Genomic DNA, 72,089 nt, shown 5'->3' with positions numbered 1-72,089 from the left:
GAAAGCCTGTGATGGGTCTCCACATAGCTGGAACGGGGCTCCTGTTACACATTTGCTTGATACCAACCAGTGCCTTTTTTTTTTTTTTTTTGCTGTTTTTCTATTTTGCTGAACTGTAAAATCCCCTTGCCTCTTGCCCTGATCATTGGTTTTGAAATTTATACATATTTTAATGTAAAATTTGTGAGGATTGTTTCCTTTTTCCAAATAGTGTGGTTAAGATGACAAACGCTGCCTAAAATGGACAGGCGTTTCCTCCCCGGCTGCGTGGGGAGCGATTAAGCTGAGTCTGCTACTCTTATCCAACGAGGGCTGAGCTCAGGTCCTTCTCACCGCCTCAGCTCTGGCCCAGGTGTGTCATCTGGACCAGAAGCTGCAAAGCAAAGGGTCACGACCAAATCAGGCTCATGGACCTGTTTTATTTGGCTCACGCAATTGAAAAAAAAAATTTTATAGTTGCCAACCTTAAAACAAATCTGAAATGTTCATAAGAATAAGAAATAAGTTTCTAGCATCATTTGAAAATTCCAGAGCTCTGCACACTGGTCCCACAGTTGCCCAGAGTGACATGAGGTATTGATTATACAGCTCTGTCCCTTTATAAGGGGTGTATTCTCTCCAGGCTGCTTTGGTCCCCACCTCTTTCCCATGTCTTGAGAAAAGCTTGGTCCCTGGATGCATTTGAGATGACAACCTAGAAGATTAGTCAATGGCTGCCACCCTCAAAAATCTAACCAAAAGACAAAATGACAAACCAACCATCAAACATGACCACTTCTCAATATTTGTAATAAGAACAAATGAAAATGCATTACCATTTGGGAGAAGGGGTACACGGTCAGCCCACGCCTGGGCATGTGCCTGTTGATTTGTTTCTGCGGCGGGGCGCCCACGGCATGCTGTGTGGCCCGCACTCTCCCCTCCCCCGCGCCAGCAGGGCCTGGAGGGGGGAGCACAGGCTTTGCCATGAGGCAGCCCGAGCTCAGATGAGTTGTGGTGTGACACTGATCAGTGATGTTGGGCAATCAGTTATGTTCTCCCAGCTCTCTATAAAACGGGAAGCCAGGAAGGTAAAATGAGGAGACGCCTGTTTGCACAGACCTGACCCACTGTAACACCGAACACATGTTCGCTGCTTCTGTTCTCTCCTTTCAAGCCAATAACTAAATGGAGTTGGCAAACTCCCTCCCCGAATTGACAGCCAAATCAGACAAAATGATTTTCAGAAAACACACAGAACCTCCTGTGGGGCAGTGGTGTGCTGTGGGACTCCAGCGGACACAGAAAGCCCCTCTGGAGCAAAGTGGGTGTTCTGACTTGTTGGGTGCCCCCAAGTCGGTAGGGTCTCTCAAGGTTATATTTTCCTTCGGGATGGACTAGATATGTCCTCTGTCACAGTTGTTGCTGAACTGCAACTACTTTACAAGGAAGTGTGGAGACTGGATTTGAGATCGGACTTCAGAGTGGAGCCCAAGGCTTCCAGTTAAGTGTGAACACTGGGAGAAATAACAATAGGGAGTGAGATCTAAAAGTGTTATACATGAATTTACATTCAATTAAAAAACCTTCAAGCTATAATTATCACATTTTTGCTAATATTGAGATTCTAGATGTCAAACTTAATACTTGAGTAAACTAATTAAAGAATGCTTTTTCCTAGCCTTGACAGTCTTTTCTATAGAAAGTTTTCGAAGGCACTGGGGGGGGGGTGTGCAGGGCAGGTGAAACTGATCGGTCTACTTGACTTGCCCTTGGTGGAAACCCCAGGAGCATCTCACCTCTGCTTTCCCTTCCCTCCTTCCCTTTCCACCTCCCCCTTTCCAGCTCTGTTTTGTGTTCTTTTGTTAAGGGCACTATGTTCAGACACAGTGTTAATGTGTCTTTTTTATGCATTTTCCAAATAGTTCTAGGTGGAATTGCCTCTTAAAATTTCCTCTTTGGCTGTAGCACATTCAGACTCAAATTGGTGTGCTCAGTAGGGCCATTGTCACATTATAACAGGGAAAATGCTTCATCATGTGTTGTAGAACAAGATGGAATCTTCGCTAAGGAGCTCAGGGATCAAAGCGGAGGAGAAAGATTAATTTTTATGCATCAAGTCATTACCGAGGGAGAAGGAGACATTAAGATCGCCAGAGAGGAGATTTTCTCATCTAATATCGACATAGAGAATGTGTTGGGAGGACTTTGGCTCTGTTCTCAGATTTGTTTTTACCTTTAAAGTGCTCAGATCTAGGTCATAAGCTTGTTTACACATATTTCAGGTTTAAAGGGCCCCCCTTTTAAAAAAAAATATCATTTTCCCCGGATTTAGGTACATCTAAAAATATTTTTATCTTTTTACTCCGTAAAAATGATAACTACGTTTCAGACGATCTTGAAAATAAAAGACAGAAAAAAGAAAAGGTGATGAATTCCCTCTTCATCCTACTATCCTAATCCAGCAACCCTAGTGATGTATTTCCTTTCCATTTAAAGGACACTGCTTTTTAACATGCTTGCAAACATCTATACGTGCTTTGACAGCCCGTTTCCTTTGTTCCCCTAGCATCATGCTATACGGGATTCTCCACACCGTTCCATGTGCCCCGTTTATCAAGCACTCCTAGTATTAGACATGTGGGTAACTTCCTTCTTTTTCCCCTAAAAAATATATTTGCACCCCAGGATTTTGCCCTATTTTGATTTATATCCTTAGAATAAATTCTCCAAAGTAGAATTTCTGGATCAAAGGTTATACATGTGAAGATGTTGCTGCGAACTGAAAAATTACTTTTGGAAAGAACGACACCAATGGAATTCCCTTTCACCACACATTGTGCCATTTTATTTATTTATGTTTTTAAATTTTTATTTTTTATTCCTCACCCAAGGATACTTTTCCCATTGCTTTTCAGAGAGGGTGGAAGGGGACGAGAAAGAGAGGGAGAGAGACAGACAGACAGACAGACATCAATGTGAGAGAGACACATGGATTGCACGTGCCCTTGGCCGGAATCGAACCAGGACCCCTCAGTGCCCTTGTTCAACACTCTAACCACTGAGCAAGCCAGCCAGGGCCGGTGTGCCGCTTGAGTTCATTTGTACCTTGGGAACTTGTAGAAAAGGGTGATCATTTTTATATTTTGCTTAAATTTTTTGATAAATCACAAAGGCTCATATATGGCAGCAATTATTATCCTTACTAATCATTGCCTTCCATAAGTAAACACCGTATCATTGAAAGAGTATGGGAGTGTCTGAGAGCAGTCTATACGGGGCGAAGACGGTGGACTTGGGAGTCAGGCTTCCTGGCTCGAAGCTGGGCTCTACCGCTTGCCAGTGAAGTGACCTTAGGTCAGGATTTCTCAGCCTCGGCACTATTGACATTTGGGGCTGACAATGTTTTTGGTGTGGGGAGCTGTCCTGTGCATCGCAGGATGTTTGACAATGTCCCTGGCCTCTACTTCCCCTGCTCCCCAATGTGACAACCAAAAATGTCTTCCAACGTTGCCAAATTTTCCTTGGGGACAACACTTCCCCACCTTAAGAATCATTACATGAGGCAAATTACCAAACCTCTGAGTGCTCAGTTGCTGTGGTAAAATGGAGATAAAAGTAATACCTAAGGAGCTGCTGGGAGGGCTCAGCAGATTTGTCCCTGTAGAGCGCAAGGAAGAGAGGCTGCCACTCACCAGGCACTCAGTCAATATCAGCGATTATTAGCATTGAATTCCTGATGACTGCTCTGAAGCAAAATGCTTGTTATTTTTGCTGTAAAAATGATTGCATAATTTGAAAAATTTAGGAAAGCATCAGAAGCTAATAAGGATCTCCTGTAACCCTAACAGTCAGGGACAACCCTATTAACATGAAGGTGTATTTTCTTCTTATGCACCTAGAGGAGTTCCCAGCATATTATATTGCTCAGTAAATGTATTGGATGAACATGAAACATGAGATCAAGTTATACATGTCATATATAAAGTTTTGCCTTCGGTTTTTCTCCTTACCACTGCATTGTGGCTATTTGCCTATGTGTTTGGAAAGTCTTTAAAAAGATGTTTAGTAAGTGCATTATATCAACTCTGAATGCTCTCTAATTAATCTTCATATAATTTGGAGTATGTTCATGATGTTAGTTTTTTATAAATAATGTGTTTTCTTTTTATTGTGAAAAATTTCAAACATATAAAAGTTGAAAGAATAGTATGGTGTAACCCATATTTTAAATGTTTTTAAAACGTGCTATATTTTCTCTCTTTATTTGTGTGTGTCTGTAAGTGTGTGGGGGGGGTATCTACATGGATATAGACATGTGTATTGAGTATTTTTGTTATCCTTTTGTGGGACCACTTAAAAGAATATTGCAAACATCCTAGCGTTTCACTCTTAAAGACTTCAGCATGCCTCTCTTGGAAAAAAGACATTCTCCTACGTGACCATTTTCTGAATTTGTCTGATTGCTGTCTTATAGTTCATTTAACTTGTTTCTCCAGCCTCTGGATTTCCTGTAAACTGGAAGTTAGATCTAAAGTCTTAATTAGATTAATGTGAACAATTTTGACAAGGATGCTTCATAGGTAACTGCATCATCAGGAGGTTATAACATCAGGTTGTCCCTTGATCAATGATGTGAAGTTTGATTGCTCGATTAAGGTGCTGAGAACTAGATTTCTTGACTTAGAGGTATGTTTTTTTCAGTTCACATTCTACGGGTTGCCACTTTGGTACCATATGACTGTCTTATTCCCCAACTTTTCACCTAATGGTTTTTAGCATCATTAGTAATTCTTGTCTAAGCCAGTTATTTTACTGAGAGCTTCAAATGGGGATTTTTCTAATTCTGCTATTTCACCTACAATGAATAACTACTATTCCCCTGGAAAGAAGACATTTTCCTCTTCAAATGCAAGGTTAATGCTTACTTCTTATGTTCTAAGTACTAATTTAAAGAGTGAAAAACGAGTTTTGTTTTTCTTTTATTTACTGTTTTTTTAGTATTACCATAGACTAATAGATTTTTCTTTAGTGTTTTGCAATCAGTTATAATTTTCTGATGTTCAAGTTGTCTAATGGGCACCCCTCCAGTCTGACTTCTGTGTCTTTTGACATCCCCCTATAGTCCTTGGGCTTCCTTACTTTTTCGCTCAGTGTGTTCCAGACTTACATTTCCTGTCTCACTCAGCTCTGGAATCAACCATTTCCCAAGGAGCCTTTGTTCCTTTTAGTCCTGAATGACATAAATAATATTTGATAAATACCTTTGTATATAAGATTTTTACCAAAATTGCTAGGTTTGAAATTATTTTGACACAGATTGTGAACTTTAAAAAAAAAATTTTTTGTTATTGATTTCAGAGAGAGGAAGGGAGAGGGAGAGGTAGATAGAAACATCAATGATGAGAGAGAGTCATTGATCGGCTGCCTCTTGCATGCTGCTGGGGATCAAGCCCGTAATCTGGGGGAATGTGCCCTGACCAGGAATCGAATCGATCTCCTGGATCCTAGGTTGATGCTCAGCTGCTGAGCCACGCCAGCTGGGCAGATTGTGAACTTTTTAATTTCTTTAGTATACTTGCCAATTTACTGTAGGGCAGGTAGCAATAATATAAATTCCCTCTCGTGTTTGAGAATGCCTATGTCACCGCATTCACACTGACGTTAATTTTTTATATGGTAATTAACCCTCTTTACTACAAGTAAGACTGAACAGCTCAGTTTTATGGGTGGTTATAAGTTCATTTTTATATATTTTGCTCTTTTTCTATTGTACATATTTGAAAGTATAAAAATATGTATCAAAGACTTTAATCCTCTGTATTTTGTGCTTGTTGCAAATAACTTTTCTGGAGTGTTTTTGGTGTATTTTTGACTGTAAGACATCAGCATTTTTAAGTGGTCAACTTTACATATCATTTCCTTGGTGATTTCATTCATTTCTCCAGTGCTCAGGCATTCCTTGACCAATGTAAGAAAAGTTAAATATTTCTATATAGGTTCTTCCTATTCAAAAATATTAAATAAAACTAAGTTTTTAATACTTATATGTAGTTTTCAAACCATGTGGAATATATTTAGGGCTATAGTTTGTGGTGAGGATCTAGGTTAATTTTTTTTCCCAAAAGCCAATTTTCTTTATATCACATAGGGGTAATCCATCATTTTCTCACTGACTATTTCTTTTCGTTTTTCTTTTTAAATTTTTATCAATTTCAGAGAGAGGGAAGGAGAGGGAGAGAGAGATAGAAACATCAGTGATGAGAGAGAGTCATTGATCGGCTGCCTCCTGCAGGCCCTTTGCTGGGGATCGAGCCTGCAACCCGGGCATGTGCCCTGACTGGGAATTGAACTGCAATCTCCTGAATCATAGGTTGATGTTCAACTGCTGAGCCATGCCGGCCAGGCCTTAATCATATAGGTAATTCAATATAGGTATAGACATATTGATAAATATTTCAACTCATATTTATCTGTCAATTTTTGCACAGCACCATAATGTTTTAATTATTGGAGCTTTTAAGTGTATTTTGAAATACAGGACCCTTCTTTTCTTAACTCTTACTTTTTTTTTTCAAGGTGAACTTTAGAATAATTTTGTCATTTTTCAGAAAGGAGTTTATTGCACTTAAAGAAACAATGTCTCATTTTCTAGCTGGGAATTTTGGATTTTATAATACTAAAAATTGCTTTAAGGTGAGGTAACATACAATAACATGAAAGCATTTTCAGTTGTGACAGGCCTCAGTGTGGGTACTGTGACCACAATTTCTAATTCAAAAATTGAGACACATGGTCTGATAAGTGAAATGACATTTATAGGGGTAGAGGAAAATGATATTTTAAATCTAAGCCTTCCTGGAAACTTTGAGATCTGTATAACTTTTGGTCATGTAGCTCCTAGATTTAGATATTCTGTTTGGGGTCATGCATTCCCATCCAAGCAGTTTGTTTTCCTTTTAATAGAGGTTAAACTCAAGATATAATTTACATGGAGGGAGCCATCATGGCCTAAGTCTGAATATCATGCTGTGTAGTAGTTCAGATCCTTACAGTGTAATACAATAGAGAAAGGCATATTATTTGGTATCAGACAGACATTGGTTCGGATCTTCACTCTGCCTCTTCCAGCAGCATGATCTTGGATAATAAGAGTTGAGAAGATTAAATGAGATGCAGTATATAATGTACTCAGCCATTCCAGGCACATAATCAACCCTTAGTCATATCAGCTATATGATGCCTATTGCCAATACAATGGCTCCTACCGCTGTTATTATTATTGTCATTTCAGTTATTGTTCAGGATTGAGATGACTGAAAGCTAGCTCCCCAAGACCCTGGCTCTACTGAACTTCCATATGGAATCTCAGATGTCAGCTCAGAGGTACTACTTACTGCTCTGTAGCCCTGATGGGGTGGTGTGCTTTTCTGCAATGAGGGATGTCAACTACCAGCGCCCTCTATGGGAAGAGGTACAGTCCTGAACAATGCCCATAAAAGCCAGAGGAGGGCAAAGCAGCATTGACTCAGAATTCTAACACAGAAGCAATTTAAAAACAAACAGGAGTCCCTATCTACTCGTAGGCTCTCCTGAGAAGGCATGCTTTGCATCTAGAACCAGATGTAGCTGAAGTTGTATTAACTTACACATTTGCATAGTACAAGTAGTGTGTCTCATGCTCTTTTCTTGGCATCAAAAGGTAATGTTTCTGTTTTTTCTCTTAAAAGGAAATTAGGTCTGATTTACCATCTTTATAACACAGGCTTCACAACAGAGGACAGCCTTTTAAAGATTCAGTCTCTAATTTAAGTGTGACATTATAGAGCTGTCTGGGCATTTGGATAATTCTTTCAGCCATCTCAAAGTGGTGCACGTAGGGTCATTAATCAGCAGCTCAATATTTTATTTGCTTGCTGGCTGGGATAAAGCAGGAGGAAGGCTGGCATCCAAAGTGAGGAAGGAATTGTTAGTAACCTATTGCATCAAAATAAGCAGGCTTTTTAATGAGCAGAGGAAGTTAATAAAAAGAGTTAGCATGGCCAAGACCAGAGGCTTCCTAAGAAAAAAGAATTACAGGTCTGATTAGTGAAAAACACTAAGCTATAATCCAAGTTACAGTGAGGGGGGTTTTTATTTCTAGATCCAGGTAAACCCATTAACTGATTAGAGGTAAACCACTACAGAGAGCCTGAGATGCCAGGTAGCTTCCCTCAGATCTCTCTGTTCCTTCCCTTCCCATTGCCGATGCCTTTGTTCAAGTCCTGATTCTTCGTCATCTCACTCTGACAAACATCTCAATACGAGGCCCCCTTCCTCCTGGCTTCCTTTACCGCCCCCTTTCCTCCTGGCTGTGACGACTATCTTTCTGAAGCTCAGAGCAGGCCTGTCACCTCTCCCTAAAGTGAATCAAACCTGTTCACGTTTTTATAGGTATGTTGTACCTCAATTACCGGGTCAGGGCGTAGCGACACTAACATTCCCCGCATACCCTTGTGACCTCAGCACACTGAAAGCTGCTTACTGAAGACACGTGCGCCTCTCCTCTGGGGACCTCTGGGAAGCCATGGTCGCCTGCTGGGCTCCCACGAGCCAGAAATGGAAGAAAAGGCCTGGGCCGCGGGCTGGGGGTGGCAAAGCGGGCCTCGGGCGGTCTCGGCTGCGGGGCCCCAGGCACTCTGGCCAGAGCAACGACCTTTTCTACCATGAGCTTCTGCCTAAAATTTTGATTCAAGCAATTCTTCTACTAAAACAAACATAGTTTAAAAACCACTGTGGCAGGTGGGGGAATAGAACGTGTTCCAGTTTAAACGCTTCCCTTTCATCTTCTGCAAGGGGACATGCCAGGTCTTCAAGCAGAGGTGTTGATCCTGCTAATGGACAACTCTGATAAACAGAGTATAAAAACAGCCCCCCTTTTAAGTGTTGAGACCCCAGTATGATTGCTTCTTTTCACTTGTGCCTCTTACCTCTCTTTCTCTCTGGAGTGGAGGGAACAGAAGATACTGGCAGAAATTAAGCCTGTGAAGTAGCTCACAGAGCAGGCAGCCCTGCCCTGGGGACAGACCCCCGGCTGGGAGGCTGCCTGAGTTTCCCTGTCTCACGCTTGTGCCCATTTTCCACTTCCTGAGATAGTTTCCACGCGCCAGGGGTGTCCACGCAATAAAAACCTGTCACTGTGAACGTTCATTCATTTAACAGAGGCACATAGTCAGGCCCCAGCATGTGCGCAGCCAAGACTTTACCCTGAGCCACTGACTCTCACGAATTCTGCGCGGGAACATATCTGCCTAAATCAGCGTCTGCTCTAGTCGGTTTGGTGCTTGGATTTCATCCTGAGGTGCCCATGAGTACAGCCGCCTTAGGCACCTTGTGATGGATGAAGCAGACACCCAAACAGCGTCCGCTGGCCAGGCCTGAGAACAGCCCCCACGCTTACAGCATCAATTAACCCTCACAGACACTTGCTTTGTTTTCATTTCAACCAAGTGGCCTTCCTACGTCTACGGGGCGATGGTCCTATTACACAGGCCTGCTGTAAGAAAGATGCACTATGAAATATTGCATATCCATCTTATTTACAGATTTCCTGCTGAAAGATCTCTGTGGGGGCGAGGTGATTTAGGGAGCTGACATATCATTCAGATCTTTGCTAGAAGCGATTAGCAAACTGGATCATGCCTTCCGCTGAGATTTCTCTCTCACTAGTCATTGATACAAGAGTTCATTTTTATTTCAGATTCCTGAGAAAACTGCACCTAATTTTGTAAAGGTGCCTGGATGCATGTGGGTGTGATGGCAAAATGAGTTTAAACCAGGAAGGTGAAATAATTTTACACATAGGTGTCAAAGTTTCCGAAAACAAGGAGAGGGGGAGATTAATTGGGACTCACATGGCTTGGAATGACAAAATGCAGCTGTTGTTGACATCTGCAGAGCCAGCTGTTGGCGCTCGACTTGACAACATCTCTTGCTATGCATGGAGGGAGATGTCTGTTCACTTTCGGTGAAATAAGGGCGCAGTCAGCATATGTGCTCAACAGGCACTAAAGCATTGATTTGAGAGCAAAAGAAAATGATTTAACTAAGATGCAAGGCTACTTTTTGTCTCCAAATAAGATACAGCTTAATCTATACTATGGCTGAAATGCATCCAAATACTCTTGGGCATCCTGCCTCATTGGCTCTTACCATTCCCCCATTCCTGAAACCACCCCTCCTTCCTTCCCACCTCCCCACCACCCTGTACTTTCCACAGATTTGTGCCACAGCTGAAAACTCGGAGTGTATGTCATGTGTAAGCCCCCATGAATGTGACCGTATCACCCCTTATTGTGTCTGGAGTGCCTTTTCATTTCCAGAGCATTTTCAGGTAGACTTTCACATTCGACTCTCATAATGCCTTTATGAGGCTGCTTGCGTTGCCATCCCATTGTGCAGATGAGAAACTGAGACTCAGCATGGGTTTGACAAGTTAGGTGACTAGCCCTTGGTCCATGAGGAAGTGGCAGAGCTGGGGTGAGGACCCAGGGCTCCAACAACCCAGGCCACCCTTCTCCACCACACCTAGGTACTGCATTTTGTTTTTACTACCTGGCACATCAATATGTTGCTTTGTAATTTGTCCGTGGACCTGTATGAAGACCAGGAGCAATGAAATAAAAATAGCATATTTTGATACTTTCTTTACTCAGCACCACCTTATCTTGTAGAGAATTGGTCTTCTTTCAGTTCTTCTGCCTGGAAATGACTTCCCTTAACATGGCAGAAGAGACAATTGCCTGCGTGGAAAAGTTTTACACACACATCAGAAGGACCCTTCTGTTCAAAACCATCCCCCGTCCCAAAGACTATTGCTTGGGAGACCACCATTCTTTTGGGTACCTCACTCCCTTTGGACCTCTTTTAAAATGCATGTGTCCGTGGGCAAGGTGACACATTGGTTTAGCTTGTGCTAAGGTGTTACTGATTCACTCAATTCAACTGCATACAGACAGACAGACAGACAGACAGACCTACAACATCTGCAGGAGAATCCCGAGCACTGCAAAGGGAGGTGCAGGCAGTGAACAAGAGAGAACACAAGTGCTTCTAAAAGGACTCCAGTAGGCAGCTCTTGGGACTGAGAACCCAGGAGTGTCCACTCCAGCACCTCTCCCTGCTGGCTGTGGGAGAACCCGGCCCCACCTCTGAGGCTGCTGGCAGGAGGAGGCCTGGGCTCCCTTGGCTTTGGGCTCAGCTGTCTGACGCTGGCTCAACATGTACCCCCGTGCATTTCACCCGGCTGGCTTAGCAGGGCCGGAGCAGGGGACTGCGCACCAGCCGGAGTGTGCAGGGTGACTTCTGGAGTTTTGTGGCTGTGGAAGCCAAAGGTGGCAACCTCCTTTTTGTGCCTGACAAATCTCTGGGCTTCTCTGAGATCAGTGGCTGATCTTATCGTTATGGTAACTGAGTGCAAAAAAGGAACTTGCAGGGAAGTTCTGAGAGGGAAGGCCCTGCTAATAAGGAAGTGTGGGGATTAAGGTTTAAGTTAGGATCTGAGTCCTAACCCTGTTCCTTTGTGGATTGCTGCCCTGAGGTGGGGGAATCTGGAATTCCTTTGACTTGTTTTTATTTTTTCATTCACTGAACAATTCAGTAATGGTGTCTTGTGACATCTTTAGTTTCAAAACAATAATTTGAGTCCAGGGAAGTATGTGTTATGTGTTAGGTGTTAGTGGTTCCGAAATAAAAGGTGAGACCCTCTGGGAAATTGCCTTCCACACTTCACAGCCCACAGCTGAGAGTGTTTCTGCTTCCTCATATCACTCGCAGCTGTTTTCTAGGTGAGTTTGGTTCAACTAAATTGCCGGGACTTGACTAGCCAAGGAGGTGGCCTATAAACTTCTGGCTTCCTTCATTCTCTGCTGCGAGCTTGCACAGGGCCCTGGCTGTGCCTCATTGGTGTGGATTTGGAAATTATCACTTCCAGAGTTTACTTCTATCAGGGACGGAGGGAGGGAAGGAGGGAAGAAGGAAGGAAAAAAGAATGGAAAGAAGGAAGAAAACCATGTTGCATAAGCAATTACAGACACTCTAGAAACATGCAGCATCGTTATAGAGACACAGACCTTCCCCCCCCCCCCCCCAGCCTGTCATTGCTCCTGACCCTGACCCACTTACCTGTGATCTCCAAGTTCGAGAATGGCACGGATGACAAAGTCGTCACCTCGATTTTCCAAACCCTCAGAGCGACCTTGTTTTAGAGAAAGCTGGTTAGAGAGGCAAGATGGTATTGGGCAGAGAGACCATGTTTTCTGTACCAGTAGTTGGGACTCATTGTCATGAGACAGTTGAAATTGTACGTCCTGTGAAAACCCAGGAAGCATGGGCCATAACTGTAGAAAGTGACTCAGTATATGAAATACAAACCCAAATAGAGTTCGGTGTACTAATCTGCCTTCTACATACATCATACAGGCATAATTCCATTTGTGGTGATAGAATTTAATATGAAAATAAATCCATTTTAGTCTGACTTTGAAATTCTGAACACTCTCGTCCCACCCACCAGCTCCACTCCAGGAGACGTGAAATGCTGGATGATAATGAAGATACTAATGATGAACAGCTAAGATTTTTTTGGCTTTTTGTGTGTGTGCTGGGCTCTGTGCTCAGAGCTTTTCATGCATATCGTTTAATCCTCAGCTCAACCTTATACGGTGCTTTCTCATCTACATCCTTTCTTTAATTCTGAAAGATATTGAAGTGGATTTGTAGGTGAGGAAAATGGAGTTTGGAAACAGTAAAAAACTTGCCCATGATGTCATAGCCAGTACATGGCAGTACCAGGCTTCATCTGAGTCTGTCTAGATTGAGTCTGGACGCCTAACCATAAATTTGGCTCTCTCAAATATAGCTTCTGGTTCAGGAAATAGGAGAGAAGAAACGTATGTATTCCTTACATATGGGGTGGGGCCCAAGAAGAGTGATAGTCTCTCACTAGAATTCGGCCAAGAATTTCATGGCAAATATTGAAACAATGAGTGTGAAATTTGTTCAGCATTTCAACAGCAGGCCTCCCAGTGAAGTCACTGTTCAAATATCTTCTTCTGAATTAATTGAGAGCCTGTGAAAGAGAGCCTTTGGCTCCCACTGTTTCTCCTGGCAGCCCCAAGTGCGTTGGCCAAGTAGATAGCCCACTGAGGAAACTGCATGGGGCTGAGAAGAAACAGAATGTTCCTGGGATTCTCACGGGTGCCAACTCCTCTCAAATTAGGCAAAAAATTATTCTTGGTTCATAGCTCAGCTTCAACACTGCCAAGACCAAGGAAGGTGGCCCTCCCTGGACTTTCTTGCATGGCTGAGTGCAGCCCAACATTGGACTCCCTAGAGGCAGCTGGGTAATAGAATCTTCGTTGTTAACCCTTTCAGCCACTTCCCACACCTGTTATCCTGGAGGTCATGGTGAACAAGAGAGTGGATCAATTAATTCATCTTAAGGCCTCTGATTTTCCTGGATAATTATGCATTATCATAGGAGGGCGAGTAGAGTTTCCTTCAGATGAATTCCTGGATTTCTTCCTCCCTTTATTCTAGCAGAATGAAACCCAGGCCAACAATGGCCACCTCTCTCCTTTCCAATTTCCCCCCCTGCTCTCCCTCCACGCTTCTACTGCTCATAGTTTTTACCTACTGAAAGATAACTTAAACTAAATTTGAAATCTGCAAAGAGAAGGATTTTGTAGTTGACTAATAGAATGCTCATGGTTCCATTCCCAAAAGTGTCGTGGGTGAGACCAATGCATGTTTCAGCCAAGATACTTGGCCCCTTATAGAAACTCCTTTACAGACCCCTGGGGCACCGGGTTGGTGCTTTTTCCAGAGCTGTGCATGAGGTAACTTGAAAGAGAGCATCCCGTGTAAATGGGCAAATGTAGGCAACAGACAAGAACACTGCCTAGCACCTGAGAAGTGATCAGTCAGTGTTAGCTGCTGGTAATGTCAGCGGCCCTATCGCCTTCAGTTTACTGATAAGGAAGCAGAGGCCCAGAAATATAAAGTGACTTTCTCAAGGTCACATGGAAAGCCAGTGGCAGGGTTGAACTGGTCCTTCATCCTAGCAACCTGATCCATCGCCTGGCCCCTGCTCATCCGTGTACAGTGTTTTGGTGATGAGCAAAGAGCTAACACACATGCAGAGTGCTCTGTAATTTGGGAAGAGCCTGTGTGTACAGGGAAACATGTTCCACTGTGTGAGTGTCGGCGTCTCCACTGTGGGAAATGGAGGGCTTGATAACCACAACCCAAGGCATATGAGCTCATTTCCGTTTCACCTGTTTATATATTTTAGGTGAAAGTGATAGGTGGATAACAATTTGCCTGTGTGGGCAGAGTCTGTGAAAGTGCAAGGAAAGGGAGGTTTGGGCTCGGCTATGAAAGTAACACTTGCTCACTCTGCCGGCCCCTCGGTCGTGCAGGTGGAACCTGTAAAATTCGGCTACAGTGCTTGGGAGGAGCGGCATTTGCTTCTTTCTATTATCCTTGTATTTTTTACACAAAAACCTGTGTTTTTAGAAGTTTATGTGTTTATTTCTGCAGACCTATTGAGAAAAGCTTGACAATGCAGTAACCAGAACATGATGTGCCCTCCCTGGGGCCCCCTGGCCCAGGGTTCTCCTCTGATGGTGGCACTGCATGCCAGGGCATACATGGCAGGAAGGGACTAGCAAGTCAGGGCTTGGGGACATGGTGGTTCCACCAACAGGTACTGAGGCCCACTCCACACCAGCAATTGTGCGAACTGCTGAGGATGCAAAGAGGGAGCTCTGGGGACAGACCTGGGGGGCCGAGACACCTAAACTGGCAATTTCAAAATAGTGCAGAATGCACGATACAAAACTTCGTACGCAGGATCCTTTGTGGGAGGTGGTTTCCTGGGAAGGTGACACCTGAACCGAGTCAAATATGTGGTGATGGAAAGAGACTAGACTGTGGGTGGTGAGCACACAATGCAACCTACAGATGTTGTATTATAGAATTGTACACCTGAAACTTATATAATGTTATTAACCAGTGTTATCCCAGTACAGTTAAATAAATAAGAAAAGGACATGGGGGTCCCTGTTTTTAAGGAGGGAAGGTCAGCGTGGGTGGAGGACTGGCGTGAACAGTCATGAGGAAGGAAATGTGGGGGAGGGGAGGGGCAGAGGAAACCGACCAGTAGTTTGATATTTCTGTTATTAAATTCAAAGCCTGGGGAAGTTGGGGAAAGATAAGGCAAGCCACCTAGGAATGGTAGGAGGAGACATGCAAAATCCAAGGACTTTTAGCCAAACAAAGGATAAGCAAACAGGTTGTAAAGATCCAAATGAGCAGGCTGCGGTGTCCAAGACGGCAGAAAGCCGGTGGGGTGTTAACACTGGCGATGCTGGCTGTGGAGCAGGACGGCAGCTCCGTGCCCTCCTGGCTCTGGAGCAGGACGGCAGCTCCGTGCCCTCCTGGCTCTGGAGCAGGACGGCAGCTCCGTGCCCTCCTGGCTCTGGAGCAGGACGGCAGCTCCGTGCCCTCCTGGCTGTGGAGCAGGACGGCAGCTCCGTGCCCTCCTGGCTGTGGAGCAGGACGGCAGCTCCGTGCCCTCCTGGCTCTGGAGCAGGACTGCAGCTCCGTGCCCTCCTGGCTCTGGAGCAGGACGGCAGCTCCGTGCCCTCCTGGCTCTGGAGCAGGACGGCAGCTCCGTGCCCTCCTGGCTCTGGAGCAGGACGGCAGCTCCGTGCCCTCCTGGCTGTGGAGCAGGACGGCAGCTCTGTGCCCTCCATGCCATGTGCCTCCTGCGGAGTACAGGCAAGAAGCCTGCGTGGGAATGCTGTCCCGGTTAGAGCAAGGCCGGAGGGTCCGGGCTCCTCAAACCCAAGACTGCTCAGAAGTCCTCAGAAGCACTGGTCTTTAGAGGCCCATGAATGTCTCTAAGCCCCTTTCAACCTTATGTGCATATTTGTTTAATAATGAGTTTCCTGTTTTCTAAAGGAATTCAGTAAAACTGTAAGGAATGAGAATCTTTAAAGATAACCTTTTTCTCCAGATAAAAATAGATCTATGATTACTTTTTAAAAATTTGGATAATGTAGACAAGTCTGAGGAATAAAATTTAATTATCAAAAGATAATTGGTAATATTTTATATATAGCATATATTTTTATTTTCCATTTTTACACATACCCCTACCCAAAGGCCACTGAGAATCACTAGATCTATACTTCTTACCAGTTTTTACAACTGCTGTGGGCAAAAGAGGGTGACTGATGGGCCAGGCCAGCCAGCCAATTGACCTTGAACATGCCCATATCTTCTGCCTGACAACTCTACCCCCACCTTGGAGTCCAACTTTCCCTCAGAAGGCTCTCCCAGCCCTTAAGAGAAAATCCAACTGCCATTTGTAGAGGGTATTAGTGTCTGCAGCTTTTCCTGAAAAAGAAAAAAAGAAAAAAAAAATTATCCTGAATTTCTTTCCTGGATGCATAATTTGTGCTACAAAAGAGAAAAGAAGAGTGCACTACTCTGCATAATTCTGTTAACTCTGGGAGCTCTGACAGGCAGCACAGCACCAGCTGCAGGGACCTTAGAGACCTTGTGTGTGTGTGCTTGTCGGTCGATGACCACCCTGGGCTGATCTTATTGGCCACCATTCTCTATTACAGATACACTTCGCTTGCCCAATATTGAACCCAAATTGTTGGGTACAGTATTTAGCTCAAGGTCAGCTGTCTGTTTGGCTGGCCCAGGCCTTCAACCCAGGGTCCTTCACCCACAAGTCATAGAAACTGGTAAGGAGGAGTTCTAGCCATTCCTTTCCTCCCTTCTCTTCAGTATTTGAATGAATCTGAGAAATTGGAACTTGCTTGTGTTCTTGACTTTTCAGTTCACTTGATGAATTGGATCTTTGTACAATCGACTTGACTGCTCTGTTGGAGAAATGAAAGGAGGCTCATAGGACTGTCCTCTCCATAAAGATGTCTTCTCTCAGTCAAACAGCCCCTCCCAGCAAGCATGGGCCGGGAGCACATTGTGGGGTACTGGGGAGAGGGAGGCAATAGAAAGCGTGATTCTGGCTCTCAGTGTTTCGGGGTCACAGATCCCTTTGGAAATCTGTTGCAAGCTATGAACCCTCTCTCAGAAAAGTGTCCATACACATAAAGTTTTGCTCATAATTCTCAGCACTCATGCCCCCCTATCCCCCACCCCACCTTTGGAAACCCATCTTTAGGCCCTAGTTTTAAAAACCTCCAACTTAGAAAAGACAAATGAAAACCAGACCAAGACAATGTTATGATCAGGAGCTAAATGGAATGGTATCTGTGTGACTATGTATATGTATATGTGTGACTATGTCAATGAGAAAGGACTTCCAGAAAGTCGCAAACCCTGCAACTGTCTCCAAGAATATGATCTGGGAGCATGTGATCCAGATGGACATTCCCTAGATCCCTGGCTTACAAAGGCTCCAAGAAATGACTGTCTTGGAACTTGTCTCCTCCCCTAACCAACATTACACATTAGGTTTCTCAATTAATGCTGGTTTTCAGATCAAGTGACTTGAATTCCTCACATGGGCACCATGTCTTTGCTGCCCTGCCACCTGCAGGTTAATCATCAGGCTTGGTGAGAAACACTCCAGGAGGCCAGTGAGTCAGCTTAGAGGTAGATGTGGAGTTTTGTTTGTGAAAGGACTCAGAAGCTTCCAGAAAGTGAAGAAAAGCATCTGAGTCCTAGGTAGAAAAAAAATCAGAAACACATGAAACAATCGAGGCCTGTTTTGTTTTTAACAGCAAATACAAGTTAAAACTATAATTTAACAGTGGCATCAATTTAGAAACTAGAATTATAGCATTCCTAATTTTTCCCTTCAGCAAATATTCACTGAGAGCCTCCTGTGTTCTAGATCTTGCAGATCTAGATCTTTGCAAAAGTGAGCATGACAGAGCTGAACCCTGTCCTCAGAACCTAATCTGGAAGGGACTGCAGAGGCCACCACCCTGGTCATTCTGTAGATGAAGAAAGCAAGTCCCAGTAAGAGGGGAAAGGATTAGCCTGAATCACACAGCTAATTAGGGACTGAATTTGACCAGAGTCCAGGGCTTCTGGCTCTACAAAAGCACAATCATGTTAGTAAGAATGTGATGGAGAAATCAGGGGATTGTAATATTTCATAATCAAACGTTTATTAAACTTCTGCTGTATTCTGCATCAGCTCTTGGCTAAGGGCCAGAGATCCTGAAATGGATGATAAACAGTTTGCCCGTCTAAGATATGCTGACTACGACCAATTGTGGTTATAGAAGCCAATGATTTTAATGGGGTGGCTTTTTATATGGGCAAACAGCAACCAAACAAACACTCGAGCTTATGCAGGGGATCACAGCCAACTCTTGGAAGGAAAAATAGGAAAAAAGAAAACAAAAGAGAGAGGAGACAAATGGCAACAATAAAACTGTCAAGCAGAAATGGAGCGTGTTTTGGTGGTGAGAGTATTTACTCAGAGGAGGCTGTGTTCCCCTGTGTAACCTTGTAAACCACCCCTGGCAAAGAGCACCAGCACCCTTGGGGATCCACACATTTGCAGAGCCCAGTCAGCATTGGAAGGGGGTGAGAGGATAGCATTAGAAAGTTCAGCTACTTAGCAGCAAAAATCCCTTACCATAAATACTTTGGTAATTTCTAACACATTGTGTGCCTGGGGCTTGCAGGTGGGCCTTTGAAATCTTTCCTCGGGGTTTGGCAACAGTGTGGTGCCTCTCAGTGAGCCTTTATTGATGTATCCATTAGAAAGTGACATGATTTGCTTACTAAGTTTCTCTTTAATTTGCATCTTAATGTCCTATCATTAGGATATAAGTACAGGCACAAGGAATTGAGTCATTTAGAAATTCCCTCTGGGGATTTGCTAACTGGGGCCTGCAAGCTCCGAAGGCTGCAGCCTGGAGAAGTGGGTATCTGATCCTTACCTTGAGAAGGGTTTTGCAATGAACCCACTTGCAGAAGTGGCTGAGATGCAGGAGTTTGTCATGATGGGTGTGTGGTTTTCGTCTGAAGTTGGTGCTCACCAAGGTCAGTTTTCATTGTCTCCAAGAAGCCCATGGTGGCTCTGGTTAGAGTTTTTTCCTGCTTGTGTTTTGTGCCTGTGGAGATTTGTAGGCAATGCCATGGCTGTTGCCTCCTGGTCTATGCACTTGGCTTCAGAACTATCTTTGGTGTGGGTACCTTAGGATTGGAATCTTGTAAGAAAAACCATGGGAGCCAAACAGCCCTGAGTTTAAATCCTTTGGTGAGTTATATAACATCTCTGAATCTCAGTGAGCTCTTAGCTGGGAAATGAGTATAACAGTTTGAAAAATAGTTGAGGGCTAAATGAGATAATATGCTTAGAGTGCCTAACACAGAACCTGAGTCAGCAGGTGCCTAAAAACATAACTGTTCCTAGCTTTTCTGTGAGTCTCTCGTTTGGTCTCTGAACTTCTCTAACTCCCAAATGAAGCTCTATGGGAACCACATAGAGGGATACAAAATACTTTCTAGAATTGAAATTGATTAACTAGAGTTGTTGCTTCTAATAAATGGGCAAAAACCATCAAATGTCTAAGTCTGTTCAGTACAGGGCTTGATCCAGCCCCCCTCTTTCCTCTTGCCAGAGCTGAGGGCTCCAGCTGTGTGTACATAACAGGAGGGCTGAAAGCGCACTAGAGAGCATCTAGTCCAACCCTCTCATTTTGAGATGATGAAATCGAGGCAAAAAGGGTGAAGGGATATGCCCAAGGCTGTGTAGCCATTTAGTTACAGAACTGGGAGAACTAATATCTCCTATTTTTATGGAGAGTTCATCGTTTTCAAAGTACTTTTGTATATATACTTTTTAAATCATTTTTTATTTTTCAATTACAGTTGACATACAATATTATATTAGTTTCATGTGTACAATCCACTGATTAGATATTATATAACTTACTAAGTGGTCATCCCAATAAATCTTATACCCATTTTACACCATACGTATTTATTAGAATATTATTGACTATATTCCCTGTGCTGTACTTTACATCCCCATGACTATTCTGTAACTACCAATTTGTACTTCATGAATCCTTCACCTTTTTCACCCAGCATCCCAACCCCTTTCCCACCTGCCAACCCTCAAAATGTTCTCTGTATCTGTGAGTTGAGTCTGTTTCTTTTCTGCTTGTTTGTTTATTCTCTTTAAGATTTTAGACTCAATTGTTGATAGATATGTATTTATTGCCATTTTATTGTTAATATTATATAATATTATATATATATAAAGGATTATATAAAAAGGATTTTATATATATATAAATAAATATAGATAGATATGTATTTATTGCCATTTTATTGTTAATATTATATATTATATATATATAAAGGATTATATAAAAAGAATTTTATATATATATAAAACCTATGTAGAGTGTGTCACTCTCCAGCACTGAATACACAACTTAGAGCTCCTTTCACGCACAGACACGCAAACACATCTTTTTGTGAAAGTCCTACTTCAGGTCACTTGGAAATGTAAGGGTTTCATCGAGAACATGAAGTCAATCATGCTTTTGCACTCTGCAACCGATATATATATACAACATGAACATTGCCACATCAGCTTCTTGCACTCATGACAGTCACTACCAATGGACTACAGGTCTCTTTTAATGCATCTAGCTAGATCTGGTCTCAGAACCTTTCTCACTGCAAGCTTTAGGTCACTACCAGTGATTAAAAGTTTCTTACTTGTTAAAAATTGCCTGTCACCTCTATGCCAAATGAACACTTTCTGATTCAACAGAGATGGAGAAAACAGCAATATATCTAATAACGCCAAAACAAAAAACTAGACCAAGATGAGTATAAATTTACTTCATTTCACTCTTTCTTTTGGGGGAAGCCACCCCTTCTCACTTTCAGCCAATGGGCTCTTGCCATCCTCCTCTCCAGCCCCAGGATAGACATGTTTTAGTGCTGGCCACTGTAACTAATCCAAGGAGGGGGCACGACTCAGGTCAGTGTGATGAGAGTAGTCTTGGAATGTTGGTGGTTCCATTAGGAAAAGAAGAGCTCTCTTTCGGCTAGAGTTGCTGAGCCAGAAAATGCTGAGTTCTAGTGGTCATCTTGCCCTCTCAAGAGAGAAGCCACAGAAAATGAAGAGCTGAGAAATGGAGAGATACATATTTGGTGACAGTGTTTGGGAACCAGAATTGAGCCATGCCTGAAACTAGACTCCGTGGACTTTGAGCAAGTAAATCCCCATTTTTCTTAAACTTGTTTGAATTGGATGTGATTGACTTACTAAGACCTGAAGCCCATTCCAGAGACTGAACCCCACTAACTTGTTTGGATAAACACCTCCTAGCTCTTTTTTCCAAGGAGGGTATAATTGGCCTCATTTATACTACTTTAGATGTTTAAAGCATTGTTTTATTTGGTTGGTTTTGTTAGTGGTTTGAATTTTTAGCACATTTTTGGCATCACAATGTTTTCATAAATTAAGGTTCTAGTGTGAAGTTTTCACTCACATGACATCTATAATAGAGTCTCATATTTTTGGATGGAGGCAATCAAACTTTCCCACTTAGAAGACAGAGTTGATATATGTGTTTACCTTTGGAAAGTATGCGGAGAATTTTGCTATGGCAGGTATTTCAAGTCTTTTTCATCTTGATCACTAATACAAGATTTATGTTCCCACTCACAGAATATGACAAGCTAATAAATTAGACTTGCTGACAACCCTTCAATAAAGAAACTATTTTTCTACAGTTAACAGTCCTTTTTAGATATTAATAAGCTTACTTAGTGTTAATCATCTTGTCACAGGCAAAACTGTCTCCTAAAGTATATAATCTCTGACAAAGACTAACATATTAAAAGTGTTTTATTTCTTACGTATAATTCTTTAGCTGAAACACATGCATGAACTCAACATACCAAGCATGCCGTCCTTGCTTTGCATAGCAGTGCAGAACTGTAAAAATGACTTAGCAAACTTGAACCCTATAAATCATTCTTAATAATCATGAGAAAAAATTGCAACTGTTTTGTAACCTTTAAAATTTTGTCAGCCCTGGCCAATGTGGCTCAGTTGCTTGATCATCATCCCATGCAACAAAAGGTCACTGGTTTGATTCCTGGGCTGGGCACATGACCAGGTTTTGTGTTCAGTTCCTGGTCAGGGTGGGTACGGGAGGTAACCAAGTGATGCTTCTCTCTCCCTCTCTCTTCTCCCTTCCTCTCTCTCTGAAAAAAATCAATAAAAACACATCTTTAAAATTTTATCAAAGCATTAAAATCTATCTTACTGTTGGTTATAAATGTATAAGGAATTTTTTAAATAGTAAAAGTAATATTTAATTAGCATATTGTAATTTGAAACATTCAAAACATTGAGAATTAAAGTATTGTAAAAAAAAGTCAAAAGTAGTTGAAACGGTGCTTGCTATTTTTTTCATCATGTAAATTATAACATGGGGTAGGCATCTTTTCTATGCCTTGGTGAACTGTTAAACTTCTTTCTAAGTTTGGATCAGCTTCCAACATTTTATCATTTGCAATTTTAATGGTGTGAAATATCTCCAAGGGTTCCTTTAACATGAACTTTTGCTAGCATCACTTCCTCCTGGACTTCTGTACCCCTTTGGTCATAAACAAAACAGGTGGCATGTTTCTATGGGATCCTATCTACAATTCAAGCCCCAGGACTCTTAGAGCTTTGAATAGATCTACTTAGGCTTCATAGAAAGTCATTTTGAATTCCATACCCTGATGCCAATTCATTGTTGGAAATTGTAGTACATTATGCATTTTCCCCATGTCTTCTTCAGATCAAGCTCTCATTCGGTTCTCATTGTTATAGCCAGCCTGGCTTAATCTTCAAGCTCACATCTCAAGGCTGCCATTAGGAAGCACTTCCATGTGAATCTGCGTGTTTCATCAAAATGAGGCATGGGCTCCATAGGCTTCAGTGCAGCAGAGCAAGGGTTAGACAATACTGCCCTTCACCATTTTTATTTTTCAAACTCAGTTCTTAGTTTATACCAGGCCTTATAAAACTGTGGAAATAAGAGAACTGATTCAACCAGGATATTAATTTCTCATTGAAAACAGATTAGAAATTTGGAGAAGGCAAATGGTTTATCATGACACAACTAGCATTAAATAAATGGTAGCTTCAGTACAGTCAGAGATAGCTTAGGAAAAATACTTATTTCCAAGGACTATGGCAGATTACACAATGGGAAAGCTTTTTTATCCACTCGTCTACTGATGGGCACTTGGGCTGTTTCTAGATCTTAGCTATTGTAAATAGCACTGCTGTGAATATAGGGGTGCATAAGTTCTTTCTTATTGGTGTTTCAAGATTCTTAGGATATATTCCTAAAATTGGGATCACTGGGTCAAATGGCAGGTCAATTTTTAATCTTTTGAGGAAACTCCATACTGCTTTCCATAGTGGCTGCACCAGTCTGCATTCCCACCAGCAGTGTACTAGGATGCCCTTTTCTCCACACCCTCACCAGCACTTGTCATTTCTTCATTTTTTGATGGTAGCCATTCTGACAGGTGTGAAGTGATACCTCATTGTGGTTTTAATTTGCATCTCTCTGATGATTAGTGATGTTGAGCATTTTTTCATATGTCTCTTAGCCATTTATATGTCCTCTTCGGAGAAGTGTCTATTTAGGTCCTTTGCCCATATTTAATTGGATTGTTTGTCTTCCTTTTGATAAGTTGTATGAGTTCCTTACATATTTTGGATATTAACCCTTTATCCGATGTGTCATTGGCAAATATGTTCTCCCATACAGTGGGCTCCATTTTTGTTTTGTTGATGGCTTATTTTGCTGTGCAGAAGCTTTTTATTTTGATGCAGTCCCATTGTTTATTTTCTCCTTAGTTTTTCTTGCCCTAGGAGATGTATCAGCAAACATATTGCTACAAGAGATGTCTAAGATTTTGCTTCCTATGTTTTCCTCTAGGAGTTTTATGGTTTCATGTCTTACATTTAAGACTTTTATCCAGTTTGAATTTACTTTTGTGTAAGGTGTAAGTTGGTGGTCTAGTTTCATTTTTTTGCATGTACCTGTCCAATTTTCCCAACACCATTTATTGAAGAAACTATCTTTACTCCATTGTATGTTCTTGCCTCCTTTGTCAAACATTAATTGACCATAATGGCGTGGGTCAATTTCTGGGTTCTCTGTTCTGTTCCACTGATCAATATGTCTGTTCTTGTGCCAGTCCCAAGTTGTTTTGATTACAGTGGCTTTGTAGTATAACATGATATCTGGTGTTGTGATCCCTCCAACTTTGTTCTTCTTTCTCAAGATTGTCTTGACTATTCAGGGTGTTTTTTGGTTCCATATAAATTTTTGAAGTGTTTGTTCTAGATCTGTGAAATATGCTGTTGGTATTTTAATAGGGATTGCATTGAATTTATAGATTGCTTTGGGTAGTATGGACATTTTAATGATGTTAATTCTTCTAATCCATGAACATGGTATATTTTTCAATGTTCAAACTATATTTTGAGGAGGATAGGTGTTAATTCTTCTTTGAATGTTTGGTAAAACTCCCTTGTGAAGCCATCTGGGCCAGGGCTTTTGTGTGCTGGGAGCCCTTTGATTACTGCTTCAACTTCATCAGCAGTTATAGGCCTATTTAGGCTTTCTGACTCTTCCTGATTGAGTTTTGGAAGGTTGTATTTTTCTAGGAATTTATCCATTTCATCCAGGTTGTCCAGCTTGGTGGCATATAGTTGTTCATAGTATTTTCTTACAATCCTTTGTATTTCTGTTGGGGAAACTATTATTTATGGATTTTTTTCCCCTCAAACTTTTGGATATATCTTTCTCTATTTTGCTAGATAGGAGGAAACATGTTTTATAGAAATGGTGCTTAGGAGGATATCATTATTTTTCTCTTGATCTTTCACAAGTAAGTATGGTATTTACCATAGATTTTATATAAATACTCCTTATAAGAGTAAGGGATTTCCCAAGTATTTTTAGTTTGCTCTATGTCCTACTTGTTTAAAAATATGCTTATTTAACCTTAAATATTTGTTATAACTTCTCTGAAAAACCATCTAGGCCTAGTGTTTTCTTTCTAGATAGATTTCAGCTATCAGTTGAGTTTCTTTAATGTTTTTAAGACTATTCAAGATTTTTTAGTCTTTTCTTGTGTGGTAATTTTATTTTTCTAGAAGTTTGTCCATCTTATCCAAGTTTGCAGATTTATTGACATTTATTTGATCATCATGATTTTAAATTATCTTTTAAATTTTTGCTGCTTCTGTGTTTGTCTCCATTTTCATTCCTAATAAAGTTTTATTAATTTTTTTTCCCAAAAGAAATAATCTTTGATTTTATTGTTGGTTATATAATTCTATTCTAACAATTATTTTTTCCTCTAAGAACTTTTGTATGCTGTACACCTGAAACTAATACAAAATAAAAATGAATGTAAATTGTAATTTTAAAATTTTTTAAATTTTTTTTAAAAAGAGCTTTAGATTTTCCATTATCTTCTGGATTGCATTATGACTGTTGAAAATCAGCTCTCAGATTACATGACATTCTTGTGCAAATAAACTATCTTTTTTCCATAGCTGGTTTTAATATTATCTCATTTTCTTCAAAGTCTTGAAATTTTGTTTTATTGTCCTTATATGAATTTCTTCTTATTTATGCTGCTTGAGATCCTTTAGGCTTTTGGAATTGAAAGTCAGTGTCTTTTGTCAGTTCTGAAAAAATTTCAGTCATTATCTTTTGAATCCCTCTCACCTTTCTTTTTTCATTTATCTTTTTCTAACCCAAATTAGACATAAATAAGACATTTTCATTCTATATTCCATGCCACTAACCTTATCTTTAATATAACATCTCTTTTCAATTGTTTTGTCCTGTGTGGCATTGTGAATAATCTCTTCAGCTCTGTCATTTTACTAGTTCTCTCTTTAGCAGTTTCTAATTTATTCATTGAGTTTTTATTCCAATTATTTGATATTTTATTTCTAGAAATTTCATTTGGTTATTTTTCAGATCTACTTTATCACTTTAAGATTCTATTTCCTTATTCATATTAAACAGATGAAAACATAATTATTTTTATTTGAGGTCTAAAATGCAATTATTTTCTTGATTAATATTCCTATTATCTGTCATCTATGATACCTTGTTTTTTATTGATTATTATTATTTTACTATGAACTCAGATTTTATGAATATTTTGAAAGCCTAGGCTTAAAGCAGGGATGGGGTAACATTTTTCCACCAAGGGCCATTTGAATATTTATAACATCATTTTTGGGCCATACAAAATTATCAACTTGAAAATTAGACTGCTATATTTGGTCAAACATTTAATTAACTCACCCCTAATGTGATGGCTGGAACTGCTTCTCTTTGGTGATTGCTTGGCAGGGCCAGACCAAATGATTTTGTGGGCCATATACAGCCTGGGGGCTGGATGTTTCCCCACCCATGGTTTAAAGTATATTCTTCTACAGAGGGTTTAATATTTGCTTCATCTAGGTGAATTTTACCATTTTAAGCTAAATTTTTGCCTTGAACTTTTTCAGAATATTCTGAAAGTATAATTTGGGTTGCAAATCCATATGTGGGCTAATTTGTGGTTATGAAAGATTGTGTTTCCCCCTCCCCATTGCCAAGGTTAGGAAAGGCAATTTTCCTTTTGTCCCTCTCTGGAGGTGTGTTTATTTCTAGTTCACTTTTTCTCTGATGATATAACTCTTTAGGTTTCCAGATGTATGCAAAGATATCCTATTAGACTCTCCATCTTGGGTGGGCTATAGGTTTTGTCTTCCATCTCTCTTTTCTTAGGCAATAGTCCAAATGGAAGCTCAGAGTCACTAGAATGTATCAGAAACTCTCCAGAATGAAAGCTGATCCCATTGCTCTATGGATTCACACTCCTGTATTTTTGGCATCTGAAGATTCCTTAGTTATTTCTGGATCAGCAATGCATTTCTAAAGGGGGGGGGTTGTTTGTTTGTTGTAATTTATCTAGGAAGATCTGTTTAGGGTTTCTACTCAACCACATGATTGGGAAGAAAATTCCATCAAACATAAATTATATTCATTTATTCACCGAAGATGTATTCCTAAGCACCATGCATATAAAGAATAATTTGAAATAGTCTCTGCTTTAAGAGAGATAATAGTCCTGGTGGCTGGGTCCTCTGGGATTTCTTCTTAGAATTTGTAACATTTTCTGTATTTAGTTTATCTGAAAAAATATAATATAACCAGTATTCTCTCAAAAGAGAGTCTAATAGCTATATAATATGAATGCATAAATGTTTGTTGAGTGAATGCCTATATTAAGTTAGTTGATTAATAAATAAGTTAGTGTTAGTTATTTTACACTTGAGTGTTTCTTTCCTGGGCCTAATGTGATATGAGAAATACAGAGGAGAAGCCTTTACCCAAGAGACTAGAGGGAAGCCATGCTTACAACCCTCGTAGCACTTCTTTGTTTTATTGTTTCCAGATAGGTTTTGTGAGATGTCTATGGCACAATTCTAATAAGGATTGAGAGCCATCAGTACTTAATATGCAGGGTGGGGCAAAAGTAGGTTTACAACTGTGAGTACACAAAACACAGTTTATTCTTGTGTTATTATTATTTTTCATAAAAACTACTGTAAACCTGCTTTTGCCCCACCCTGTATGTTGAGCTGTTGCAGTTGCATCTAATATATCATGGTCAGTAATAACTCTTTCAGCTTCCTCTTAACCACTTCATGATTCTGTTTTATGCTCCCCGGTCATGTGAAGATAGTCTAGTGCTAGGCTGATACACTGTGGCAGGGTGGGGATTGAGGGGCAGATAAATCCTAGCATTTCTAACCCATGCTTACAAATACAGGTAATAGTTCCTTTGCCTAGAATTCCTTAACATGTGGAAACATTTAAAATTTCATCTTAATGATCCTCATAGAGAGCAGTTGTTGGGAAGGCCTGGCAAATAATTAATCTAATACAATGTGAACCAGCAATATTAATATTTAAATCACCATTGAGCCATGTAAAACCATCCTGTAGCTGATGGGTAACTTAGGTTGGGCATAAGTTGAAACACTTCTTCACTGAAACAAGAAATTCTTCCTTTATCTCAAATATAATTATCCATTTAAATGTCATGGGTCAATTTATTAACACTTTATTCATCGGGGTGTAACCTTTATTAGGCTTTATAGCTACCAGAAATTATATCCTACACAAATACAATAGAGATTTAAATGTTCTGGAGAATGAGCTGACGGCTCCTGCCTTTATGGTGTCATTCAGTAATGGGCCTTGACCAGCGGAAGATTTGATAAGTATAAAATATAACTGCTTGATGCTAATTTGGTTCCTTTTTAATGACTGATAATCCTTGTCGATTTAGTGTGATCGTCACAATCTAGTACTGTTTCCCACCACAGATGTGATTGTAATAGGAGCCATTAAGTGTGTCTGCATAATAAAATTAGTCAGGGAAGCTATGTACATTGTTTCCAGGCCTTTGAATTTCCATTATAGTGGTGAGACTTGTTGAAGTGAAAAGTCTGCCGTCAGCTCAACCAAGTACCTGGCTCCTTGAATGCTCTGCAAAGGACTGATGATGACTGTGTTAAGAAGTCTGTTCTTAGAATCCTAGAAAATTCATCATATGTAAATAGGAGCTGTAGATTTTTGGCTAGGAGAGATGGTTTGGTCACCGATTTGCCTAACAGCTTTATACAGCTCCAAAGCTTAAATACATAATCAGTCTTTCACAGCTAAAATTTGAAAGGAGGAAGCCTCTCTTAGGTTTGGAGATTTATCACTCCTTTGGGATGTTGCCATATTAAAGAAGTTGGAATGGCTTGACATCTTTGAAAATAATTTAAATGTATGATCTGATCCCACTGCCCCCTTGTAGGGATTTATGGGGCTTGAGGGGAAGGCAGGGATAAAGACCTCCTCACTATGTACAGGCAGTGAAATAAGTAAGTTCATCTGCCTCCTTGCCCTTCCCATTCCCCCAGCTTATATGGGATCAAGTTCAGATTCTTTTCTTCTACAGTTGTGCTAACTTTGTTCCCCTAGGAACTACTTTCCTAGTGCCTGCCAGAAAAATAGTGAAGACTCTGAACCAAAGAAAGATCCATTTTGTTTCTGAACTAAGTAGGCCTTATTTTAACAGTGCAGAAGTTTGTATTCTAACTGTTCAGAAAGTCTGGATTGAAAGCAAGAAGGTACTGAAATGTGAAGGCAACACAAGGACCTTCCCAGCGGAGGGCTTATTGATGATATTGGGGTTTTTTTGGTGTTTTTTTTAAAATGCATGTTTTTGTTTTTGGGGTTTTTTTAAAATATACCTTTATTGATCTCAGAGAGAGGAAAGGAGAGGGAGAGAGAGAGAGATAGAAACATCAATGATGAGAGAATCATTGATCAGCTAGCCCGCAACCCGGGGATGTGCCCTGACCGGGAATTGAACCATGATCGTCTGGATCCTAGGTCGATGCTCAACTGCTGAGCCACACCCGGCTGGGCTGATATTGTTATGTGACATCAGCTAAAGTTTTTTTGTGGTTGTTTTCTAAGCCCTCTGGAGTCATTAAAACTTGGGTTATTAGAAATAAGAGTGCTTGATCAGCATTAGAGCATAGAGCAAGCAGCCATTCATTTTTCAAAAGTATTATAGTAAACCAACAGCTCATGGTTTTAAAAATAATAAAATAAATTAAAAACAAACAGAAAACAAGTGTCTATTATCATCTCTTCTCAGCAGGGTTGCTCTTTGATCAGAGAACACTAAGCAAATCAGAAAATGTAATTTGTTCCATGAAAGACGGTAGCACAGTGGGCTTGGTACCCTTTGTCCATCCGCAAGCTCCATTCTTTCCCCGTGGATTGCAGCCTCTTTCTCTCCCTGTTGTCTGACCAGAGCTTCTGCCCCCAGCCAGCTGCCCTAGAAAGTCGCAGGGTTGCATGAACTTTTGAAGACTACTGTAGGAGGTAACCCAAGAGGGCCTGCCCTTTCTCTGTCCCACTCAGAGATGGGCAGTGGCAGGCCGATGGAGGCGATGGCCACTTCTGAGGGGCTTGAAGCAGGCATATTTTTCCCAATGCCAGGGTGGCCATAATTTCCAAACAGCAGATCTCTTAGACTTCTTGTGGTGGTGATAACAAGGGATATATTTTTCTGGAAACATAGCTTATCTTCCCCCCCCCCCCATGTCTATAACTATTCCGTATTTGCTTATCTATCCCTCTCTAGGTTATAAGCTCCTTCGAGGGAATGTCTTGTTCTCTCCTTTGTCTTTAGCTCCTAGTACAGTGACTGACCACATTTAAGTGTGCAATGAATATTTGTTGAATAATCAGTTACTTTCTCTGACGTCCCTAGCTAACTGAAACTGGTCCATCTTAATCCTAGATTGAGTCTTCTGTAAACTTCTCGGATAATTTCACACTATAGCAATCCTTCAGAATGCATAGCACTTACTATTTACATCACTCTTTAGAAAGTTGGTCAGGAAATTACAGCATCTTTACTATTGGTGTTTTGTGCAACTTAAAGTTTTGTGGGTGTAGGTGTCTCATCTCTAACCAGATTGTGAAATTCTCAAAAATGCCACTGTTATTTTGTGGTGCCCACAATTTAATGGTCTCTTAAACTAGTGCTTAGCACATTATAAGTGTTTAATAAATGTTAGCTATTAACTAGCAATGCCTAGCTAGTTTGACACTTTTTATATAGTCAATATGTACTGATTGATTAATAAATTGAAAATGGGAAATCTAATGAAGACACCATTCAGTATATGCCAACCATTGCCCATTAAACAACACATCTACCCACTTTTAGGGGTTCTTCCCACCCCCCCAAATGCCCTTAATGCTTCATTAGTCATTTTTCAGAGTGATTCCACACTTCTGATTGTGGCTGAACAGACCATAACTCGTCATCTAACTCTAGGTTAGCCCATTATTGGGCAAGTCCATGAGCAAAATGATGAATTAGAATAATCAGAGTCCCCTGTCATTGATTCAGTATGGGGAGACTAAGAGCCCTAAGTGAGTTTCAGTAGGTATTAAAATGGAAAAGATGTTTAAGAGTCACAGCCCGTAGACTTGACTGAAGTACGCATGACAGACCACATGGAAGTCCAAGTGAGGAGGGGGGCAGAAACCCCAAGTAAGCAGAAAAAGGCGGTCAGTACAATGAGAAAAGCTAAATAAGGCTATAGAAAGAAGCAGAGCTGCCAAGGCAGCTGGAAACACATCTCTGAGGATCTTTTCCATCCTGGTTCCAATTCTAATTCAATTCATGCCTCTTTATCAGAACTCCCTTTGACCTCACACTTAGGATGACTATGATTAAAAAATAAATAGCCCGGCTGGCATGGCTCAGCAGTTGAGCATCGACCTATGATCCAGAAGATTGCGGTTCGATTCCCTGTCAGAGCACATGCCCTGGTTGTGGGCTCGATCCCCAGTAGGGGACATGCAGGAGGCAGCCAATCAATTACTCTCTCTCTCATCATTGCTGTTTCTATCTTTCCCTTCCTCTCCCTTCCTCTCTCTCTGAAATCAATAAAAGTATATTTTTAAAATAAATAGATAAATAAATACTAAAATAAATAAAAACAGAAAATTACAGGTGTTGATGAAGATGTGAAGAAGTTGAGACCCTGGTGCACTGTTGCTGAGAATGTAAAATGTTATAGCCACTGTGGAAAACAGAGTGGCTGCAACATTCTGGCCAGTTTTGCTCAGTGGTTAGAGCATTGGCCTGCAGACTGAAGGGTCACAGGTTTGAGATTTCAGTCAGGGGCATGTACCTCGGTTGTAGGCTCAATCCCAGCCCCGGTCGGGGCATGTTCGGAAGGCAACCAATCGATGTGTCTCTCTCACATTGATGTTTATCTCTCTCTGTCTGTCTCTCGCCCTCCCTTCCACTCTCTCAAAAAAATCAATGGAAAAAATATCCTCAAGTGAGGATTAACAAAAAAACAAAAATAATTAAATATAGAATTACCATGTGATCCACCAGTCCCACTTCTGGATATATATGCAAAAGAAGAAGACCAAAGGACTTTCCTAACAATATTCAGAGATTTTCTTTAATCATTCTGAGGAACACTGACTTAAAACCTCAAGACTATAAATATCCGTTAGTGAAAACCACATTTATTAGAATGTTTCTTGTACAGAATTGGATTTGTTCACTTAAAGTTACAAACTATGTTTGCTCACCAGACCCGTGTAATTAACCACTGAACAACACCCCATTCATTGACCTATAATTAATTCAACAAATACAAATGGCTCTGCAGATTTTTTTGAGTTAGGAACATTTCTAAAGGCATTTGCCCCAGCAAAAGTTATTTTGAAAGTAAGATTTAAAAGTGACTCTGGTAGGTGGCCTTATAAAATGGTTCCCAATGATCCTGCTTCCTGCTATTCACACTCTCTGTAATACCCTCCCTTTGAGGATGGGCTGGACCTAATGACTTTCTTGTAATCCATAGATTATAGGGAAAATGAAAGGATGTTGTGATGGAATTTTTTTATATGTAGCTGATTTGGCTCAGCTAAGTTCTCAGTTACTCAATTAGACACTAACCTAGGTGTTGCTGCAAAGGTATTAAATGTGATTAAAGTCCATAATCAGTTGATTTTAAGTAAGAGAGATTATCGTACATAATCTGAGTGGATGAGATTCAATCAGTTGAAAGGCCTAAAGCAGAGCTGAGGCTTCCCTGTGGACTGCAGCTCAGCCCACACTCAAGAGCTCCAGTCTGTCCTTCCTGATGTCCTGCCTACAGATCTCTAACATGCCTAGCCAGCCCCCGCAATCACATAAGCCATTTCCTTTAATGAATCTCTTAACATATACCTCCTATTGATTCTGCTTCTCTGGTTGAACCCTGACTGACAGAGATGTCCATTTGGAACTTAATTTATAAAGACTGATTTTCATCTTGCTTGCATTCTCTCCTTGGCTGTTCTAACATGTTTGCTCTAACAGAAAGGGCCACCTGCAAGGAAATGAGAGAGGCCTCCAGCCAAGAGCTAGCAAGGAGCTGAGGCCCTAAGTCCAACAGTCCATGAAGGATTGAATCCTGCCAACAACCACATGAGTGAAATTAGAATTGGGTCCTGCCCCAGCTGAGCCTTGTCTGCAGCCTCATAAGAGACCCTGAAGCAGAGGACCCAGCTAAGCCATGCCCAGAAACTATAAGATAACGTTTACCGCTGTTTAAAGCCACTGTGTGTCCGGGTGGGGGTAGTTTGTTATGCTATGATAGATAACTAATAGATTGGTTCCAACAAATGGATTTTAAAACCCAGTACAAAATATCATTCTTCCAGATAAACTTTTAGCCACAAATAATATCTGACTTGCTCCACATTTTCCAATTTATTTTTCTAAGATAGAAGTTGAATTGATCCAGTACATCTAAAGAGGGTCCTAATAACAGACCATCAGATAGACCTGAACATAGTCATTGGCTGTCTTTGGGTCAGGTGCTCGTCCATGGTTCAATCAGCTGTGGCTGAGGGGGCAGGGAGGGCGGTTGGGATGTGGAGCTTTGTGATTCAATCAAAAGCTGATGCTCTGCAAAAGCTGTGATCCAGATAGTTTCCCTGAGAAGAGTTGATGAGCCAATCCAGAATCATAATTTACATGCCTAACAGAGAGCCAGAATCACAGAACTGTAAATATATCCAGCCAGTGGCAATATTCAAATATTGAACTAACCATATAGTAAAGGCACCACCCTTTCCAAATGGTCCTTGGCCAATCAAAATGCATGCCAGCCGCATGCCTTCCTGGTGTGTGCACATGATCATCAGTCCTGCTATTAGCCCCGAACACCTTCACTCACATTTGCTTTCTTCAAGTATTTAGACACCAAAAGTGCTTAAAGAGCAGCAGACCAGCCATCTCAATGTCAAGAGAAGAGATCAATATTAAAAAGCTTAGTTTCTCAGCCAGGTCCTTCCTTCCTCTCTCCCTATGGTGTCCTTGGTAGCTGTCAGAAATGCAACCCACAATGATGGACTCAGTATATGAAAACTTTCACTACATAGCAAATATCAGTGTTGTCTTCCTTTTGGAGACAGGGACAGCATTATAGATTAGATTATTGTTCAGCAAATATTCACTTCCTCCCTCCTCCTAGTTTTCCTGGGAGGAATATATTTCCCTGCCCCTTTGATACTGAGGTTGGCCCCGTGACTTGCTTTGGCCTCCTGATAAGCAGACTGTATTGCCCTGTCCCTTGGCTTGGGCTTGGTCATCCATGTGATTTGCTTTGGCCAATGGGAAGTCAGCCTAAGATAGAAGACTTGAAACTAGGTTGTGTTTCAACATAGGAAGAATATGCCTTGTGTAACATGTTGTTTAAGGATAAGACATATGGAGCCAACCTTGACCTAACCTACAATAATTTTATGTGTCAACTTGACTGAGCTAAGAGATGCCCAGGTAACTAGTAAAACATTACTTCTGGGTGTGTCTTTGAGGATGTTTCTGGGACAGATTAGGATTTGAATCAGTAAACAGTAAAGAGGATCCATCCTCACCAACATGGGCAGGAATCATCTGATCAGTTTAGGACCCACTAGAACAAAAAGTGAAGGAAGGATGAATTCTCTCTTGCTTTTTGAGCTGGGACCTCTATTGTCTCCTGCCCTCAGTCATCTGAGCTCCTAGTTCTCAGACCTTCAGAGTGCAACTGCACTATACCACAGGCTCTCCTGGTACTGCAACTTGCAGATGGCATATTATGGGACTTGTCAGTCTCCATAATAGAGCGAGCCAATTCCCATAATAATTCTTCTCTTATATGCCTCTGTCTATCTTATTGTCCATTTCTCTGGAGAACCCTGACTAAAGCAAGCATGGAACCAGATCAGCTGAGGCCCAAATGACCACAGACATGTGAAAAATAAATGTTTATAAAAAATTGGTTGCTTTATTTTATTTCTTTTTAATCAGTGCTTCTCCAGACAAGATTTTTGTTCAGCCTTTTCTAAGTATATTCCTCCCGACTGTGACAAGGTTATTACCATCTTTTTTGGCCAAGGTGATGTATTTAACTGTGGCCTCGCAGCGTAACAGAGACCCTCCTCGGAGATAAACAGGAGGCTGTCACAAAGAAACCCCACACCAGGCCCACAACACACGCCGAGCTTCAAGTAGCAGCTCCACAGATGTGCCCACAGAAGTTTAAGAGGCAGCTTAACAGATGTACAAAGCTGCAGATCAGAGGGGATATAAAACAGTTAAACTTGCTCAAAGGCACAATGTGTCACCATCTAACGGTTCCACGCATCCTAAGCCCCACCAAGGAGGATCACGTGCGGGCAGTGCTCCTGGCTGCCGGCGTGCCAGGAAGATTATAAAAATGCCACGCTGTGATATGTTGCCCTCCTGCCTGAGAAGCTACTATTAAGCCGAGTATTTACTGCACCTATTCAGACAGGAGCGGCAGTGCTGAGTGCTACCTGTCTTCTGGTTGGATAAATTAGTTGTGGGTGTCACAAAATTATAGCCGCCTATTGTTCTGCCTGCTGAAGGTGGGAAGAGATGAAATCCCCGGGTCTGCCCTTGTAATGTTTTGTGTGAAATGCAGGAGGCAGCCTCTTTTCTTCCCAGGTTAATGGCAAAACAAGATCTGGGCTGACTATATTAGAGGTTGGAGCATAAATAAAAAGACAACACATGGCAAAGGAGGGGAAGCATTTCTCTACAGCGGGAGGGCGTGTATGGAAGGCAAGGGAGGGCAAGGCGAGGAACCTGGGCAAAGCCAAGTGCAGGCCAGGAAAGGTGAGGCCCCTGCACCGCTGCACGGCTGGTGCTGCAATCAGAACAGAAACGCTCGGCGGGCGCTGCAGGAACGGTGTTCAATTTGTTCAACTCCTCTCAAAATATTTTTTATATAAATTGTTTTGCCCTCACATTTCCATGATATATGGAGCTATGAACTCTAAATTAGTGTTAACAGAAATTGACAAGCTCTGCATTAAAAAATATCAGCCAGCCAGCCCTACAGGCTTAATTATGGAAGGAGAGCCTGATGGGCGCAAAAATCCTGTTTCGAAATTTTACCATATGCAATATAAATAAAATATTATCTCATCCACTAGTAACCTTACAGATCAAAAGGAAAAGGGGAAAGTGCCTTCGCTGGCATTTATAATTTTTTATCTTGCCTGAATGGTTTTGTTATATTTTGATAAATCCAAAATTTGTGAGGGGTTTTTGCTTTTGTGCAGAAGGGGTAGTAGCCCTACTTTGTGCATCTTAGATGGAGGTTCAGGAAATCATACAAATTAAAATAACACATTTAAAATGGAAACAGTTTTCTACATGTCAGATAAGACCATGTAGATTTATTCTTCAGCAGACATTTGTTGAGTACCTACTATGTGTAAGCATTATACAGGTGCTTTTTAAAAATATATGTTTTTATTGATTTTAGTGAGAGAGGAAGGGACCTGGGAAAATCCCTTCCTCTGGGGATCCCTAGCCGGGAATCTAACCAGCAACCTCTGGGTACATGAGACGATGTTCAACCAACTGAGCCGCACCAGATGGGGCATATGGGTACTTTTTTAAAAAGTGTCCTTTATAATGCCTCTAATAGGGTTTATATTCTTTGTATGTCCTGGGTTGTATGCTTATTTTTTCCTTTCCAAAGCCCTATTGTAGTGGTTATGGTTTCACACCAGATTTTTTTATGTTATGGTGTCATCAACACACAAAAACAGGAATGATCTTAGACCTCAGCCTTGATGCTCAGTCCCGTTACCCAAACACCATTCTCCCAACTGGCTCCCATTAGAAATTCTTCTGTGTCTTATTGATTATTTTGATCATGGCCTGCTACCATATAATTAAGGTGACCAGATGATCTGATTTACCAAAGGCATTCTTGATTTACTTCTGTTGTCCAGCAAAATTATTAACAACACTCAATAGTGTCCAGATTTGGGCAATAAATTATACTCCACCCTACATATATGCTTTTATTCCTATTAAAGCTAGGAAGTATTGAATGAGTGAGTGTGTGAGTGAATGAATATATGTCGTTGGAGATTATTAGAGAATTAAGGCCAGCTCTTTGAAACTTGCCAGCTCAGTTCACCTCCCAAAGGATGCCACTACCTAAGGGAAAATTGATTTGAGCTAAAAATGACATCTCTTTCAGATTAAAGCAAAGTTTCTTAAACTCAAACTTACTGACATTTTGGATCAGATACTTTCCTATAAGAGGCTGTCCTGTGCATCCTAGTATGTTTAGAAGTATCCCCAGCCTCCAAATGGCCAAGAGCACTCCCCCCCTTTCTGTGACAACCAACAGCATCCCCACGCATTGCCACATGTCCTCTGGAGGAAGGCGAATCGACCCCCCAGTTGATTATCACTGGGTTAGAGAATGGATATAAAAGATTTTCTAAAATTACTGAAGACAAGGAAGGAAAGAAAGACACGTTGAAGCATATAAAGCAACAGGACATTCTACATACACCCAATATCATATACTTTTAAAGCCTAAAATATAAAAATTTACATTAACTTTTAATTTGCATGTAGTATGTGATACCCAGTGAGAACTCAAAGATAATTCAGGTTCGGGGTTTTTCCTCTACTCATTTGTTTTGCATTGGGGGTTCTTATGCAGTAATTCCTGCATTTGCTCAGTCAAATAACACTGCGTTGTTGCTTTATATCTGTAGTGCCAACCTTATAAAATGGCATGATCTGTGTCTCTTCTAGACTAGACTTGAATGAGAACTGATGAGGGTTTTGTAAATTATTCTCTTTCCCTCTCTGCTCCTCTCAAATTTCCCTTTCTTTCTTTCTTTCTTTCTTTCTTTCTTTCTTTTTTTTTTTTGGTATTTTTATATTTTATTTCTTAAAATCACTTGTATTTTCCATAAAATAACTGAAAGTACAAAGGTGGTAAAGCATATTTCCCTCCAAATAAAAAAAAAAATGTTAAATTGTGGTATTAAATTGATGTGACTAATTTAATTCTGTTGATATAAAATGCTAAAATTAGATGTTATATGTCAATTATATCTCTAAAATAAATAGATAAATAAGTAAACTTTTCCCTATCCCTACCCCCGAAAAAACACCCGCAAATTAAAAATAGGTTATATCTCTTAAAGAATTTTGTTTTAAAAAGAAAAAAAAAATCTGTTGTTTCAAATAATAATGCAAATACTGTATTATCTATTAATTTTTTTATATTAACCCAAGACAGATGTATATGAAGGTTTAACTGGATTTCTTCTTTTAAATATTGAAAATACAGGGGTAGGCAAAAGTAGGTTTACAGTTGTAATACAAAAAATACAATAATTAAAAAACAATAATACAAGAGTAAACTGTTTCACATACTCACAACTGTAAACCTACCTTTGCCCACCCTTGTATTTTCAAATTTACATGAGACTAGAGTTTTAGCTGTTAACATTATCTTTAAATAATTCATATATGATAACAATTTACATTGAGAATGCTTGGCCAAATGCTCCTTCCTAATTTCTAAATGCTAACCCTTAAAGCAAATTTGGAAACATTCAGTTATAGGTATAGACTCAGTCTAATTTTTTAATACAATGTTAACAGACCACCTCACAGTGAATGTTTTTACTTCATTTCCTCTTGTGACTTTCTAAAAAACAACAAAAACCAGATTTATCTTTATTCACATACTGTGTCCACTCAGTCCCTGTTAGTAGCTTACTTCTTAGCAAAAATGTATTTAGCATCTGCAAAATTTTATCTAGTTCTGCTATAAGTGGAGTATCATGGACACAGGTGTGAATAGAGCATTACCTGTGCTCTCCCAAAGTTTACCTGTCCAAAATATATATATATATATATATATATATATATATATATATATATATATCATGCATGCCACATATACCATTTAAAATTTTTGCAGTTTGATTTTGCAAAGCACTTTCACACACATTATTTCATTCATCCTCCAAACGCCCATTGAAGGGGATATTGTTATTTCCTCTTTGCAAATATGGAAAATGAGGCCCACAGAGGTTAGGTGGCCAAATTAAGGCAACACAGCTGAATGGCAAGCCCTGGCCACTGCAGTCCTCAAATGCTGCCGGGGACTGAGGGAATGAGCACGTCCCTTGGTAGGACACAGGCCCCTACAAAAGAGAGTCCTATAATTTAAGAAGCTGCCAAGACATAGAACCTTCCTAATCAAAACACTGTGATCCTGATTTTTTTTAATGAGACAAAAGCAGAGAGAGATGTTAGGCTCTTCAAATACCTGAGGTAATCTTTTCAAAATCTCTTAGAATGGTTCCACAGCACAAAAAGAGGAGATATAGTCATTCTTCATTTTATTTCATATATGTATTTGCTCAAGGCAGATAACTGAACCCAGAAAGGATTTCAGAGTGAAAGTTGCAAAAAAGTCTAATAATCTTTGTTAGCTTACACATTTTATTTTCACCTAATTCAGTGTTCAGATGACCAGTGGCTTGGTATCAAGTCAATTACTATTTGAGAGTGAATCAAATAACTATCAGTTAAAGTGTCAGAATAGCTTCGTTCTTTTGAAATAAACTGCCTGTTCCATAATTTATTCTGATGCTTCATGGCCAGATGCTGTGCAATCAAATAACCGAAGCTTCTATCACTTCTAAATGTAAATGTAGCTTAGGCACAGCCAAGTGTGCTGTATTTTATTGATTTATTAGTACAGTCAAAATGTGTGTGTGTGTGTGTGTGTGTGTGTGTGTGTTGAGGAAGGCACAAGACAATTGTGAATAGATCAGCTGTGCTCAAAGATTTTAAAAGGTGTATAAACATTTTGAGGTAGGCATCATCTAACAACCACAACCAATTGCTTTCACAAGTTGTGCACTCAGAACTATTCGGATAAGATTGTTTCTAATATAATTAAAAGAACTCATATCACAGATAGCTGAGAGATTTTTTCCAATGAATATTTTTAAATATGATTGAAAATTTGGGAAGGACTGGTTTTCTAAATAAATTCTAGGCTTTCGAATAGATCATAATCTCTCGACAAATATTATTACCTGGAAAGTGTTCATGTTTTACTGTTAAAAGTAGCAAAACTACAAAAAGAAAGGAAGAAAAGAAAGGAGAGATGGAAAGAGGGGAGGAGGGAGGAAGGGAAGGAGATTTCATTGGCAAATACATATTTATGTATTTAGAATTTTATGTGAAACTAAAAGTTGAGAAGAGGCTTTTGTATATAAAATTATCACCCTGCTTTCTCCACCTAATTCTGCAGGCCCTAAAATGGGTAATTAAAACCTAACTGTATTGCTTAGTTAATTCACTTGACAGTTAACCCTAGGGAATATTTTGACAGTTAATTATATACATTGACAATTTTTATATGGTGGGTATAAATTTATAGTGATACAACTATAAAATCCCACCCCTGCAACCAAATTTTTGTTCATACAAAGGCCCAGATTAATCTTAATCAGTAGTAAGAAATGTAATTGAGCTAGTTTGATAAGTGATTACTCCCATAGTGCTTCAAAGAGCTTGTCATCCTTATGAATTATTTTTCTGCTGCAGTGCAATCTGCAAAAAAATGTATCTAGTATTTCTAAGGAGCACACATTGGTGAATAAATGGAAACCTCTCTCTCTCTCTCTCTCTCTCTCTCTCTCTCTCTCACACACACACACACACACACACAAACACACACATGTTTTAAAGTTAAATTTCTGCTCACCTTTAAGGTTTACTCCATTTCAGACTCTTAATAAATGACTGTTCTGAGCCCAAGAACTTGCTCGGTTAAAAATACGATAGAAACTCAAACCAAAGGAAATTATGGTCTAAGAGGGAGGCAAGACTTTGAAGATGTGAACCAGTCAGAGAAATAAGACAGAACTGTGTCGGGTGCCAAAGCACCTGGAACTTTGGAGCAAAGCACTGTGAGCCCTTGGGTTTCGAGGAGGATTGGGGCTGAGGGACTGGAGGAGGTAGATGCAGGGTGGCTGCCACGGGGTGTGGGGGTTGCCGCACTAACATTAGCTGCCCGGGGGTGGACACCCAGCAAGCAGTGTCTGCTCATGCCGGGGAGGCAGGGGTCACTTCCCCAGGAATTTGATGACTAAGGTAAGTTTTTTTCCATATAGTTTTTTAAATTGGTTTTACAGAGAGGAGGGGAGAGGGAGAGAGAGAAACATCCATCGGCCGCCTCCTGCACACCCCCTGCGGGGATCGAGACCCCAGCCCGGGCATGTGCCCTGACCGGGAATGGAACCGGTGGCCGCCTGGTGCTGGGTCAACACTCAACCACTGAGCCACACCGGCTGAGCTGAGATGAGTTTTAAAGGGCAGAGTCTGTTAAGAGGAAAAAGGAGAGCCGATGGAACAAGTCGGAGGCAGAAACATTTTAAAATCCTGGGAAGTGTGGGCTTCACCGGGAAGTTGTCGGGGCCCTGGGAGTGTGTAGAGAGGAGAAGGGCCTGGGTTGGGGAAGCCCCCCGTGGCACCCAGGGGGGCCTGCCCTGCAGCCAGGGGCCGCTTCAGGGGCCGCACGTCGGGGACCTGAACTGAAGGCTCGCGGTGCAGGAGAAGGTGAGGCATCGCCCGCCGCCACATAACCGGAGGCTGAAGAGTTCTCTTCCGTGGGGAGGGCACAAAGCTGGCTGGAAGGCAGAAGCGAGGGAGACGGCACGCGGTTCTCTCCTCAGCACTGCAGACGGTTATTCCGGCGCCGGCTCCCCTGCGGGGTCTGTGCTCTCCGAGCCAATGGACAGCCAGCCGTGGGGGGACTCCGAGCCCTGTCCTGGGAACATGCCACTTGCCGTGTCGTGCCCCACGGCAGCCGGAATGGGGACCAGAGCGGCCTGCAGCGCCAGCTCCCTGCTGCAAAGCGGAGGAAGGAAAGAGCGCTGTGTCTCCGTCACCCGTGGGCTCCACCCACCCAGCCCTTGCCAGTGAATTAAATGTGAATAAATAAATACAACCAAGTTCACTGGCAACCTTTAGTGCCTCCCATTAATCAGAGTAACAAGGGGTCTTTTCTGGGGCCTTTGTTGATGCTCTAGAAAGAAAAATGGTGACATGAGGTCAGTTTAACTCCAGCCCTGTGACACCTTGTCAATACGATATTGGCAATACAGTTATGCTGAAAAATAAGGGCATTATTTAGTTGTTAGGAGTTAGTAAATAGATTATTCATTATGTTGTCTATCATCAATCAGAACCCCAAGCCTGTAAGACACCAGCTGCCTGAATAATTTTTCTGCAAATGCCTAAAACACTTTGCTCAGGCTCCCTCCCTGTCCCTGTCCCTGTCCCTGTCCCTGTCCCTGTCCCTGTCCCTGTCCCTCTCCCTCTCCCTCTCCCTCTCCCTCTCCCTCTCCCTCTCCCTCTCCCTCTCCCTCTTCCTTCCCCTCCCTCTGCCTTTCTCCTGTGTGTGTGTGTGTGTGTGTTAGAAAATGTTATAATATTTAAGGTTGATGAATGTGAAAATTTATTAACAGGAAATGAAAAGTGATAGGTATTTAACATTTAATGTGAAATAAGCTACTGTAACATAAAAAACCTCAAAATAATACTAACTCTTTTAATTGTCCATGGTAATTAAACTGTCACTGTGATAATTAAAAAGATAGGTGGATAGTAAGTTATTGACACAAGCTCTTCAAATAAAGTGGGCTGATTTTAAAAGTAAATTTAACTTAAATTTAATGATTGCTTCTCTCGTGCTTGTGTGTGTGTGCATCAAAATCGGTTTTTTTCAGTTTTTACCAGGGATGATAAATCCAAAGTAATTGAATCAGCATGTGTTAATAAAAATTCCTTAGTAATAAAAATTTCTGGTAACAAAATCTTCACTTTTGCTAAAAGGAAAAGATTATTTACTACATAGTGAGAGGATTATAGGTTAGCTAGTTGGGAAAGTGTGTGTGTGTGTGTGTGCGTGCGCACGCGTGCCACGTGTGTTCATTCACTTCACATCTCAATAAATTCTGGATGAATTCAAGTTAAAAATGTTAAGTCAAACACAGAGAGAATTATTAAATATTCAATTGAATATATATCAAATCTCTTGAAGAAAAAGAAAATGCCTGGACTTGAAATTTCATAAAAATCTTATAGCCTTCCATTCTCAAGCTGTCCTTCTCTGGCTTGGGTACAAAGTTATATAAGCCTTATAAAATTATAAGGGAAAGTGTTTCCTCTCTCTGTATTTCTCTAAAGAACTTTATTTAATATTGGATTGGCCTATTAGAACTCAACTGGTGTTTTCTTTCTGGGGAGGTTCTAAAATACTGTTCTGATTCATTTGTGTTTTTTAAATTTTATTTTTGTTTAAAATATTACAGATGTCCCTTTTTCTCCCCAATGACCCGTTCCACCTCCCTCCCCAGTCCCTCTCCCCACCACTGTCCATGACCTTGGGTTGTGCATATATGCATATAAATTCTTTGGTTACTCTCTCCCCCTCCACCCACCCGCCCTCTTCCATCCCTCTGACATTTGTCAGTCTCATCTATGCTTCCATGTCATTGAATCTATTCTGTTCGTCAGTTTATTAAGTTCTTTAGATTCCACGTATAAGTGAGATCATGTGATGTTTGTCTTTTGCTCTGATTCATATTTAATGGACAAGTCAAGCTTCCTGTTCTTATTGAGTTAGTTTGGCTAAGTCATATTTTTCCAGGAATTTGTTCATTGCCTTGAATCAATTAACGTAAAATTGTTCATAGTAGTTCTTAATTATGTTTTTAAAGTTCAGCTATATGTATATTTGCTTCCCTTTTCTTCCTTATGTTAATCACTTCTATTGTCTTTTCTTGATCAATGTTACCAAAAATTTCTCTATTTGATTCCTCTTTTAAAAGAAGCAACTTTTGGCTCTTTTATTCTAACTGGTGTTTTCTTTTCATTGGTTATTATTTTGACCTTTATTATCATCTTCTTTATACATTTTTTAGTTTATTCTGTTCTACTTAAAACTTTTTAATTGGACACCATTCATTAATTTTCATCTTTTATTCTTTTCTAATGTAAGCACTTGAGTGTATAAAATACCACCTTCACCACGCCTAGTGAAAGCTTAGACTGTATAATTTTTACAATTCATGTAGTAGACATTTTAAAAATATGCAATTTCATCTTTGACTCAGGAGATATCACCAACCTGGCCCCTTCAGCCCCCTTAAAAAGTGAGGTAAGTCTGCCCCTAACCCGTGTGATGTCCGGGACAAAGGTAAAAATGAGATGTCTACATATTCATGTCTAAATGCTTAAATATTATAAATCAAGCCTATAAACTGAAACATAAAATATATTTCATCTTCATCTCCTACTTTAAAAAATATACCTTTACATGTAAAACTATGGTTTTTATAGCACTGAAAGTTGGCAAAATACTACAAACAACTGAAGTTAATTATTATTGCACCTGTCTGGGTATTTGGCTGACAAATAAAGGACTGACATAATTTATAAATTATTATATACTACTTCATAAAATTTATTTTTCTTGCCTTCATTTCAGAAAATACACATTATCCTGCAATCAGCATCTTTACATAATTTGTTTTTCATTAACATTAATATCTAAAAAATCAACAAATAAATTGCAATTGCATTGAAAGTATACATGTAAATATTTGCTCATCAAAATTAAACACTTAATTCAGTTTATTTCAAGAAACTGAAACTTTCTAACTTAATTTAAATTTTTTAAATTATTATACATTTGTATAAGATAAAATCTTTTGTAATTCTAGCGTTCACTATCCCTCTAGCTTCTAGTGTAAAGAATCCGCAGGTCCCACACTTCACATATGGCACGGTAAACTTGCAGACCTGTGAGTGTAAGAGCAACGTGAATTGCTTTCTGTTGGAAAGTTCTCTCTGCAGCCATGTGCGTATGTTGCAAGGACTGTGCGAATTTGTGAGTCCCTCCAAAGCGCAAATTGGACACTTGAGACTACTGAGCAATACTTTGTGCGTGACAACCTACATAGCATTTACTCCAAAGGAAAGTATTAAAGTATTTAACAAGTTGACGGGTTTATCTTTTCTTTTATCTAAAGGTTTCTACCACTCAAATCCTCCCTACCTTCTGAAGTAGTATCCGTCTTCAAAAACTCAGGCCTGCCCGCACCGGGACTTTGCCACCTTCGCTATCCAGCACAAGTGTTTCTTTCACTGGGGCCTTAATGGAAGCAGTCATAAGAGCATTGCGTGCGTACCATCGTGCTGTGCCAGTGCTGAGCACATGCCTTTAATAGGGGTGTGTATGTAGTGTGTGTGTGTGTGTGTGTGTGACATGAGAGCTTCTCTGCAGCAGGGCCCTAGGCAGGGTTCTCTCTTGCCCCGTCTCACGGTGGGACAGGTGAGCTCTCCCATCCCCGCTGCCCAGGCTCGACAGCGCGTATAACAGGCAGGGTCGCTGTCAGGCGGTCCCCCCGCCTCGCTCCTGTGGCTTTATCCAACCCCACCTCACACTTTTGCTGCTTTTTCTATAAGAAAGAAGGATCTTTAACAACCTCTCCTACCTCTTGTAAAACTAGCAATATCTGCAAGAGTGTGTCCTTTCTAGAGTTTATTCTAGAACCCATGCACTGTTCCACAGTCCAAGGGTCCCTTTCAGGACCTAGTTGGCCATAATTCCATAAGTAGAAAACCCTCCCTATTCAGTGTATTGACATATTTTATGCTATCACATCCTCATATAGACTGCAAACTCTTGGGGGGGGAGTGTTATTTATGTTTCAACCCACCACCAGTGCCTGGCACATTATACACACTTAATAAATATTTATTAAAATAAAATGACCAAGGTAGTCACCAAAAAAAAAAGAAAAAAAAAAAGACAGATTTGGTTTCATAAAAGAAAAAAGTTCTGTAAATAAAAAATATTCCTGGTAGCCTTAGGAAAATATCAGCAAATGTTGCAGAGAGCTGTCATCTTTAGTAGGTAAAGAGTTCACACAAATAGATGAAAAAACTACAATCAATACAGGTAAATGGGCCAAGTACCTAACAGACAATTCTGCAAAACTAACACAATACTTTGAAACCAATTTGGCAGTCAAAAGCCTCAAAATACTCACTTTATTGGACCTAAAAATTCCACTGCTAAAGACCTATCTGAGAGAATTATACATTTTGAGGAGAAAGTTTTATTGATCTGACTCAAGCATGGTAAGACCTTTCTTTTTCTATCTCACAGGATGCTCTTTGGAATCCTTGCTGGGGGCTAGAGTGGAAGAAGTGAGGACCCAGAATTCAGGCCTTCAGAGTCTGCAAGGTGACTACCAGAACATCACAGAAAACTAGACATTTGCCTGCTACTGAGTTCCATGCTGCCCACTGGGTGTGAGTAGCCCTGCACCCCTGTAGCACCATCAACATCTGGGCCTGATGGAAACACAGAAAGAGATTCTCAGATGATCACACAGGTTAGAATGCAAAAGGTCTTCCTTGTCATCATATGCAAGTTAAAAGTTCTGCCCAACAGCATTTAACGGTAGCATTACAACTCAGAGATAGTTACTCCTGTAGAGTGTTGGCTCCAAGTGGCCTCAAGCCCCTTGGAAATGTGGGCTTTGGTTCCAGTAGAATGGCCACATGTGCTTATTAGCAGAGGGGTCAGAACATCTCAGTTTACCCAGCCAGCTGCCCAGCTGCCCAGGCCACTTTATGAAACAAAAGCTCTCTACCCAGGTAGCCCCTCCTTGGTGATAATTAACATAAATGACTTTCCTTGGAACTGTGGTGACACAGAACCTAGAGACTGAGAGCATGTCCCTAGCTGTCTATCAGAAAGCACTAATGTCCCGTGCTGCCAGCTGCCATGAAGAGAGCTTTTCACCACAACTAGGCCACTTGTCATTTCTCTGCAGAATGCACTCAGCCGGATCAGCCCGTAATACACTAACGTGATTTCAGCTAAACAGCAGAGCTAAATGCCAGAGGAGTAGGGCACTTGGAGCAGAAAAGAAAGGGAATGAAATAACTATCATTACCTCCCTAAACTTCAACAACTATGAAAGAGCCCTCTTCCCGAGAGGTCCAGATACCCAATTTCAGACGGTGTAATGGCAGCCAGCTCTGCAGAACAGAGGCAAAAACACTTGTCTGCTGATGAAGTCTCTCACCTCTCCCACTGAGCAGGTGGAGATGATCCCCGGGCATCAGTCCCAGCCCGAGGTCTGGGCCCCTGACCTCACAGTCCATTTGATCCTAAAGCAATGGTTCGAAGACTCCATTTAGAATGTTACTGAAAATTAATAATAACGATGGGCTCCCATTCAAGAGAAATGTGCTATTGCTATTTTGCACACAGTATCAGTGGAGCAAAAGGACCCCCTGAGGCCTGTGCGTGGAGCCCCTGAAACCACCAGCTAGCTCTGTCTACCCTCAGGACCCCCTGAGGCCTATGTGTGGAGCCCCTGAAACCACCAGCTAGCTCTGTCTACCCTCAGGCCGCCACTCTCCGATCTCGGGTCTGTGGCCTGCCTCCTGCACGGGGCACAGGGCCCTGTGCTACAGAACTAGGAAGCAGCGTCATAAACTTTCCCGGCACAGGCTCCAGGGGGCCACGCAGACTTCATGTCAGGAGATCAGTGGGCAAAAAATTCCTTATTCTGTCCATAGACGACCACGGTAAAGAATCTTTACTCTAGAGAGACCCTTCCCAGTCTGACTTCTCTTTCAATGGATTTACATGTAGGTCTCTAGCAATGTCGAAAAGCAGTTTGGTGCTAAGGAAAAACAAAACCACTTATGGTAAGAAATTAAGAGCGAAATTACATACAGCTTTTAGAATAATTTGGTATTCTAACTGCATTTTTCAATGAAGAGTCCTAAAATCATTTCCTTAGCCAGAGGTATCATTATCCTCATTTCACAGGTGGAAAACTGGGAATTACAGAGAGGTTAATGGCTGTGTCTAAAAGCACACAGCACGCCCTCATCAGAAGGAGCTGGAAACACAGGTGGAGTTGAGGGCTCATACTGTTCTGTGATAATCCAAACTTTATGAACAAGTTTGGCTTGGCCCTAATTGGCATTCAATTTTAAAAAATGTCTTTCATTAAAAAATATAATTTGAAGAACTGGGTAATTGACTCACATTTGATTAAGGCAGAGTCTATTGGATTAACATGATTAATAGATAAAATTATAATCAAACAGAAAGCAGTACAAAAGGTGATGAAGTCATGGATCACATTAAGATACTAAATTTTTAAAAGATGGATATGCTGAAGTTTTTTTACATTAGTAATATTCACTTCACAGTGGATCTCACACTGTTCAGCTATCACTGGTGCTGTAATTAGAAGGAACTTTGTGTTCAGGGTTGAATGAAGAAGTACTTGGGAAGTCTTTTGATTTCACAGTAAGGAAAACCCTTACTGTCCTCTTTCTGATTCTCCCCAAGTCATTTGGCTCAATGGTAATTTCTCAAACTGATAATGAAGTGGGCCACTCCAGTGGTTATCCTGCTCAGAACTAAATATAGTTAATGCCACATCAAACTCCGAAGTCCCTTTCAGGAACTGTAATGCTCACCAGCCTGAACCAGGATAACGTATTCCACAGCTTTTTGTATGCATGCAAAATTGAAACTTAGTTAATTGATATGAAACTGCTCCAGCATCAGCTACTTCCAGACTGCCAGGCCAGGAAGTAAAATGGAAAATAGAATGCTTGGGATTTTTATTTGTCGACTCAGCCTTAAGTCCTTTTTGCCCAAGAAATGGAAGCTGCTGTGGCATAACTGCAGGAGGGTGTGTGAACCTCCTCACTGCCAAGACTTTCTCTGTTTTGCTCCGGGAGTGGTCACAGCCTCCTTCCCAGACCCCCCCATGTCTGCATAAACTGGGAGGAGGGAAGGAATTGGGGAAGGTGTCAACCGTCCCTTCATCTTCATCAATGTCCCAAAAGCCAACTTACACACATACAATAGAAAGAAACAACTGGCTTCCTAAGCGAACACATCTCCAGTGTCATCTCCTAGCCACCGCCCCACCCCAACTAGCGGCAGGGTTTTCCTATATAGAAAAGCAGGAACCACCCACCACTGCAGTCCCTGTTCTTTTCACGTCATTACTTCCAGAAGCACGGGCTGGTCAGGAAAATGTCTAAGACTTGGAATTGAAAGATGACATTAGAGCAATGAGTTAGCCTTCTTTGCCCATAATAATGACAAAATGTTGAAGAATTGATGATATTTCCAGGTGCAGGGGTTTGTGGAACAAAGAATCTCATCTACAACTTGTTAGAGGGTATATTGGAAGGGAGTGGGGTAGTATCTATCAAATATTAATGAAGCATGCATCCCCTTTGGCAAGCCAGCCCACATATACCTGTGCACAGTGATGTGGAGTCAAGGCTGTTCGTTATAGCACTTTTTGTTTATCAAAATATTGAAAACCTAATTATTCATAAGTTAGAAAATGATTAAAGAAATCATGGTATAGCTATACTTGGGAATAGCTCTAGATCACTTTTTAAAACATGAACCCAACCAAAATGTCAAGGAAAGATTTCCATACTATATTTTAAGTAAAAAAAAAAAAGCAAGCAGTATAAATAAATATATATATACATATATATGTATATATATATATGTGGGTGTGTATATATATTTTTATTTATGTAATATAATCCATTTATATATTTTAACACTATATGTATAGTCTATGTTTTTAAAGGGATAGGAAAAGATAAGAATGGATGGATCCCCAACTGTTAACAGCATTAACCTCTAGAGAGGAGAAATGAGCTGGAAGGTAGGGAGAGGTGAGGAGATGAAGGAGAGATTTCACCTCCTACTCAATATACTTCAGCCATTTATTCTAATAAGTATGTGGTCCTTCTATCATGACAAAATAAAAGAAGGCGTCATTGGCTTCTCCTCACAAGGCACTAGGTAGTTGACTGTGATGAAGTAGAAATCCCACGAGATCCATTCAAGCAGGACAAGCCACTTAAATTCTCTAAGCCTCGGTTTTCTCCTCTGTAAAATGAGGGCAACGACACCTGTTGACAAGATTGTTGTAAAAGGTCACTCAGTGAAATGCTTATATGAGCTCTCTTTCCTGTTAAACATAAATAATTATGAAATATTTAACAAGAATTATGTCAAGGTCAAGAAGAAAGAGTTGAGTAAGATGACCATGGATAGAACTAAATTGCCCTGACTTTGGGAAATGACCGGCTCAGTTGTGATGGTTCTAGAATGATGAAAGAAATCAAAGCTGTGTGGTTAGGCACGGAGTCTGCCCTGAAAGGGATGTGTGCTTCAAGTTGTAATAATCTTTGGACGAGGCTTAACCTGGGGCAGGAAATGAGCAACAGGGGTGGGGGAGCACTCCTCTTTCTGGGGCTGGGGAGTAGTTTGAAACAGATCCAAGATCTTAAGAAACCTGAAAGAAGCCCCATTAGAGGATGACTTTCCACCAGTCACATTCAGTCCGGGAGTGAGGCTGGGAATGAGCCCCTCATAATACCCTAAGGCGGGTTTGAATCCGTATGGTAGTCATGACTTTCTCTCTAAAATTTTCCTTCTATTATAGATGAGTCTTCAAATAAGTTCTCATTAAAAGCTGGAACCTGATCACAACTGTTTAGTGGAAAAATAGTAAAGGGCCTAGTCAACTGCTCTACACCTAAGATTCCTCTCTTGGAATGCAGATATTTTGGGGGGACTAAAGGCATCTGAATCTCCCCTCATGTCATGGTTTGGGGCCCTTTATTTATGGCTGCATTGTAAAATAGACTTGCCATGTCTAGGATAGGCTGATTGTCTCGTCTCCTTCCATCTCGGAGGACCACTAGGCCGTTCTCTGGCTCAGACACTTTCTGCTCCTGACTCGGTTCTCTGTCACGCTGCTTGCATTGTCTCGATACCCACATTCCATCTGCCAAGGCACATGCTGTCTGATTGGGCACAGGAATCCTCTGGGCGATCCTTTAACGTTATTGCTTGTGCGTACTCTGTGGTGGTGTTAATTGCCCCTAAGGACCTAAACCCCAGGAAAACTGACAGACTCAAAGGAGCAGTTATGCGGCGTGCAGATTGCTCCTCAGAGGGCCAGCCTGTCAGAGCCAGATGTGGTAATTTACGTTGAAAATGCTGGCAAGACATATTTATGGGCAGAACCTGATGGCGCTAAATGTTGAGATGTGGGAAAAATACAGGGAGAATATTCTCCATATTTTTATGCTAGAGCCCAGAATCATAGATTGTGTCATAGTTAGCCTCTTGGTGATTATTTTCATAAGCTGCTTTAAATCCTCTCTGGAACCATGATAAAAAAATAAGTACACAAACAAGCAAATAAACAAATACATGCATACAGAAATAAGTAGTATTTATTGGGTACTTACTGTGTGCCAAGTAATGTGCTGATGTTTTTCACATAACTGTTTCCTTTAATCCTCACGACCTATTCATCATAAATTCTATCCGCAGGGATTTGTTAGACATTTGCCATAAAAGATAGAGTCACGTGGGGCCTGGTTCTGTCCAGCCTCTGCAACAGGCAAGGCCAAGGGAAGCAGCAGGAGAGAGGAACAATGCTGCCACCAGGAGAGCCTCTAAAACGGGGTGCTCAGCACATTCAGGCCTGAGAGGCAAGACTTGGCTTTTTTTTTCTTTTTTTTTTGCTGTGTTTTTATTGATTTCAGAAAGAGAGAGGAAGGGAGAGGGAGAGATAGAAACATCAATGATGAGAGAGAGTCATTGATCGGCTGCCTCCTGCATGCCCCCTGCTGGGGATCGAGCCCGCAACCCAGGCATGTGCCTTGACCAGGAATCGAACCATGACGTCCAGGTTCATGGGTCGATGCTCAACCACTGAGCCACAGCGGCCAGGCTAGGCTTGGCTTTCTTGGTTGCCAGAAATGGAAAGAAATGGCTTTGTTTCTTCTTTCTTTCAGGTGGCTTTTTCTGCATGAATGGAAGATATCACTGAAGGGGTAACTGTTCAAACAGGGCAAATAGGGAGCAAAATGTTCATGTCCCTTTCACCTGCTGCCCAAGTGTTTGTATTTCAGTGGGTCTGCAATGAGTCTCCCTCCTGTCTGTTTTCCACAGCTCTTCAACAGCCCCAAAGAATTAAAAAAAGTTGTGCTTTTAGCACGCAACAGATCTTTCATTTGCATGACTAGGTCTCTCTGATGTAGGAAGCCCATCTTCACATTTGTGGGTGTGTGACACAGTCAGGTCTAAAATCTGTTCAGATGTCTGACCCTCCCTGCTTGGAAGTGGGAAGCATGGGGCTCTGAGTGGGTAGTGGGCAAGGCGCGTCCTTCTGAGAAGCAACATCCAAACCTAAGTGTCATAAGTGTTGGTCATGTAGCAAATAGACAGTGCAGACAAAGGATGGGTCTGAAGGAGGCGGATGGAAAGGCAGCAACCAGAGGGACTGAGACCGGCACAGAGACGTGAGAGTGGTTCAGCTCCCGCCACCACCCCTGGGGAGGTTCTCCTGGTGCCGGAAGGTGGCCTGAAGGGCTTTTTATAGATCCTGTTGGGTGCGGTAGAAGCGCTTACAACTGTTTCAGGGAACTAGCTTTCACCATGCACAAGAAGGAACTCCACAAATATCAGGCAAATGGTTTAACCTATGTTCAAGTAAAACAGCAATGAACTATCAGAGGTCTGTTATTTAGGTAAGTTGCAGCTGACTGCTTCAGATATAAACTGTCAGAGAAAGTAGATTCTGTCTTTGTTTATATATAATATATATAAATACATATATATATGTATATACAGGTCTAGTATGTACAACAGAAATGCATGAAATCATCTTTAATGTTGAGAAATTCACAATCTTTTGTGAATGGTAACATTTAGACAAACCAAACAGCTAACTTCTCAAGACAGGAATACATTTTCCTAAATGCCAAACTTAGGAACATTACATTTCTGTTGTTCGCTCAAGCAGTCATTTCCACGGCCCAATAAACATGAGGGGTTCCGATTGCTTCTCTTTGGGCAGGATTTGGCATCTAGCATCGAGCCACTCACTATCTTCAACTCAATTGATACGATTCTAGAGAACCAAGGTCTGCTATGGGCTGAGGCGGAGGAAGTGGTGGGACAGGTAAGGAGGAAGATCCCCAGTAAATGCAAGGACCTTCACAACATGAGGAGAAGCCTGGTGTGAGAAGAAGCTGGTTATAAAAAAGAGATTTATTTCACAAAGTTGGTTATGTTTGTTTTATGTGACTACCCAGGAGGGACGGTCGCCCTCATGTCTGCTCTGGAGTACAGAAGGAACGACACTTCTCTTTATTAGATTTAGGTAGAGTTTAGGGGATTGGGCAGGTTGGTTGCTGTTCTAAAGGAATGAAGTCAAGTGTAGACAACTTTAAAACATTGCTGCTCCATCCATGCATCTAATTGAGTCACTCTTGGGCCGTCAGGCTCTGGGATACAACAATTTGTCAGCACAGGACAGAATGGACCAATTTAATGCTTGCTGCAGGGGTTGGAATTTTCACAGCCTTTGATCAGCCTTTTTTTTTTTAGGTCAGTAATATTTAGAGGTAGATGAAAATATCAAGTAATTGGTAAGAAATTAGTTTGTGGCTAATTGGCAAAAGCATAGATTACATTGTTATTTGGATTTTATACACTTAATGAAAGAGTCTTGGGTTTTTAGGAAGAACACAGTAATGTTTGTACCATGTGCACAGCCCACTCTGGTGTGTGCAAACACCTGCTGTCCTTCCTCGCCGGCCAGCCCTGGTGCTTGCTTGCCTGCTCCCTGGGACCTCTGAATCCGTAATGGTTTTATGTTCTGCCAGATAATAAGATCATGTGTGACACCATTGCTCCTTTACTACCTCATTTTATTTAAAAAAAGGAAAAGGAAACCCTCCATTCATTCTTTAACTTAAAATGCAGCAGGACGAAGAAAATTGAAGTCTGATATATAATCACTAAAATGCCTATTATTTGAAAAGAGTTTCTATGAAAATGTTTAAGAGAATCTGAGAGGCAGAAGAGAATGCCAAAGGTGCTGGGTGTTATTTCTTGAAGACACTGTTCCGTTTTCAACCCACCAGCCCAGCCACATTTCTGGAAGAGCCTTCACAACGCATCCTCTAAATGTATTTTTGAAACAATGACCTCCTTTTAAAATCAGTCATCAACCCTGAATACAGTACTCCAGGAGTAGGGCTGCCACACCCTAGTGGCCCACGTTGAGCTTGTGCTCCACTGGAAGCAGTAGAACCTGTGTCCATGGCCCACAGTTCATCACCTGTTAACCCTGTTGTGTTTAGAAACAAGAGAGGGAGTTATTCCACAGATATTACTCTTTGGAGAGTTTCCTTCCATTTTAAAAAGACAGATTTTTCCAGGTCTATCCATGCACAAGTGTTCACTTTTCTCCACATCCTCACCAGCACTTGTTGTTTATTGATTTTTTGATGGTAGCCATTCTAACAAGAGTGAGGTGATATCTCATTGTGGTTTTAATTTGCATCTCTCTGATGATTAATGTGAACTTACACAACTCAACACCAAAAAGACAAACAATCCAATTGAAAAATGGGCAAAGGATCTGAATAGACAATTCTTCAAAGAGGACATTCAGATGGCCAATAGGCATATGAAAATATTTTTACTTTTTAAAGAGGGATATGTTATTGGTAGATTCAAAATACCTGCATCTCTGATTATCTCTTTAGTAGGCTTTTACAGTGGAGATAAGATTCTCGGGTCACAATCCTTTTCTTTCAACCCTCTGGTAGCTATTGCTCCATTGTCCTATCATATTCAGTGTTGTAGTAAAGAAATCTGACATTTTGTTTTACTTTGTAAATACTTAAAAGAATTGTTTTTCAAAACTACAACAAAACCTGCCTAGGTAGGAGTTTTCTCACTAATTTGCCACCCACTCAACTATCCCTTTTGTTCTGAATATTCAAGCTTTTATCAGCTGATGAAAGTTGTCTTCTATTGTATTTTTGGTTATTACTTCTCTTCTGTCTACTCTGTCTTCTTGTTGTAGAATTCCTGGTATACATATTTTGAATTTTTGGTATCTCTCATCAAAGGCAATCTCTTCTATTCTCATAAATCTCTCAGTCAGGGGAGAATGAATACCTATAGCTATGAATTTCCTACAGTAGTCTGTAGTTTGCTGCCTTCATTTTAGTTTTTAATTTAGCACTCATATTTTTTGTCTTTATAACACTTTTCTTGGGCTCCATTTTCTGCACAGTGCTTTATTCATGTCTTCTCCAGCTTTATGATTCAAACTCCTCCTGAATCTTGATAAGAAAAGTTATTCAAATTCTTCTACAGTTGTATCCTGTTGCTTCAGTAACAAGAGATAATTTCATTGCTAAGATTTATCCCCTTCTCTTGAACTGCTATGTCTTTTCAATAATTTTTCACAAGATATGTGCTGGTCTGTTTCTATGAGTTCAGAAGAGTCTGAAATTGTTAAGATCTCTATTCAAACATTTCAGCCAAAATAACTGGAGAAAGAAAATGTTTAAATTTGCTGCTGTTTTCTTATGTCTGGAAGCCAATGGAAAATAATGGACAAGCTATAGCAGGAGTAGTTACAGCAGAGAGCTTCACCTCGGTGCCTATGGGTTTTGTCTACATCTTAGTTAGGGCAGCCCAGAGTACCCCAGACAGCACCCCAAGTCCAAGGTTGCCCTCATAAAGAATTGGCTACAGCACTACTGTATATGTGTTCAGCATCAAACATAATAATAGCAATGATAACAGTTAACATTTTTGAGTGATTACAATGTGCCAGCCACTGTTCTGAGCTTGGGTGTAAACACTACAGAAAGACTGGTGTTGTTTGTGGTTTACTCTTCTAGGCTGTTTCCCAGAGAAATTACTAAGATTGAGATTTCACCCCTTCACCTCTAGGCCAACAAGTGATAGCTGGAGTGACCATATAATTTGTCATCCAAACTGAGGCACTTTTTTTTTTTTTTTAGTTTATCTTTATTGTTGAAAGTATTACAGGTGTCCCATTTTTCCCCCAATTGACCCCTCCCCCTTGTTCCCACCCCCTCCCCAGGCCTTCACCCTGTCATTGTCTGTGTCCATGGGTTATGCATATATGCATATAACTTCTTTGGTTAATCTCTTCCCACCCTCCACCCCCCTTCCCTCTTCCCTTTGAAATATGATTGTCTGTTACATGAGTCAATGTCTCTGCATCTATTTAGTGCATCAGATTCTTTTGTTCATTAGCTTCTTCTTAAAGAAGACCCTTCAACTCTTCCTGTAGTGCTGGTTTGGTGGTGATAAACAACTTTAGCTTTTCCTTGTCTGAGAAGCTCTTTATCTCACCTTCAACTCTAAATGATAGCTTTGCTGGGTAGAGCAATCTTGGTTGTAGTTCCATGTTTTTCATCACTTTGAATATTTCTTGCCACTCCTTTCTGGCCTGCAAAGTTTCTCTTGAGAAATGAGCTGACAGTCGTATGGGTGCTCCCTTGTAGGTAACTAATTGCTTTTCTCTTGCTGCTTTTAAGATTCTCTCTTTGTCTTTAACCTTTGGCATTTGAATTCTGATGTGTCTTGCTGTGGTCCTCTTTGGGTTCCTCTTGTTTGGGACCCTCTGTGCTTCCTGGACTTGTAAGTCTATTTCTTTCCCCAGGTAGGGGAGGTTTTCTGTCATTATTTTTTCAAATAGGTTTTCAATTTCTTGCTCTCTTTCCTCGCCTTCTAGCACCCCAATAATATAAATGTTGAGCCTCTTAAAGTTGTCCCAGAGGCTCCTTATACTATCTTCATATTTCTGGATTCTTTTTTCTTTTTGCTCTTCTGGTTGGGTGTTTTGTTTCCTCATGTTCCAAATTGCTGATTTGATTCTCAGCGTCCTCTACTCTACTGTTGATTCCCTGTAAATTATTCTTCATTTCAGTTCCTGTAGCATCAATTTTCTCAATTATTTTTGTCATACCCTTACTAATATCCTTGAGCATCCTTATAACCATTATTCTGAACTCTGTATCTGTTAGCTTGCTTGGATCTATTTCATTTAGTTCCTTTTCTAGAGATTTCTTCTGTTCTTTCCTTTGTGACATGTTTCTTTGCCTCCGCATTTTGGCTGCTTCCTGGTGTTTGTTTCTATGTATTAGGTAGAGCTGCTATGTCTCCTGGAATTGGTAGAGTGGCTTTGTATAGTAGGTGTCCTATAGGGTCCAGTGGCTCAGCCTCTCCAGTCACCTGAGCTGGGCCTTCTGGGTGCTCCCCTATGTGAGCTGTGTGCACTGTCCTGTTGTAGTTGAGCCTTGGTTGCTATTGGTGTCACTGGGAGGAATTGACCCCCTCGCCAATAGGCTGTGAGGACCAGCTGCAACTACAGCCAAAGAGCTGCTGTGCTGGAGACACCCCTATGGAGCAGGATTTACTTCAGTGGAGCTTTGGTGTTCACCAAGTGCACCCCTTGAGTGTCACTCGTGGATGTGGTAGGGTTGTAATCCAGCGTGGTCGAGTCTGACCACCAGGTGCACTGTCTCTGAGGCCTCCTGGGAGGTGCAAAGTCAGCCTCTGCCAGTGCCTTGCCCAGGGCCACCCAGCATGAGCTACACAGCAAACCGTAGTTGGCTGCTACTTGTGCTGGGCTTGGAAGCGTCCTGGAGAGGCCAAGCTATGAGCCAATGCAGGCTGCCGCTAGTGCCAGGCCTGGAGCTGCTTATCAAGCTGTATGGGGCCCGCTGCTGCTTGTTCGAGAGATTTTAGGAAAGTCCTAAGCATGAGGCTCGAGAGGCCACTTGCACAGAAAAGCCCCTGGAAATGGCCTGGATGAGCTGCAGGTGGGGAGGGGCGGGGCCTCCGGGAATCACGGGGCGGGGCCAAAGGTGCGAGTCAGGTGCTGGCGATTCAAACATGGCGCCTGCCTGCCGGCTGTGTGCGGGGAGGACTCGCCGAAGGAGCCATGGCCTCTGCCAGCCCTTCTGCCCGGGAGGAAGCCGCCCCTCCAGCTCTCGCCCGGATCTCAGGCAGGTTAGTTCCTCCCCAAGTGTCCCAGGTCCTTTCAGGCTGCTGCCCGGCGCTGGGCTCAGAGGGAGCGTCCGAGTGAGTCCGTGCCGGGCCCTTTACGAGGAGCTGCTGGGGCTCCCGCAGCCTCCGCGACCCTCAGGGACAGTCCCCGCTGGTTCACAGCCCGAAGGTATGGGGACGTCTGTTCCTAGCCCTGGAGCCCGGGGCTGGGGGCCTGCTGTGGGGCTTGGACCCTCACTCCTCCAGGAAACCTCCACCGCCGAGATTCCCTCCTGGGTTTCAACCGCAGCTCCGGGTGTGGGCCCGAGGCCCCGTCTCCATGATTCAGCCCTGATCCGCCCGCGTCTCCGCCCCTCCTACCGCTCTCGGTGCTCCCTCAGGTCCCTGGTTGTGGGGCTTCTGTTCAGCCAGATTTCAGGAGGTTCTGAGTGATGTTTGTTCCGTATTTTAGTTGTAATTTGATGTGGTTGCGGGAGGCGGCGGGTGCAGCGGTTACCTACGCCACCATCTTATTTCCTCTCCAAACTGAGACACTCTTAAAACAGAAAAAATGAGATTGATAATTACAAGACAGTGAAGGTAAACTGGAATATGTGGTCTCTGAAATCGTAGCACACCCTTGCCTCCAGTTCTTGTTGCTGTGAATTAGATTCAGTGTGTGATCAAAGTGTTCTCTTAACTAAGATGTTCACAACCAAAATCTTAGTAACTGCCTGATAATCTACGTATTTACCATTACTTAATCATTTCCTTATTGATGTGTAATTAAGCTGCTTCCAATTTTCATCTATTAAGTATAACGCTAAAATGAACATCTTTCCTCTTAAAACTGCATCCTTAATTTAGTTTTTTTTCTGTTTTGGACTAAATCTCAGAGTTAAAATTATATGGTAAGCTCTTCTCCTTTCTCTTCCTCTTGTGTCTTTATCTACTTTTCCTTTCCCTTCTCTCTCTTTCTCCTGTTCTAAAAGCCATTATAGAAACTGGTTATAATATATACAAACTGGTTCCCTGGTGAATTAATAATTCAACTAAAATCTTTGACACGTGTTCATTTTGTATTTGTATAGGAGTCATGACTTTACTTCTTTTTAATTACCCTTTAACAGTCTGGAGGTCATCCACCAAGATGCCCTAACAGAGCCAAGTAACTGCGTTGCCAGAGAGGTACACCCATTGGGAGGCAAGGCGGTGGGGGTCAGGGGGTGGCTTAAGACCAGGCACATCTTTTCTCAGCTTCCAGAAATGAATCTCAAGCAGCAATGGAACTTGAAATTTTCCGTGACTTTTTTTTATTTTTTCCCCCTTTTTTCCTCTAATTTTGCGTTTTGTTTTTGTTTCTGTGAAGGATAAGTTATGATGGCAGCAGCAAGTGGTGGAATTTGGTTTTATGGTCTGACTATTTGGTAATATAGGTAAATGGATTAATGGACCATAGATGTCTATTCTCTATTGGGTGAGACAATAGAGAATCTAGATTGTTAGTCCTTTTTTTTTTTTTTTTTTTTTTTGAGCTTGAATCAATGAAGAATTTCATGCTCACCAGGAAAATGAACAGTTCTATGATATCTGAACCTGTGCGTTTTTGTGTTTCTGTCTTTCTATTAACCTGTGAAGAAAATTGTAGAACTAAAGATTACAATCTCTGTAAGTATGTGTGTCTATGTGTCTATGATTCAGAAAGTCCTTTATTTCTCATAGTATGAATGTGACATGTTTTCCTATCTTTGGAAGCATTAAAAAATTAGATTACAAAGTCTTTTAAATTAAAAGCACTCTGTTCTGGTCGGCTTGTAGAAATAAATAAGGTCCTGTAAGTTAAATACTCATAAAATTCCCAGAAAATAAGAAAATTGAACTCCAAATTCATTAAGTATGCTAGACAGAAAAGCTTTTACATAGGCAAAGCTTTTATATGGGAGAGGGGAAGCCCTGGGAAGTGAGAGGACAGATAGGGTGTACCCATGGGAACAAAGGGTAGTGACAGTGACTGGAGATTGATTATTCATAAGTGGGTTAATCAAATAAGTAAATATACTAACAGTAATGGGAATCTGATTTCTCTGAGAAATCAGAGAAAAGAGAACTACACTGAAAAAAAGAGAACTACAAATTTCATTCAAATCAAAAGTATCAGTTTATACTCATGGTTTAATATATAGCTATAAATACCTCTACACATCTCGATGATAGAGTGAGAGAGAGATGATGATAGAGCTAGAGCTAGAGCTGGACCAGAGAGAGAGAGAGAGAGAGAGAGAGAGAGAGAGAGAGAGAGAGAGAGAGATGGAAGTAGCTCTGTCTACTGAGAAGGCCTGGGAATCATGACTCCCAGTCTCACTGTGCAATGAGCACATCTGTCTCCCAGATTTTGGTTTCTAAGTGTCATTGCCCACTAAAAGGAACTAAACCTCCCTGGAGAAATAAAAGATTTCAGTGCTGGTGCAGTAAATGTGCAAGATGAGCCTCAAACATCCTGTGCCAGAAAGAAAGTGCTCAATGAATGATGGGAGCTTGTCAAAACAACACAAAATCAAATTGAAGAAATTCCCACTGGAGAAATCTTGGACAATTTTAGCAACAAAATAAGTAATGAGATAACAGATTTAAATCCATTGAATGAAACAGAAATACATAAATTCATGCCAATCTAAATAAACTAAATAAGTAAATAAATTGAAAGTTTGGTGATACACAGAATATTTATATCATCTCAGAGTAATTCCTTACCTAAGAGTCACTAATGACAAAGGGAAAAAGAATAACTTTACAGTGGAGAAACCTGGCAGACACCACCTCAGTGATGTGATTAAACTTCATATCACCAGTAATGAGACTAATCAAAATTGTGCCACATGATGATTCAATGAGAAGAACACACCATCACTTCTGTGATATTCTTACCAAAATCAATATAACCTGAATCAAATCTTAAGGGAATATCAGAATAATCCAAACTGAGGTACCGTCTATAAAACAATTGATCTAGCTATTTACATACATAAATGGAATCTCATTCAGCCATAAAAATGAATGAAATCTCACCATTTGGGACAGCATGGGTGGACCTAGAGAGTATTATGCTCGGTGAAATAAGTCAGAGAAAGACAAATACCATATAATTTCACTTACTTGTGGAATCTAAAGAGCAAAATGAACAAAATCGAAACAGACTCATAGATACAGAGAGAGAACTAGTGGTGCCAGAGGGATTGGGGTTTGGGGAACTGGGTGAAAAAAGTGAAGGGATTAAGAAGTACATGGTAATTACAATCACAGAGATGTAGAGTACAGCATAGAGAATATAGTCAATAATATTGTAATAACTATGTGTGGTAGATTTATTGGGATAATCACTTAGGAAGTTATATAGTGTCCTGTCACTGGATTATACACCTGAAACTAATAAAATATTGTATGTGAACTGTAATTGAAGAATAAAATATTATTTTTTTAATTGCTGTGTAATCTTCAGAAGTGACATGACCATGAAAAGCAAGGGAAGAGGGAGGAATTGTTCCTTATTGAAGGGGACTAAAGAACCATGACAACTAAAAGCAACATGTAATTCTGAACTGGGTCCTTTTACTCTAAAGGCATTACTGAGACAATTGAAACTTGAATAGAATGTGGGGACAAGATGATAGTAATGTATCAGTGGTAATTCCCTAATTTCGATGGTTGTATTTTGATTATGTAGGAGAATGTAGGAAATTCTCTCTAAAATATTCTAGGATAAGCACATCATATCAATAACTTACTCTCAAATAGCATAGGAAACATTCTTTGTACTCCAGTTGCCATTTTTGAAAGTTTGATATTGTTTCAAAGTAAAAAAAAAAAATTTACATAGTGCAAAGGTGTGAACATTTTAATGACACTTTATACAAATTGCTAAATTGCTTTCCAAAAGGGTTGGACCTTGTCTTATAACTATGCAGTTCCATTTTTTCCTATTAAATTTTTGTCAAGGTAAGCCAGGCACTAACTGCATTCAAAGACCTTATTTGCAGTCCTACCTGTCACAGTTTATAACAGAAGTGCTGATTTTCATGAACTCACTTATCTCAGTGTGGGGGCAATCACTCATTGTATCATTAGCTGGTAATGACTAGATGAGTTGATTGAGCTGTAAATGACTGTGGTTAGAGATTGCAGCTCTAGCTGATTAGATAAATATGCCACATATTTCATTTTGATCATATCAATTTCACTATCATTTGACTGAAATGTCTTTCTTCAACCTAAAGTTCTCATTAAGATACAGTAATTTCTCTGAAATATGACTGTATGCATGACTTCTATCAGCCAAAACCAATAGTTACAGAAAAGGAAGGTTATTTTACATTTTAGCAATGGCACAGCTATATGATTTTATGTAGCTCTCGAAATCTAAAGATCCTTTGTTAGAAAGTGAGTAATATCTTTATTACATTTGGAGTAGTTCACACATGTGGTAGGGCAGAGAGACCAGTGCTGCTTTAATTGAATATTTTGTCTAGTTTTAGAATTTTGGTCAAGAGGCTTGGGACTTTTCCCCAGGAAGCCCTAAAGAATGGCTCCTTTGGCACCTGGTGTCGGGCATTATTTAGACTTTCTAGAGTTCTGCTTCCAAAACTTTCAACAGCACATGAATCTCCTTCAAATGCAGATCTGGTTCAGTAGGTCTAGGGCGGGACCCAAGAGTCTGCATTTGTAGCAGGATCCTGGGCAGATGAACAGACCACACTCACAGTGAAGGAAATGGCTCACAAATAGCTCACCATGCAGCTTCATCAAGAACAGAGCCCAGAGGCTGTGTGTGAGGAGAGGCTTGGCACCCTGGAGAATCTGCTTCTCTCTGGAGGCCTGGCTCATCCACCTGCTCTAAAAGCAGAGTTAATGCAGCTGCCAGCTGGGTGGACCATGACAATGGCCACGGTGAGCAATTTTATTGGGCCAAGATTGTGTACTTAAGGAAACAGCCAAAAATGTAACAGCCCTGTCCATATAGTGCTATGGTCTTTACTGGAATTTGACCCATATCTCTTATTTTCTCATAAAACTCCTTACGCTGGGGGAGATGAGTCATTGTCGTTCCATGCAAAGGAAAGAGACAAAGAAGATAGGGGAGTGTGGGGGTCTCATGGGCTGCCTTGGGTACCTCCAGGCAAATAGGAATCTTGTCTGGTCAGGTGAGTCACAAATTGACCAAGGTTTATGTTTAAGTTTATTCAGTTACTTTCCCCGTGTTGGGAAAAGGGAAGGGCCCCCTAGGCTGAGTGTTACTGAGCCTTTTCTATGAATAGCTTGGATTCAGAATTTTTAGGAGTAAAGTTTTCTCCATGTTAAAAAGGTATGTTAATATTTCAAAGATGCAGTAAGTCAGCACTTTCTACTTCAAGTAGTCTCTTAACCTTGGGAAACTGGATAATACTCTCCCCATTATATTGACCTGAAAATTGAGGCACTAGCAGGTAAATTAACTTACCCAAGGTCACATATCTAATAAGTGGTGGAGGTGGTGTTTGGATTCTACCTGTATGATTTCAAAGCTCAAGGACCTTGTAGTATGCCAGGCTTCTTTGAGAATATTGGTATAAGGCAAGTATTATAGTTTAAATCGGTGAGAAATTGGTGATATCCTGGGATTTTGTCACTTGACCAAGATTATGCAACCATTAAGTGATGGAGAAACTCAAACCCAGGTCTAACCGACTGCACGGGTTTCACATTAAACCCACTTCCTCTAATGATCCAAGAATCATGCTGCTAATAGCAGTAACGTGAATATCAAAGGATATGTGGGCAGCACTTACAGTTCCCAGAGTTGTTGTTTGGGTTTCACAATGTTTGTGAGAGGTGAGCAGGGCAGGCTTTCCATGTATTTCACAACTTAGGAAACCAAGATTATGAAAGTTAAACCCAGAGGCTCACAACTAGAAAGAGGTAGACCTAAAGTCTAGGTGTTGGGGAACAAATCTTATGAGTCCACAGGCATTGCTCTTATCAAAATACCTCAGCATGTTTTGGGGGCATTTTTTAATGGATCTGTCCCCACTGTGCACAGAGATTTATCTCCATTTTAAAGCAGTATTTAGATGCTAGCCAAGACTGTGGTCTGCTTTTCGATGCCCAAAATAATGGCAGTTGTCTCAATAAGAAATAGAGAACCTTGAGTGCATAAAAATGGCCAGGGCCCTGCCTTCAAGGAGCTTACAGTGTAGCAGCCATGAAAAGACATAGACATAACTGACTTGCTTATGAAATGAGAAATTCAGTTGAGTCTATATGTAAAGAAGTAAGTACAAACCAGGGTGAGGTTATAAGTGAGAGAGGAATATAAGCACCCCTTCTGGAAAGAGGAGAGCTGCTTTGTACCTTGCAGGCAAATTTTCCATAGAGAACACTTACCATTATTTGGACCCACAGCAATTTGGTTCCTTATTTCTTCTTTCTGTGTCCAGGATCCCCAATAAACCTGTCGGAAGTTTTTTGGAATTTTATCCATGATAAGCAATTATTATTAGCTCTCCTTGGAGTAATCCTCAATTGTTCTGTAGGACTGCTGCATTCCAGTTGTATTAAAAAACAAAACAAAAAACTTTTCCCCAAACATACAGAATTCTCATCCTGCTCCAAGCCTTTGCGTGTCCTCTTATCAGTGGAACAGTTTCCTTCTGTCCTTTACCTAGACAACAACTCTCAGTCACCCTTCAGGTCTCAGTTAGCCCCCAGGAAACTTTTCTAATTCTCCAGGTTTGGAGTGAGCGTGTAGCGGTCTGTACAGATTAGGCAGTGCTGTAGTAACAAGCATCCTCCGTGTCTCGGTGGCTTAAAGAAACATACAGGTTCATTTCTGATGTGCACTATGTGTCCACAGAAGGTAACTGGAGCTCTGCTCCGTATCATCCTGCCTCGGGGCCAGAGCCCAGTGGAGCCTCCACCGGATGGAGTGCTTATTGCCAGTCACCACGAAGGAAAAGGGCTTTCTACCTAGATAGGACTTGTGTTACTTCCACTCGAATTGCATTAGCCAAAATGAGTCATGACTAACTTTAAAGAGGCAAAGGAGTGAAATCCTACCTTGTGCCATCAAAGAGGGGATCAAGAATCTCAGCGAGTACCACTAACACCCAGCACAGAGCTTTTCCTGCTTGCTCCCAGAATCCCGGTACTTGCCACAGTTGCAGTCCTTCTTACACTGCCTTGCAATTGCCTGGTTCCAGTCAGTCCCGCCTCTCTAGACTCCCAGCTCCTGAAGGACAGGCACTCAGCCTCATCTTTATGTCCAATACCTACCACAGTGTGTGAAAGAACTGGAATAAATCATACAGCATCCTCTTTTTTAAAACTGCAGGTCTGTGTCTTTAAATTTGTGATTTCAAAACAATTATAATTGAAAATGCTATTTATGTCTTATGTTCCTTAGGAAAGATATACATATAGCCTTGAGCTACATTTCTGACTTTGCATTTGAATGCAAATATTTTAACAAGTATAACACACAGAAGCTTGAACTATCAATTATTCCTAGCAGCATATGTAAAATATCTTGTTTATCCCAGAGATCCTAAATTAGGCTGAAGAAAAAAACTCTGCCTTTAAAAATACATCTCTGAGATTTTGTATTTGTCCTCGACTTGTCTTAAAGATGAATCAAAAGTTAGAGCTGTTGAATATTTAAGAAAGAAAAGTAGCATTCATTTATTTTCTAAATAAATCTTAGAAACTTATTTCTAAATTTCTAGATTGGTGATTGCTAATCAAGGATGAGATTCCAAAGCATAAATATTGTATGTTAGAATGAGAAGTAAATGAAAAAGATGAGTTATCTACCATTGGTTTTTATGTTTATAATTATTAATTTTTCTATATATTTCAGGGCTTTAGAAGAGATCAGTTGAATTTCTACCAAAGCAAATGTGTTTAGGAAATAACCCTACAATTTGTTGTTAAAAATTCAACCAAAATGGTAAATTCTTTAAAACATCCAGTTACTAACAAGTAGCTTGAATAAATTAAATGCTATGTTCCTAGCAAGCCAGTGCATGTAAACATAACCATAATATCCTTTTAGAGAAAACAATGTATAAGTCTGTAATAAAAATTATAGTCCACTGAAATGTCACTTTTAATTCACTACAAATTTGTTTTCAGCAGAACCATGTCATTTTTTAAATGTAAGTATCAGATTTAGCAATTATTTGAGTTCATGTGAAGAAAGTGCTTACCAAGTTTAGCTTCTTTATTTTAAAAGCTCTTTGCCAGATTAGCCCTAAGGAAAATCTATAGGATATTTTGTGTTTTTGTATCATTATAACATTTTAATTTGCTTATCACAATACTTTTCTGAGGTAGAGTCTCAGATACTTTGGGCCCCATCTAACTGGCCTGCCTTCCTACTGTCATTCAGTTTCCTTCTTCTCCGTCCTCTCTCCAATAGCTACTTTTTTTTTTTTCATTTGTAATAATATTACCTTATATTTGTATAGCTGTTCAGAATTTACCCAGTTTGTAGTTTTAAAACATTTTCAAATCTTGAAGAGGAATGATTAATTATAAATTTGCAGGTGACTAGGATGATTTTTAAAAATACACTCAGCAAAGCAAAGCATTTAAAGGGAGCAAACTGTGTGTGTGACTTTCCTCTTTCCTCGCAGCGGGCACAGGATAGCTGATGCTGTTATTCTCTAATAGCTAGCAGTGCAGCCATAGGTGAAAACCACCTGTAGTTGATGTCAGCTTGAGTGGGCTCAAATTTTAATAAGGAAATTTTCATGAATCCTCTCAGCAGCTGCCGTTGAGTCTGCTCTCCCTGATTTGGGCAAGGAGATTCATCTCCTTCAACAAGGGATTTTTCCTATGGAATTTTCTCCTTTTTCTGATAACAGAAACCAAACTTGTTAACTTATAGAATATATCTGGATATCTACTTAGGAGAAATATAAGTTCCAATGGACAGATATTTATTTTTAAGGTTATATGGCCTTGTTTTCTTACATTTAAAAACAACTAAAAAATTTGTTTCAAAGGAAGAGAAAAACTTGTTAGTGAAAAAAAAAACAACTGTAGTACTTGTTCCATGATATTAAAAAGTGACCAAATTGGCCCTGGCTGGTGTGGCTGAGCTGATTGAATGTCATCCCATGCACCAAAGGGCCACGGGTTCAATTCCCAGTCCGGGTTGTGGGTGCAGTCCTGGGTTGGGGTGCGTACAGGAGGCAACCAATCAATATTTCTCTCTCACATCAATGTTTCTCTCTCTCTAAAATCAATAAAAAACATATTTTTAAAAAAATTTTTTTAAAGTAACCAAATTGGATATTATTCTTTAAAGCCCCTGAAGTATGAAATGGATAACATTAGCTCTCCCTGAAAATCTATAGTATGGCTTGAACTAGGTACAGCAGTGAAATAGATGAAGTTGATCTTGCTATTTCTTTCTAATTATTCAGTCTTTCAACAAATATTTGTGGAGCACCTACTGTATGCCAGGCCCTGTGTGCGTAGTTAGTATTACAATGGTGAGCAGAAACCAAGCCTAGAATACAATGGGAGAAGATATCCATTAATCAAAGAACTGTGTCCAGGAAAGCATAGTGACAAACTTAGATAGCACTCTGAAGGGTGGTAACCATTCTTTGAAAGTAGATAATGTCAGCCTGGCCAGGCGTGGCTCAGCGATTGAGCATCGACCTAGGATCCAGGCGATCAGGATTTGATTCCAGGTCAGGGCACATGCCCAGGTTGCAGGCTAGGCAGCCGATCAATGACTCTCTCATCATTGATGTTTCTATCTCTCTCTCTCCCCCTCCTTTCCTCTCTTTGAAATCAATAAAGATATATTTTTTTAAAAAAAGAAAGTAGAGCCCGGCTGGGCGTGGCTCAGCAGTTGAGCGTCAACCTAGGATCCAGGCGATCAGGGTTCGATTCCCAGTCAGGGCACATGGCCGGGTTGCAGGCTGCAGCCGATCAATGACTCTCTCATCATTGATGTTTCTAGCTCTCTCTCTCCCTCTCCTTTCCTCTCTCTGAAATCAATAAAGATATATTTAAAAAAAAAAAAAAGAAAGAAAGTAGATAATGTCAAAGGAACTTGATTTACAGTGGGAGAGAGGAGAGGGTCAGAGAAGTCTTGCCTGAGATGGCCCGTGATCTGAGATCTGATAGATGAAAAGGCACAGATGGGGCCTAGAAGCAAGAGGGAATGAATGGAGTTGAAACACACAGAACAAATTGTGGTTGGGAGATAGGGGCTAAACTGGTGCAAGGAGCTAGGAAGACTGGCAGGGCCCAGACCACACAGGACCTTGTAAAGCATGCTAAGGATTTTGGTCCCCATCACAAGGGCACTAGAGAGCCACTGACACATTTTAAACAAGTGAGGAACATAATCAGATTCATGTTCTGAAAAATTACTCTACCTTTATTATGCAGATTAATAAGAAGCCAGAGTGGTATAGGGAGAGCAGTGGGAAGCCTGAACAAGAGGTGGTAGTGGCTTCGATTTAGTGTAGCAGCATTGGCCATGATGACAAGTGGGCAAATTTGAGAGACATTTAGATTCAACTGAGAAGGCCCGGTGATGGACTAGCCATAAAGGAGAAAGAAGTGAAAGTGTCCAGGACGAATGTGAGGTCTCTGGCTTAAATAGCATTTTGTTGGTTTTTATTGGGGAGGAGGTGTTTGTTTTTATAAGATATGATCTTTTTAAATTTTTTTATTTGTTAATTACAGTTGACATTGAATATTATTTTAGTTCCAGGGGTTCAGCATAGCAGTTGGACATGTATATCATTTACAAGGTGATCCCCCTGATAAGTCTAGTACCCACCTGGCACCATATATAGTTATTACAATATTATTGACTATATTCCCTATACTGTACTTTACCTCCCTGTGACTGTTTTATAACTACCAATTAGCACTTCTTAATCCTTCTACCTTTTTTTCACCCAGCCTCCCAACCCTTCTCCCAGGTGGCAACCATCAGTCTGTTCTCTGCATCTCTGAGTCTATTTTGGTTTTGTCTGTTCATTTTATTCATTAGATTCCACATATGAATGAAATCATGTGGTATTTGTCTTTCTCCGTCTGACTTATTTCACTTAGCATAATTTCCTCTAGGTCCATCCATGCTGTCATAAACTGTAAGATTTTGTTGTTGTTGTTGTTAACCCTCACCCGAGGATATTTTTTTCCATTGATTTCTAGAGAGAGTGTAGGGGAGAGAGAGAGGGAGGGAGAAAGAAAGAAGCATCAGTGTGAGAGAGACACATCAATTGGTTGCCTCCAACCAGGGCAGGGATCAAATCTGCAACCCAGGTATGTAACCTTGACCGGGAGTTGAACCACTCAACCCATGGCTTTAATCACTGAGTCATGCTGGCCAGGGCACAAATTGTAAGTTTTTCTTTTTTATGGCCAAGTAATGTTCCATTGTACATATGTACCACATCTTCTTTACCCATTTTGGATGCTGGCACTGTTCACCTAGTTAGAACACATGAGAAGCCCTGATTTGAGTCTGGCTGTTGGACATGCTGAATTTGAGGTGGCTTTGAGATGAACAAGTGGGATGTTGAGTAGGTGCCTGTATAGGTCTGGAGCTCAGAGCAGGGATCTAGGCCAGAGATTTAAGTTTGTAAGTCACTGGTAATTAGAACAGTGAGATGTATGGAGTCCGGTAAGGGGAAAAGAGCTGAAGAGCTAGGAAAGAACCAGGAGAAACTTCTCCCTGTGATGATTGGATAGAAGCAAGTAAGCCTGCATGGGACACTGAAATGGGACAATCAGAAGCTAGGAGGAAAACCAGGGAAGTGTAGTATATATCTCAGAATGAAGGGGGAAAGTATTTTTAATAAAGAGGGACTCATCAGTAGTGTCAGTTTCTGCTGAGAGATCAAGAGAATTGAGATTTGAACATGTACATTGGATTTAACAACACAGCAAGTGATGGCAGAGGTTTGAGTATGTTGAAATATCACTGGAAAGCAGCTGCCTAGGAGGGAGGGCCTACACACAAGACGGAGAGGTGACTTTCATTCTGACTCTTTCCAACATCATCCCAATGGTCTAATCACTGTGTTATTGTACACAATGTTAGAAAATTTCAAGCATCTCCCCTAAACTGCATTTCATCTTGTAGAAAATGGGAGTGGTAATACTGCTACGTCACACAGGATGGTTAGGAACACTAAATTAAGATAATAGGTGATGGCAAGAAAAACAAAGGAGAAAATGAACAATGGGACTGCATCAAAATAAAAAGCTTCTGCACAGCAAAAGAAACCATCAACAAAACGAAAAGCTAGCCCACTATGGGAGAACATATTTGCCAATGACACATCTAATAAAGGGTTAATATCCAAAATATATAAGGAACTCATACAACTTAACAAACGGAAGACAAATAATCCAATTAAAAATGGACAAAGGACCTAAATAGACACTTCTCCAAAGAGGACACACACATGGCCAAGAGACAGGAAAAAATGCTCAACGTCACTAATCATCAGAGAGATGCAAATTAAAACCACAATGAGGTATCACTTCACACCTGTCAGAATGGCTGCCATCAACAAATCAACAAACTACAAGTGCTGGCGAGGGTGTGGAGAAAGGGAAACCCTAGTGCATTGCTGGTGGGAACGCAGACTGGGGCAGCCACTATGGAAAGCAGTATGGAGCTTCCTTAAAAAAATTAAAAATTGACCTGCCATTTGACCCAGTGATCCTGCTTCTAGGAATATATCCTAAGAATCCTGAAACACTAATCAGAAAGAATACATGCACCCCTATGTTCATAACAGCACAATTTACAATAGCTAGGATCTGGAAACAGCCCAAGTGCCCATCAGTAGATGAGTAGATAAAAAAGCTGTGGCACATTTACACCACAGAATACTATGCAGCTGTAAAGAAGGAGGACCTCTTATCCTTTGGGACAGCATGGAGGGAACTGGAGAGTATTATGCTAAGTGAAATAAGCCAGTCAGAGAAAGACAAGTACCACATGATCTCACTGATGTGTGGAATGTAATAAACAAAATAAACTGATGAACAAATAGATCCAGAGACATAGAAGCATGGAACAGACTGAGGGATCTCGAGGGAAGGTGGGGAAGGGGATGTGGGTGGGGAGAATCTAATCAAAGAACTTACATGTTTATAAGCATAGGCCATGGACGCAGACACTGGTCTGGGGAAGGCCTGGGGATGGGGTGGATGTGGGGTGGAGGGGATCAATGGGGGAAAAGGGGGATATCTGTAATACTTTCAACAATAAAAATTTTTTAAAATAATAAAAAATGATTTTTTAAAAAAGATAATAGGTGAACAGAGGCTCTAAATTTTAAAACTGAATTAAAAGGTTAGCAATGTGATTTCCCCTCAATCTCTGGTTCAGCCAAAGTTTACTTTTTCTGTCTTCTTCCCTCAGACACCTGCTGAGTAGATACCACACCCAGTCTTCTTACTTGTGGCTGATAATGACTTACAGAGCTTCTGCTCCAAGATGCCAAGGAGGGTGCCTCCTGTAACTTCAGTTATAGGAAAATGCATGGAAAGAGGGTCTCAAAACCCCACTGCATGCAGCTCGGCCGACCATCAGGCAGAGACCACTGTGAGCAGACACCTTTCTCTGCAGCGCACCCGAAAGCGTACCTAGTAGGTAGCTGCCTTTGCCACCCAGCCGGAAAGCACTGATCACTAGGTTATAGAAAAAAATGTCACTTTCTCCCTCTCCCACCCCAGTCGATTCACCCAACTCTGTGAGGTTTTCAGAGGGTTTTGTTTTGTTTTTGAACCAAAGGAGTCATTTAGAAAAAATAAGGCAAGAATGCCATCTTGGGGTTTCTGCTGACAGCACAGGCTACCTGAGCAGCAGCATGTTCCTAGAGGTTGTTCAATGTCACTATAGCAACGGATTCAGAGCCTTCCGGGCTTTTTCTGGCTAACTAAGTTTAACTGTTGGCATTCTATAATGAAACAATTTAATATTTTAAAGTCAGACTAGTTCGTGACATTTGGGTTTGGGCCTTTCCTTATTGAGCTTCCAGTT

The sequence above is a fragment of the Miniopterus schreibersii genome (genome assembly GCF_964146895.1).
Source record: "Miniopterus schreibersii genome assembly, chromosome: 1".
In the NCBI taxonomy this organism is placed as follows: Eukaryota; Metazoa; Chordata; class Mammalia; order Chiroptera; family Miniopteridae; genus Miniopterus; species Miniopterus schreibersii.
Note: the sequence above shows the minus strand (reverse complement) of the source record.